Source organism: Vidua macroura, unplaced genomic scaffold (assembly GCF_024509145.1).
Source record: "Vidua macroura isolate BioBank_ID:100142 unplaced genomic scaffold, ASM2450914v1 whyUn_scaffold_217, whole genome shotgun sequence".
Lineage (NCBI taxonomy): Eukaryota > Metazoa > Chordata > Aves > Passeriformes > Viduidae > Vidua > Vidua macroura.
In genome coordinates this window covers 1-55,609 of record NW_026530590.1, presented here as the reverse complement: position 1 = coordinate 55,609, position 55,609 = coordinate 1, and the positions used below count along the sequence as shown (strand labels likewise).

Here is a 55,609-nt window from a genome sequence, read left to right as displayed (position 1 = left end):
CCAAACCCCCATTTCCCCTTTTCCCCAATTTCCCCCTTTTTTTCCCTGTTTTTCCCCTCACGATCCCCCCTCACCCCCAACCCCCTTTTCCCGCCCTTTTCCCCCATTTTCCCCTCACCCCAAACCCCTTTTTTTACCCCCATTTTTTCCCAATTTTCCCCCTCACCCCAAACCCCAATTTCCCCTTTTCCCCAATTTCCCCCTTTTTCCCCCTTTTTTTCCCTGTTTTTCCCCTCACGATCCCCCTCACCCCAACCCCCTTTTCCCGCCCCTTTTTCCCCCCCATTTCCCCCTCACGCTCCCCTCACCCCAAACCCCTTTTTTTACCCCATTTTTTCCCAATTTTCCCCCTCACCCCAAACCCCCATTTCCCCTTTTCCCCAATTTCCCCCTTTTTTCCCTGTTTTTCCCCTCACGATCCCCCTCACGCCACCCCCCTTTTCCCGCCCTTTCCCCCCTCACGCTCCCCTCACCCCAAACCCCCTTTTTTTACCCCCATTTTTTCCCAATTTTCCCCCTCACCGCAAACCCCAATTTCCCCTTTTCCCCAATTTCCCCCTTTTTTCCCTGTTTTTCCCCCTTTTTCCCCTCACGATCCCCTCACGCCCACCCCCCTTTTCCCGCCCTTTTTCCCCCCCATTTTCCCCTCACGCTCTCCCCCCACCCCCAGCCCCGTTTTCCCGCCCCACTCTCCCCGCCCAGCCCCCACCCGCCGCCCAGCGGGCTTCACTCGCGCCTCCCAGCCCTTTTTTTTTGCCCCTTTTCGCCCCTTTTCGCCCCATTTTTCCCCCCTCGCGCCCGCCCCCCCCCCCTCACCTCCATCGCGCCGCCGCTTCCCCCCCCCCTCCCCCAGCCAACCGGAAGCCCCGCCCCTCCCTCGCTCCGCCACTTCCGCCGCCGCTACCATAGAGACGAAACCAAAGGCCCGACCGACACCGGCACACCGCAAACCCTTTGTGGGGTTTGAGCGGGGCGGGGGGGGGGGAACGGGACATTTTGGGGCGTTTTAATAAAATTCGGCGTTTCCGCGGCGGAAAACAGGGGGTGGGCGAGAGCGTGGGAGGCGGGCCGGAGGACCGAGCTAGAGCGGCACCGGAAGAGGAAAAGGCGGAGCCCCCCCCTCAGGGGAGGATATGGAAGGGAGGAACCATAGAGAGGGAGGGGCGGAGCGCCGCCGGAAGGGGCGGGGCGCCAGCGGCGGGCGCGCGCGGCGCGGGCGGTGCGTCATCGGCGGCGACGGGAGGGGGGGGGGGAGGGGGCGGGGCGGGGGGGGGGGGCGAGGGGGGGAGGGGGGGCCGTGAGGGGGGAGGGGGGGGGGAGGGGTCCGGGGCAGATTTTGGGGGAAATTCGGGCGGATTTGGGGGCCGGCCCGGGGGGGGCCCCGCGGGGTGGGGGAGGGGGCGGGGGCTGAGGGAGGGGGGGAGGGGGGAGGAATGAGGGGGGGGGGGTCGTGAGGGGGGGGGGGATGAGGGGATTTTGGGGAGAAATGAGGGGGTTTTGGGGGGTTTGGGGGGAATGAGGGGGTTTGGGGGGGCTGGGGGTGAACGGGGAGAGACGTGAGGGGATTTGGGGTAAAAAATGAGGGGGTTTGGGGCAAAAATGAGGGGGTTTGGGGCAAAAATGAGGGGATTTGGGCAAAAATGAGGGGGTTTGGGGAGTCTGAGGGGGTTTGGGGAGAAATGAGGGGATTTGGGGCAAAACCAGGGAGATTTGGGCAGAAATGAAGGGATTTGGGGAGTCTGAGGGGATTTGGGGCAAATAATGAGGGGATTTGGGTAAAAAATGAGGGGGTTTGGGGAGTCTGAGGGGGTTTGTGGAGAAATAAGGGGATTTGGGCAAAAATGAGGGGATTTGGGCAAAAATGAGGGGATTTGGGGAGGTCTGAGGGGGTTTGGGCAAAAATGAGGGGGGTTTGGGGAGAAATGAGGGGGTATTGGGCAAAAAATGAGGGGATTTGGGCAAAAAATGAGGGGGTTTGGGCAAAAATGAGGGGGTTTGGGTAAAAAATGAGGGGATTTGGGCAAAAATGAGGGGATTTGGGTAAAAAATGAGGGGGTTTGGGGAGAAATGAGGGGATTTGGGGAGCCTGAGGGGGTTTGGGGAGAAATGAGGGGATTTGGGGCAAAAATGAGGGGATTTGGGCAGAAATGAGGGGATTTGGGAAGCCTGAGGGGATTTGGGGAGAAATGAGGGGATTTGGGCAAAATGAGGGGATTTTGGGAGAAATGAGGGGATTTGGGCAAAAAATGAGGGGATTTGGGGAGAAATGAGGGGATTTGGGGCAGAAATGAGGGGGTTTGGGGAGAAATGAGGGGGTTTGGGGAGAAATGAGGGGGATTTGGGGAATTTCAGGGGATTTGGGGTAGAAGTGACAAAATTTTGGGCAGAAATGAGGAGATTTGGGTGAGAAATGAGGGGATTGAGGAGATTTGGGGAGAAATGAGAAGATTTTGGGCAGGAACGAGGAGATTTGGGGAGCTTGAGGAGATTTGGGAGGAAATTAGGAGATTTGGGGACAAATGAGACATTTGGGGAGTTTGTGGGGATTTGAGCAAAAATGAGAGGATTTGGGGCAGAAACGAGGGGATTTGGGAAGGATTTGGGGAATTTGGGGAGGATTTGGGGAGTCTCAGGGGGCAATTTGGGGAAATCAGGAGGTTTTGGGGTGAAACCAGGAGGTTTTTGGTGAAACCAGAGGTTTTGGGGGAGGTTTTGGGGCAAATTCCGAGGTTTTGAGGAGTCTCAGAGGGGATCTGGGAGAAACCGGGAGGTTTTGGGGCTCTGGGGGAATCTAGGGGGAAACCAGGAGAATTTTGGGGTGAAATCAGGAGGTTTTGGGGTTCTCACAGGATTTTAGGGTGGAATCAGGAGATTTTTGGAGTGAAACCAGGAAAATTTTGGGCTGGAATCAGGAGGTTTTGTGGCTCTGTAGGACATTCTGGGGTGAAACCGGGAGATTTTGGGGCTCTCAGGAGATTTGGGGTGAAACCAGGAGATTTTGGGCTGAAATCCGGAGATTCTGGGTGAAATCAGGAGACTTTGGCTGGAATCAGAAGATTTTGGGGTTCTCACAGGATTTTAGGGTGAAATCGGGAGATTTTGGGGCTCATGGGCGATTTTTTGGGGTGAAACCAGGAAATTTTGGGGTGGAATCAGGAGATTCTGGAGCTCTCACAGGATTTTTGGGGTGAAACCAGGAGGTTTTGGGGTGAAACCAGGAGATTATGGGGTGAAATCAGGAGGTTTGGGGATTTTGGGGTGAAATCGGGAGGTTTTGGGGTCACTGAGGAAGCCCCGCCCCCAAATGACGAGGCCCCGCCTCTTTCCAGGACCCTGCGCTCCCCATTGGCCCGAGGCCGGTGACGTCATCGCGGGTGGCACCAATCAGAGGTGAGGGGCGGGGTCAAGATGGCGGCCAGAGTTTGGGCACCCCCAAAATTTTGTGTTTTAAACCCAAATTCCAAACTGGGAGCCCAAAATTTTGGGTTTTAAACCCAAATTCCAAACTGGGGAGCCCAAAATTTCGTGTTTTTAAACCCAAATTCCAAACTGGGAGCCCAAAATTTCGTGTTTTAAACCCAAATTCCAGGCTCAGACCCCAAAATTTCGTGTTTTAAACCCAAATTCCAAACTCAGAGCCCAAAATTTCGTGTTTTAAACCCAAATCCAGATCCTTTTCCCAAATCCCAGCATTTTCACCCCAAAATTCTGCTTTTATTTCCTCAAATTCTCTTTTTTTGACCCAATTTCCAGAGTTTCACCTCAAATTTCACTTTTTTTGGCACAAATTTTACGGATTTCACTCCAAATTTTGATGTTTTCGCCCCAAAATTCCACAATTTCGGATCTCAACATTTTCCTTTTCATCCCCAAGTTCATTTTACCCCCAAAATCCAGAGTTTTACCTCAAAAATCCAAGATTTTCCCCCAAATTCCAGAATTTCCCCCCAAAATTTCAGGAATTTCCTCCCAAATTCCAGAATTTTCCCCCAAATTCCAAGATTTTCCCCCAAATTCCAGACTTTGAGACATTTTTGTCCATTTTTGTCCATTTTTACTCATTTTTTGTGCCATTTTTATTCATTTTCCAGTAATATTTTATCTCTTTTTTGGCCATTTTACCAATTTTCTGTAATTTTAATCAATTTTTCTGCCATTTTACTCATTTTTTTTGTGGCCATTTTACCCATTTTTGTGTCATTTTTACCCATTTTTGGACTCTTTATTTCCTTTTTTTTCTTGCCTTTTGAGGTGGTTTTGAGCCCGGATCTCTGAGGCGTTTTTGGGGCCATTTCCTGCAATTTCCCCCATTTTTTACCCATTTTTTTCCTGTTTTTTTACCCCATTTTCCCATTTTTTACCCAATTTTCCCTGGTTTTGCACCATTTCCCCCATTTTTTTGCCTCATTTTTCCCATTTTTACCCCATTTCCTTGGTTTTTTTTACCCCCATTTTCCCATTTTTTGTCCCATTTCCTGGGTTTTTTTCCCCCCAATATTCCCTTTTTCCCCCCATTTTCCTGTTTTTTTGCCCCATTTCTCATTTTTAACCCTTTTCCCCTGTTTTAGCCCCATTTTCACCTGATTTTCCCTGGTTTTGCCCAATTTTTCCCATTTTTCCCCCACTTCCCCCGGATTTTTTCCCCATTTATCTTTTTTTTTCCCATTTCCCTTTTTCCCCCATTTCCTGTTTTTTCCATTTTCCTCTTTTTTTTGCCCCATTTCCCTGTGGTTTTTTTTTTTTTGCCCTTTTTCTCCTCTTTTTTTTGCCCCATTCCCCCCATTTTTTTCCCTGTTTCTCCGGGTTTTTTTCCCGATTTCCCTGGGGTTTTTTTTTTTGTTTTTCCATTTCCCATTTTTCCCCCAATTTCCCTCTTTTTTCCCCATTTCCCCGGTTTTTTTTTCCCATTTTTTCATTTCCCCCCATTTCCCCGGTTTTTTTTCCCATTTCCCCTTTTTTGCCCCATTTCCCCAAGTTTTCCCCCCCATTTCCCCCTTTTTTTTTTCCCCAATTTCCCCTTTTTTCCCCATTTCCCCGGGTTTTTTCCCTTTCCCCCCCTCTTTTTTCCCCAATTTCCCCATTTTTGCCCCAATTTCCCCCTTTCCCCCCATTTCCCCATTTTTTTGCCCCATTTCCCCATTTTTCCCCCAATTTCCCCTTTTTTCCCCCATTTTTTCCCCCCATTTTCCCCATTTTTTCCCCAATTTCCCCTTTTTTTTTGTTTTTTTTTTTGCCCTTTTTCGCCTCTTTTCGCCCCAATCCCGGCTCTGCCTCCAAACCCGGCCTCGATTTTCGCGCCGCCGCCTCTCCGGGCGCTGCGGGCCGGGCCCGCCAATCCCGCCATTCCCGCGTCCTTTTTGGGCTCAAATCCGCCGGTTTGGCTTTTCTTTAATTTCACTTTTTATTCTTTTTGTCGATTTTTTTTCCCTCCCCTCCCTCTGAGGGCGAAGGACCCCGCGCCCCCCTCAGCGACACAAGATGGCGGCGGGCTGCCCGCGCTCCCCGCCTGCCCCGCGCGCTCCGGCAGCGCCGCGGCCACCCCTGAGCGAAGGCCCCCCGCCTTTCTCTTTAGAAAGCGGGGGGGGCGCGCTCCGGGTGGGGCGTGCGCAACGCACCCTGCTGGCGGCGCCTCGCCCAATCAGCGCGCGGCGCCGGCGGCGCCCGGCCAATGGCGGGGCGCGGCGGGAGGGGCGTGGCCGGCGGCGCGGGTGGGCGGGGGCGGCGCGCGTTGCGTTGCGCCGCGAGCCGCTCCGTGAGGGCGCCCCTCACGCGCGCGCGCGGGGGGGGCCGACGGGACGGAGCCCCCCCCCCCCACCCCCCCCCCCTCCAAAAATCCCCAAAAATCTCCAATTTTAATCGAAATTGGGCGGAACAAAAAACATTCCTGAGGGGAAACCCCCCCCGAACTTCGCCCCCCGCGCCAGGGGAGCGGCGGATTTCCCTGCCCTTCCCCCTCCCCTCCCTCAGGCGCTCGGCGGGACAGGTAAGGCGGGAAGCGTGAGGGGAGGGGGGGGGGGATCGGCCCCGTGAGGGGACCCGGCAGCCCCTGAGGGCAGCGCTGGGGCCGGGCTGGGCCCCCAGTTAAACCAGTTTGGAGTCCCAGTTAAACCAGTGTGGGCTCCCAGTTAAACCAGTTTGGGCCCCCCAGTTAACCCAGTCTGGGCTCCCAGTTAAACCAGTGTGGGGTCCCAGTTAACCCAGTCTGGGCTCCCGGTTAACCCAGTTTGGGTCCCCAGTTAACCCAGTTTGGAGTCCCGGTTAACCCAGTCTGGGCTCCAGTTAACCCAGTTTGGGCTCCCGGTTAACCCAGTTTGGGCTCCCAGTTAACCCAGTTTGGGCCCCCAGTTATCCCAGTTTGGGCTCCCGGTTAACCCAGTTTGAGCTCCCAGTTAACCCAGTTTGGGCTCCCAGTTAACCCAGTTTGGGCTCCCCGGTTAACCCAGTCTGGCCTCCCAGTTAACCCAGTCTGGGCTCCCAGTTATCCCAGTCTGGAGTCCCAGTTAAACCAGTCTGGGCTCCCAGTTAACCCCAGTTTGGGCTCCCAGTTAACCCAGTCTGGGGCTCCCAGTTAACCCAGTCTGAGCTCCCAGTTAACCCAGTTTGGGCTCCCAGTTAACCCAGTTTGAGCTCCCGGTTAACCCAGTTTGGGCCCCCAGTTATCCCAGTTTGGGCTCCCAGTTAACCCAGTCTGGGCTCCCAGTTAACCCAGTATTGGGCTCCCAGTTAACCCAGTTTGGAGTCCCAGTTAACCCAGTTTGGGCTCCCAGTTAACCCAGTTTGGGCTCCCAGTTATCGCAGTTTGGGCTCCCAGTTAACCCAGTTTGGGCCCCCAGTTAACCCAGTCTGGCCTCCCAGTTAAACCAGTGTGGGCTCCCAGTTAACCCAGTTTGGGCTCCCAGTTAAACCAGTGTGGGCTCCCAGTTAACCCAGTTTGGGCTCCCAGTTAACCCAGTTTGGAGTCCCAGTTAACCCAGTTTGGGCTCCCAGTTAACCCAGTTTGGGCTCCCAGTTATCGCAGTTTGGGCTCCCAGTTAACCCAGTTTGGGCCCCCAGTTAACCCAGTCTGGCCTCCCAGTTAAACCAGTGTGGGCTCCCAGTTAACCCAGTTTGGGCTCCCAGTTAACCCAGTCTGGGCTCCCAGTTAACCCAGTTTGGGCTCCCCGGTTAAACCAGTTTGGGCTCCCAGTTAACCCAGTTTGGGCTCCCAGTTAACCCAGTGTGGGCCCCCAGTTAACCCAGTGTGGGCCCCCCAGTTAACCCAGTTTGGGCTCCCAGTTAAACCAGTGTGGGCTCCCAGTTAACCCAGTTTGGGCTCCCGGTTAAACCAGTGTGGGCTCCCAGTTAAACCAGTGTGGGCTCCCAGTTAACACAGTCTGGGCTCCCAGTTATCCCAGTTTGGGCTCCCGGTTAAACCAGTGTGGGCTCCCAGTTAAACCAGTGTGGGCTCCCAGTTAACACAGTCTGGGCTCCCAGTTAACCCAGTTTGGGCTCCCAGTTAACCCAGTCTGGGCTCCCAGTTAACCCAGTCTGGGCTCCCAGTTAACCCAGTTTGGGCTCCCGGTTAAACCAGTCTGGGCTCCCAGTTAACCCAGTTTGGGCCCCCAGTTAACCCAGTCTGGGCTCCCAGTTAACCCAGTTTGGTCTCCCAGTTAACCCAGTTTGGGCTCCCAGTTATCCCAGTCTGGAGTCCCAGTTAAACCAGTTTGGGCTCCCAGTTATCCCAGTTTGGGCTCCCAGTAACCCAGTTTGAGCTCCCAGTTAACCCAGTTTGGAGTCCCAGTTATCCCAGTTTGGGCCCCCAGTTAACCCAGTCTGGGCTCCCAGTTAACCCAGTTTGGGCTCCCAGTTAAACCAGTTTGGGCTCCCAGTCCCCCCAGTTTGAGCTCCCCCTTTTTCCCCAGTGCCTCTTTTTGGGTGGAAACCCCCAAAATTTGGGAGTGGTCACTTTTGGGGGGGGAGGGGTCACCTTGGGGTCACCTTGGGGTCACTTTGGGGTCACTTTTTGGGGTCCCCCTGACCCCCCCCCCTTTTCTCTCCCCACAGCCTGGAGCTCCGGAGCCCCCCCAGCCTGAGAAGAGCCCCCCAAAAAACCCCCTGGGACCCCCAAAAATCTCCCCAAATTCCCCCGGGACCCCCAAAATCTCCCCAAATTCCCCCAGGACCCCCAAAATCTCCCCCAAAATCCCCCAGGATCCCCAAAATCTCCCCCAAACCCCCCCAGGACCCCCAAAATCTCCCCAAAACCCCCCCGGGACCCCCCAAATCTCCCCAAAACCCCCCCGGGACCCCCAAAATCTCCTCAAAACCCCCCCGGGACCCCCAAAATCTCCCCAAACCCCCCCCCAGGACCCCCAAAATCTCCCCCAAAATCCCCCGGGACCCCCCAAATTCCCCCAGGACCCCCCAAATTTCCATTTTTTTGGGGGGTTGGGGACCCCCTGAGCCCCCCCAAAGTCTCATTTTGGGGGGTCAGGACCCCCCAAATCTTCCTCAGAACCCCCCAAATTTCAGATTTTTGGGGTCAGGACCCCCCAAATTTCAGATTTTTGGGGTCAAGACCCCCCAAATTTCAGATTTCTGGGGTCAAGACTCCTCAGATTTTGCATTTTTGGGGTCAGGACCCCCCAGATTTCGGATTTTCTGTGTCAGGACCCCCCAAATTTCACATTTTCGGGGTCTCCACCCCCCAAATTTCAGATTTTTGGGGCCAGGAACCCCCCAGATTTCGCATTTTCGGCGTCTCCAACCCCCGAATTTTGGATTTTTGGGGTTTTCACCCAACAAAATTTTAGATTTTCGGGGCCAGAACCCCCCAAATTTTCCATTTTTTAGTGTCAGGACTCCCCAGATTTTGGGTTTTTGGGGTCAGGACCCCACTGAATTCCCATTTCTGGGACCAGAACCCCCCAAATTTCGCATTTTTGTGGCCAGAACCCCCTGAATTTCCCGTTTTCGGGGTCTAGACCCCCCTAAATTCCCATTTTCCAGCGTCTCCACCCCCCAAATTTCGCATTTTTGGGGCCAGACCCCCCCAAAATTCCCATTTTTCAGTGTCAGGACCCCCTGAATTTTGCATTTTTGTGGCCAGAACCCCGTTAAATTCCCATTTCTGGGGCCAGGACCCCTTAAATTCCCATTTTTGGGGCCAGAACCCCCCAAATTTTACATTTTCAGGATTCGGATCCCCCTAAATTCTCATTATCCACGGTCTCCACCCCCCTAAATTTCACATTTTTGGAGCCAGAACCCCCCTAAATTTCACATTTTTGTGGCCAGAACCCCGTTAAATTCCCATTTCTGTGGCCAGAACCCCCCAAATTTCACATTTTTGGGGCCAGACCCCCCCTAAATTCCCATTTTTCTGGGTCAGGACCCCCCAAATTTCCCATTTTCCAGGGTCACCACCCCCCCTAAATTTCACATTTTTGGGGCCAGACCCCCCCTAAATTTCCATTTTTTTGGGTCAGGACCCCCCTAAATTCACATTTTTTGTGGCCAGACCCCCCCTAAATTTCCATTTTTGGGGCCAGGAGCCCCCTAAATTTCACATTTTTTGGGCCAGGACCCCCCTAAATTCCCATTTTTCTGGGCCAGACCCCCCCTAAATTTCCATTTTTCTGGGTCAGGACCCCCGAAATTTCACATTTTTTGGGCCAGAACCCCCTAAATTTCACATTTTTGTGGCCAGAACCCCCCCTAAATTCCCATTTCTGGGGCCAGGATCCCCCAAATTTCCCATTTTTGTGGCCAGGACCCCGTTAAATTTCACATTTTTGTGGCCAGAACCCCCCAAATTTCACATTTTTGTGGCCAGGACCCCCCTAAATTCCCATTTTTGGGGCCAGACCCCCCCTAAATTTCCATTTTTCTGGGTCAGGACCCCCCTAAATTTCGCATTTTTTGGGGCCAGACCCCCCCTAAATTCCCATTTTTCAGTGTCAGGACCCCCTAAATTCCCATTTTTGTGGCCAGGACCCCCCAAATTTCACATTTTTGGGGCCAGAACCCCCCAAATTTCCCATTTTTGGGGCCAGACCCCCCCTAAATTTCCATTTTTCTGGGTCAGGACCCCCTAAATTTCGCATTTTTTGGGCCAGAACCCCCCAAATTTCACATTTTTGTGGCCAGGACCCCCCACATTTCCCATTTTTTTGGGCTCACCCCCCCAAAAACCCCCCCAAAACCCCCCCAAACCCCCCCGGCCCGCCATGGCCGACCCCATCATGGAGCTCTTTGACGACCCCGGCCTCTTCGGCCTGGACCCGCTGCCCGAGGACCTGGTGGCCCCCGCGGCCGCCCCTCCCCCCGGCGACCCCCTGGCCGAAGCCCTGGGGCTCTCGGGGGCCCTGGAGCCCCCTCCCCCCGCCCCGGCCCCGCCCCAGGACCCCGCCCCGCCCGCCCCTCCCCCGCCCGGCCCCGCCCGCCCGCCCCTCCCCCCGCCGCCGGACGCCGAGCTGCTGAGCCAGGGCAACCCCTTCATGGGGGCCACCGCCCCTCCCCCGCCGCCGGGCCACGCCCGCCCCGGCCCCCAAAATCGTCATCCTCAAAGCCCCGCCCCCCGGCGGCCCCGCCCCGGCCGCGCCCAACGGCGGCAAAGTCGCCCTGGCCAAGGTGCTGGGGGCGGCGGCGGCCCCGCCCCAGATCCGCCCGGGCGTGGCCGCAGCGGCGGCGGCGGGCGTGGCCAAAGGGGGCGTGGCGGCGGCGGGGGGCGTGGCCGCGGCGGGCCGGCAGGTGAAGCAGCTGCTGCTGCAGCCCCTGAAGGCCGGGGGCGGGCGGCCCCGCGGCGCCCCTGAAGCCCGGCCTGAGCCTGGGCCCCGCCCAGGTGAGCGGGGAGGGGCTGGGGGGGGTTGGGTGTGGCCGGGTGGGGTTTGGGTGTGGCCAGGTGTGGTTTGGGTGTGGCTATGTGTGGTTTGGCTGTGACCAGGTGTGGTTTGGGTGTGGCCAGGTGTGGTTTGGGTGTGGCTGAGTAAAGCTTGGGTGTGGCCAGGTGCGGTGTGGGTGTGGCCAGGTGAGGTTCGGGTGTGGCTGAGTAAAGTTTGGTGTGACTGGGTGGGGTTTGGGTGTGGCCAGGTGAAGTTTGAGTGTGACCGGGTGGGGTTTGGGTGTGGCTGGGTGAGGTTAGGGTGTGGCCAGGTGAAGTTTGGGTGTGGCCAGGTGTGGTTTGGGTGTGGCTGAGTAAAGCTTGGGTGTGGCCAGGTGTGGTGTGGGTGTGGCTGGGTGAGGTTCGGGTGTGGCTGAGTAAAGCTTGGTGTGACTGGGTGGGGTTTGGGTGTGGCTGGGTGAGGTTTGGGTGTGACCAGGTGTGGTTTGGGTGTGGCTGGGTGAGGTTTGGGTGTGGCCAGGTGTGGCCAGGTGTGGTTTGGGTGTGGCCAGGTGTGGTGTGGGTGTGACCAGGTGTCGTGTGGGTGTGGCCAGGTGTGGTTTGGGTGTGGCCAGGTGTGGTGTGGGTGTGGCCAGGTGTGGTGTGGGGTGTGGCCAGGTGAAGTTTGGGTGTGACCAGGTGTCGTGTGGGTGTGGCCAGGTGTGGTTTGGGTGTGGCCAGGTGAGCTGTGAAGTCCCAGCTTAAGGTTCATCTGCACTCTGACCACTGACTGCGTTCATCCCCACTGACCACTGATCACTGACCACTGCCCATCCCCACTGCCCACTGACCACTGCCCCTTGTCCATCCCCCACTGACCACTGCCCCCTGTCCATCCCCGCTGACCACTAACCCTGCGTCCATCTCCACTGACCACTGCTCCTTGTCCATCCCCACTGACCACTGACCACTGACTGCATCCATCCCCACTGACCCCTCTCCCTGTGTCCATCCCCACTGACCACTGCTCCTTGTCCATCCCCACTGACCACTGACCGCTGTCCCCTGTCCATCCCCACTGACCACTGACGCCTGTCCATTCACACTGACCACTGCTCATCCCCACTGACCACTGTCCTCAGTCCATCCCCACTGCTCCCTCTCCCTGTGTCCATCCCCCCACTGACCGCTGCCCCTCGTGTCCGCAGGGCGAGTCCAAGCGCATCACGCTGGTGCTGCAGCAGCCGCCGGGGCCGGGGCGCGTGTCCATCCCCACTGACCACTGACCCCTGTCCATCCCCCCTGTCCATGCCCCCACTGACCGCTGCCCCTCGTGTCCGCAGGGCGAGTCCAAGCGCATCACGCTGGTGCTGCAGCAGCCGCCGGGGCCGGGCGCGGCGCCGGGCCAGCGCCACGTGGTGCTGGGCACGCTGCCCGGCAAGCTGCTGCTGCAGGGCGGCGCCGCCGCGGCCGCGCCCGGCGCTCCGGCCAAGGCGGCGCCCGGCGCTCCGGCCAAGGTGGTGACCATCCAGCTGCAGGTGCAGCCGCCGGCCGCGCCCGGCCAGCCCGGCCAGCCCCAGAAGATCCAGCTGATCCAGCAGGCCGGGGCGGGGCCCGTGGGCGTGGCCCAGGTGCCGCAGGTGGTGGGCGGGGCCGGGCAGAGGCTGACCGTGCCGCTCAAGGTGGTGCTGCAGCCGCAGGTGAGGCGCCGCGGCGGTCAGTGGGGTCAGGGCAGCGGTCAGCGGGGTCAGGGGAGTGGTCAACGGGGTCAGGGGAGTGGTCAGTCGGGTGGGGAGCGGTCAGTGGGGTCAGGGCAGTGGTCAGTGGGGTCAGGGGAGCGGTCAGTGGGGTCAGGGCAGCGGTCAGCGGGGTCAGGGGAGCGGTCAGTCGGGTGGGGAGCGGTCAGTTGGGTCGGGAGTGGTCAGTGGGGTCAGGGGAGTGGTCAGTGGGGTGGGGAGTGGTCAGCGGGGTCAGGGGAGTGGTCAGTCGGGTGGGGAGCGGTCAGTTGGGTCGGGAGTGGTCAGTGGGGTCAGGGGAGCGGTCAGCGGGGTCAGGGGAGTGGTCAGTGGGGTCAGGGGAGTGGTCAGTGGGGCCAGGGCAGCGGTCAGCGGGGTTGGGAGTGGTCAGCGAGGTCAGGGGAGTGGTCAGCGGGGTCAGGGGAGTGGTCAGTGGGGTGGGGAGTGGTCAGTGGGGTCAGGGGAGTGGTCAGTGGGGTCAGGGGAGTGGTCAGGCGGGTGGGGAGTGGTCAGCGGGGTCAGGGGAGTGGTCAGCGGGGTCAGGGGAGTGGTCAGCGGGGTCAGGGGAGTGGTCAGTGGGGTCAGGGGAGTGGTCAGTGGGGTCAGGGGAGTGGTCAGCGGGGTCAGGGGAGTGGTCAGTGGGGTCAGGGAAGTGGTCAGTGGGGTCAGGGGTGTGATAAGTGGGGTTAGGGGAGCGGTCAGCGGGGTCAGGGGAGTGGTCAGTGGGGTCAGGGGAGTGGTCAGCGGGGTCAGGGGAGTGGTCAGTGGGGTCAGGGGAGTGGTCAGTGGGGTCAGGGGAGTGGTCAGTGGGGTCAGGGGAGTGGTCAATTGGGTTTGGGTGTGGTCAGTGTGGTTTGGGAGTAGTCAGTTTGGCTTGGGTATGGTCAGTTGGGCTGGGGAGAGTGGTCAGTTGGGTTTGGGAGTGGTCAGTTGGGCTGGGGGCGGTGGTCAGTTGGGTTTCAGGTGGTCAGTTGGGTTTGGGTGTGGTCAGCAGGGTGGGGAGTGGTCAGTTGGGTTTGGGAGTGGTCAGTTGGGTTTCAGGTGGTCAGTTGGGTTTGGGAGTGGTCAGTTGGGCTGGGGATGGTGGTCAGATTTGGGTGTGGTCAGTTGATTTGGGTGTGGCCAGTTGGGCTGGGGGCGGTGGTCAGTTGATTTGGGAGTGGTCAGTTGGGTTTGGGAGTGGTCAGTTGGGCTGGGGATGGTGGTCAGATTTGGGTGTGGTCAGTTGATTTGGGCGTGGTCAGTTGATTTGGGTGCGGTCAGCCCGGCCGGGTGACGCCGGCGTTCGCTTCGCTCAACCGTGACCTCTCCGGCCACCCTGCGCCGGCCGCGCCGGTCACTCCGCCCGCGGCCCCACGGCGGCCTGGGGCGCGTCGGTCACTCACCACCGCCCTCGCTGACCGCCTCCCCCTCCCCTCCCCTGGCCAGGCCGCCTCCTCGTCCGGCGGCTCCTCGGCCGGCCTCCTCGGTGGTCAAGGTGCTGAGCGGCGCCGAGGTGGCGGCGGCGGGCGCGGCGGCGGCGTCGGCGTCGGCGCGGGGCGCGTCGGACAGAGAGCCGGCGGCTGGGAGCACCAGAAGAAGCAGGAGAAGGCCAACCCGCATCGTGGCCGAGGCCATCGCCCGCGCCCGCCGCCCGCGGCGAGCAGAACATCCCGCGCGTGCTCAACGAGGACGAGCTGCCCAGCGTCCGGCCCGACGACGACGGCGAGCGCAAGCGGCGCCGCAAGGGCCCCGGCGAGCGCGGCGCCGGCAAGGAGGAGCGGGCCGCGGCGCGGCAAGGGGCAGGGCGGCGGCAAGAGCAAGGGGCGGGGCAAGGCCAGGTGAGGGCGGGGCCTGGGGGGGAGGGGTCAGGGAGGGTCGGGGCGGTGGGTCGTGAGGGTGTGGGTAGGGGTGGGGTAGGAAGCGTGGCCATGGTGGTCACTCTGGCGTGGTGTTGATGGTCACTCAAGTTTGGTCACGGTGGTTACTCAACTTTGGTCTTGATGGTCACTCAGCCTTGGCCATGATGGTCACTCAACTTTGGACATGGCGGTCACTCAACTACGCTCTTGGTGGTCACTCAAGCATGGTCTTGATGGTCACTCAAGTTTGGTCTTGGATGGGTCACTCAACTTTGGACATGGTGGTCACTCAACCATGGTCTTGGTGGTCACTCAAGCATGGTCTTGATGGTCACTCAGCCTTGTCCATGGTGGTCACTCAGCTTTGGCCATGGTGGTCACTCAAGCGTGTCTTGATGGTCACTCAATCTTGGTCATGGTGGTTAACCAACCTTGGTCATGGTGGTCACTCAACCTTGGCCATGGTGGTCAGTCAACTTTGGACATGGTGGTCACTACAACCATGGTCTTGGTGGTCACTCAAGCGTGGTCTTGATGGTCACTTAGTCTTGGCCATGGTGGTCACTCAACTTGGCCATGGTGGTCACTCAACCTTGGCCATGGTGGTCACTCAACTTTGGCCATGGTGGTCACTCAACTTTGGCCATGGTGGTCACTCAACTTTGGATGTGGTGGTCACTCAAGCATGGTCTTGATGGTCACTCAACTTTGGTTTTGGTGGTCGCTCAACTTTGGTTTTGGTGGTCACCCAACCTTGGCCATGGTGGTCACTCAACTTTGGCCATGGTGGTCACTCAACTTTGGCCACAGTGGTCACTCAACTTTGGACATGGTGGTCACTCAACTTTGGTCACGGTGGTCACTCAACTTTGGTCTTGATGGTCACTCAAGCGTGGTCTTGATGGTCACTCAACTTTGGTTTTGGTGGTGGCTCAACCATGGTCATGATGGTCATCTCAACCGTGGTCATGATGGTCACTCAACCTGTGGTCTTGATGGTCACTCAATCTTGGTCACGGTGGTCACTCAACCATGGTCATGATGGTCACTCAAGCATGGTCATGATGGTCACTCAACCGTGGTCATGATGGTCACTCAGTCTTGGTCATCGGTGGTCACTCAAGCGTGGTTTTGATGGTCATTCAACCATGGTCATGATGGTCACTCAGTCTTGGTCATGGTGGTCACTCAGCCTTGGCCATGGTGGTCACTCAACTTTGGACATGGCGGTCACTCAATCATCGCTCTTGGTGGTCACTCAAGCATGGTCTTGATCGTCACTCAAGTTTCGTTTTGGTGGTCACTCAGCTTTGGTTTTGGTGGTCACTCAACTTTGTTAACGGTGGTCACTCAGCTTTGGTTTTGGTGGTCACTCAGCTTTGGTTTTGGTGGTCACTCAGCTTTGGTTTTGGTGGTCACTCAGCTTTGGTTTTGGTGGTCAGTCAGCTTTGGTTTTGGTGGTCACTGAACCGGGCTCATGGTGGTCACCCAACCATGGTCTTGATGGTCACTCAATCTTGGCCATGGTGGTGACTCAACCTTGGTCATGGTGGTCACTCAACAATGGTCACAATGGTCGTTCAACCATGGTCATGACGGTCATTCAACTGTGGTCATGGCGGTCACTCAGCCTTGGCCACGGTGGTCACTCAGCCACAGCCTTGATGGTCACTCAACTACGGCCCTTGGTGGTCACCCCAACTTGGCCACAGCGGTCACCAAACCTCATCGTTAACGGTCACTCAATTCAGTGTTTATGGTTGTAGTGACCACCTGGTCACAGTGGTCAGTGTGGTCATAGCGGTCAGTGTGGTCAGTGGTCAGTCGGTCAGTGGATCGGTCAGTTGGTCAGTGGTCAGTTGGTCAATGGCCAGTTGGTCAGTCGGTCAGTGGTCAGTTGGTCAATGGTCAGTTGGTCAGTCAGTGGTCAGTCAGTCAGTGGTCAGTTGGTCACCTCGGTCAGTTGGCCAGTCGGTCAGTGGTCAGTCGGTTAGTGGTTGGTCACTCGGTCAGTGGTCAGTTGGTCAGTGGTTGGTCAGTGGTCAGTCAGTGGTCAGTTGGTCAGTGGTCAGTTGGTCAGTTGGTCACTCTGTCCCGCAGCACCATCACGCCAGGTGGTGGGGGAAGAAGCGCAAGCGCAACGCCGGTCAGTGTGATCGCAGTGGTCAGTCAGTGGTCAGTTGGTCACTCAATGGTCAGTTGGTCAGTTGGTCACTCTGTCCGCAGCACCATCACGCCGGTGGGTGGGGGAAGAAGCGCGAGCACAACGCCGGTCAGTGTGATCGCAGTGGTCAGTCAGTGGTCACTCAGTGGTCAGTCAGTGGTCAGTTGGTCACTCAGTGGTCAGTGGTCAGTTGGTCAGTTGGTCACTCTGTCCGCAGCACCATCACGCCGGTGGTGGGGAAGAAGCGCAAGCGCAACGCCTCCTCGGACAATTCGGACTCGGAGGCGCTGCCGGCGCCGTCCCCCGCGCCGCGACGACGACGGCGGCGTCCAGGTGAGGCCACCTGCGGGGGCGGGGGCCACGCGGCTGGGCGGGGCCACGCGGGTGGGGTCACCTGGATGGGTGGGGTCACCTGGATGGGCGGGGTCACCTGAGGTGGGGTGGGGTCATCTGGGCAGGTGGGGGTCACCTGGGATGGGCGGGGTTATCTGAGTTGGGTGTGGTCACCTGGATGGGCGGGGTTACCTGGATGGGCGGGGTCACCTGTGTGGGTGGGGTCACCTGGATGGGCAGGGTCACCTGTGTGGGTGGGGTCACCTGGATGGGTGTGGTCACCTGGGCAGGTGGGGTTATCTGAGTTGGGTGTGGTCACCTGGATGGGCGGGGTTACCTGAGGAGGGGCAGGGTCACCTGGGTGAGCGGAGTTATCTGAGGTGGGCGGGGTCACCATGCGGTGGGGTTCACCTGGACAGGTGTGGTCATCTGGACTGGGCGGGGTTACCTGAGGTGGGGCGGTGTCCCCCAGGTGGGCGGGATCACCGACCACCGACTCGGGGGGTGGGCGGGGCCACCCGGGCAGGTGGGGCGCCCTGAGGCAGGCGGGGTTACCTGAGCTGGGGTGGGGTCACCTGGATGGGCGGGCTGGTCCAAGGTGGGCGTGGTCCCCCGGGTGGGCGTGGTCCCCGTGGTGGGCGTGGTCCCCCGGGCGGGCGTGGTCCCCCGTGGTGGGCGTGCCTCACCTGGGCGCCGCGGGCGCAGAAGCGGCGCTCGAACCGGCAGGTGAAGCGCAAGAAGTACACGGAGGACCTGGACATCAAGATCACGGACGACGAGGAGGACGAGGAGCTGGACGTGACGGGGCCGGCGCGGCCGGAGCAGCCGCCGGCGCCGCCGCCGCCCGAGCCCGACGGCGACGCGCTGCCCTCCATGCAGTTCTTCGTGGTGGGTGCTCTTCATCGTCATCATCATCATCTTCATTGTGTTCTTCTTCTTTGTCTTCGTCATCTTCGTTGTCTTTGTTGTGTTCTTCATCATCGTCATCGTCTTCTTCATCTTCCCTTCCGTCGTGTTCCCGACGGCGACGCGCTGCCCTCCATGCAGTTCTTCGTGGTGGGTGCCCTTCTTCATCATCATCATCATCTTCATTATCATCCTCATCTTCTTCTTCTTCTTCTTCTTCGTCATCTTCTTCTTCTTCGTCATCTTCGTCATCTTCATTGTGTTCTTCATCTTCACTTCCGTCGTGTTCCCGACGGCGACGCGCTGCCCTCCGTGCAGTTCTTCGTGGTGGGTGCCCTTCTTCATCATCCTCATCTTCATCTTCATCTTCTTCTTCTTCTTTGTCATCTTCGTCATCTTCATTGTCTTTGTTGTGTTCTTCATCATCGTCATCGTCTTCTTTATCTTCCCTTCCGTCGTGTCCCCGACGGCGACGCGCTGCCCTCCGTGCAGTTCTTCGTGGTGGGTGCCCTTCTTCATCATCGTCATCATCATCATCTTCATTTTCTTCTTCTTCTTCTTTGTCTTCTTCGTCATCTTCATCTTCATCCTGTTCATCATCTTCATTGTGTTGTCCATCTTCACTTCCGTCGTGTTCCCGACGGCGACGCGCTGCCCTCCGTGCAGTTCTTTGTGGTGGGTGCCCTTCTTCATCATCCTCATCTTCATCTTCATCTTCTTCTTCTTCTTTGTCATCTTCATCATCTTCATTGTCTTTGTTGTGTTCTTCATCATCGTCATCGTCTTCTTTATCTTCCCTTCCGTCGTGTTCCCGACGGCGACGCGCTGCCCTCCGTGCAGTTCTTCGTGGTGGGTGCCCTTCATCATCATCATCTTCATCTTCATCATCCTCATCTTGATCTTCTTCATCTTCCTTTTGATCGTCTCCACCATCTTCATCATCTTCTTTGTCTTCCTTGTGTTTTTGGTCTTCATCATCCTCTTGATCTTCATCATCATCTTTATCGTCTTCTTGATCTCTATCTTCTTCGTCATCTTTATTTTCTTCTTGATCTTCATCATCTTCATCATTTTCTTGATCTTGATCTTTGTCATCGTCATCGTCTTTATTGCCTTCTTCGTCTCCATCGTCTTCTTCATCATCTTTATGGTCTTCTTGATCTTCATCATCACCTCCGTTGTCTTCTTGATCATCATCATCGTCATCTTCATCGTCTTCTTCATCTTCATCATCTTTATAATCTTCTTGATCTTCGTCATCACCTCCATTGTCTTCTTGATCATCATCATCATCGTCTTCATCATCTTCTTTATCTCCGTTGTCTTCTTGCTCTTCGCTTTTGTCGTCTTCGTCCCGTTCCTCATCTTCATCACCATCGTCTTCATCGTCTTCGTCGTCATCATTGTCATCTTCATCTTCTCCTTCATTGTTGTCATCTTCTCCACGGCCTTCATCCTCCTCATCTCCTCCACCCCATCATCTTCATCACCAACCTCCTGACGTTCTTCACCTCGTCCATCATCTTCCTCACGTCCTTCATCCCCGTGACCTTCATCCCCTTCTCCACCTTCATCCTCCTCACCTCCTCCACGACCTTCATCCCCTTCATCCCATCTCCATCATCTTCATCACCTCCTTCATCTTCCTCACCTTCTTCATCCCCGTTCCCATCATCCTCCTCACCTCTTCCGTGACCTTCATCCCCTTCATCCCATCTCCATCATCTTCATCACCTCCTTCATCCTCCTCACCTTCTTCATCCCCGTTCCCATCATTCTCACCTCCTCCATGACCTTCATCCCCATCCCATTCCCATCATCTCCATCATCTTCATCGCCACCTTCGTCCTCCTCCCCTTCTTCATCCCCGTTCCCATCATCCTCCTCACCCCCTCCATGCCCACGACCTTCATCCCCTTCATCCCATCTCCATCGTCTTCATCACCTCCTTCATCCTCCTCACCTTCTTCATCCCCGTTCCCATCCTCCTCACCTCCTCCGTGACCTTCATCCCCATCATCCCCATCATCTTCATCACCACCTTCATCCTCCTCACCTTCTTCATCCCCGTTCCCATCATCCTCATCTCCTCCGTGACCTTCGTCCCCATCCCATTCCCATCATCTCCATCATCTTCATCGCCACCTTCGTCCTCCTCACCTTCTTCATCCCCGTTCTCATCATCCTCCTCACCTCCTCCGTGACCTTCATCCCCTTCATCCCATCCCCATCGTCTTCATCACCGCCTTCATCCTCCTCACCTCCTCCGTGACCTTCATCCCCTTCATCCCGTCTCCATCATCCTCCTCGCTCCTCCGTCCCCGTGCCCTTCATCCCCATCCTCTTCCTCCTCGACTTCTTCATTCCCATGACCTTCATCCCCATCCCGTTTCCCATCATCTCCATCATCTTCATCGCCACCTTCATCCTCCTCACGTTCTTCATCCCTGTGATCATCCCCATCCCGTTCCCTTCATCCTCCTCACCTCTTCCGTGACCTTCATCCCCTTCATCCCATCTTCATCGTCTTTATCACCACCTTCATCTTCCTCACCTTCTTCATCCCCGTTCCCATCATCCTCCTCACCTCCTCCATGACCTTCATCCCCTTCATCCCATCATCTTCATCACCACCTTCATCCTCCTCATCTCCTCCCGTGACCTTCATCCCCTTCATCCCATCTCCGTCATCTTCATCGCCTCCTTCATCCTCCTCACCTTCTTCATCCCCGTTCCCATCATCCTCATCTCCTCCGTGACCTTCATCCCCATCCCATTCCCATCATCTCCATCATCTTCATCGCCACCTTCATCCTCCTCACCTCCTCCATGACCTTCATCCCCATCATCTCCATCATCTTCATCGCCACCTTCATCTTCCTCACTTCCTCCATGACCTTCATCCCCATCATCCCCATCATCTTCATCGCCACCTTCATCCTCCTCACCTCCTCCGTGACCTTCATCCCCTTCATCCCGTCTCCATCATCCTCCTCGCTCCTCCGTCCCCGTGCCCTTCATCCCCATCCTCCTCCTCCTCACCCCCTCCATGCCCACGACCTTCATCCCCACCCCACCCTCCTCCTCCTCCTCACCCCCTCCGTCCCCCCTCACCTTCCTCACCCCTGCTGACCTTCCTCCCGTCCATCCTCCTCCTCCTCCTCCTCCTCCTCCCCGTCCCCCCTCGCCTTCCTGGCCCCCGCTGACCTTCCTCCCGTGCCTCCTCCTCCTCCTCCCGTCCCGCAGGAGAACCCGAGCGAGGAGGACGCCGCCATCGTGGACAAGGTCCTGTCCATGCGCGTGGTCAAGAAGGAGGTGAGCGGTCAGCGGCCAGCGGTCAGCGGCCCAGCGGTCAGCGGGTGGCCTGGGGGCGGCCTGGGGGCGGCCTGGGGGCCTTCCTCACCCTCCTCCTCCTCCTCACCCTCCTCCTCGTCATCGTCGTCGTGGCCCGCAGCTGCCCTCGGGACAGGTGGTGGAGGGCCGAGGAGTTCTTCGTCAAGTACAAGAACTAGTAGGTGCCCGCCGCCCGCCCAGCGGTCACTCGCGGTCACTCGGGGTCACCTCGGGGTCACTCGGGGTCACTCGGGGTCAGTTATGGTCACTCAGGGTCACTCGGGGTCAGTTATGGTCACTCAGGGTCACTCAGGGTCACTCGGGGTCAGTTATGGTCACTCAGGGTCACTCAGGGTCAGTTATGGTCACTCGGGGTCATTTGTGGTCTCTCGGGGTCACTCGCGGTCACTTGGGGGTCACTCAGGGTCATTTGTGGTCACTCGGGGTCACTCAGGGTCAGTTATGGTCACTCGGACTCACTCGGGGTCTTTTGTGGTCATTCGGGGTCATTTGTGGTCACTCGGGGTCAGTTATGGTCATTTATGGTCACTTGGGGTCACTCGCGGGGCACTCGGGGTCAGTTATGGTCACTCGGGGTCATTTATGGTCATTTGTGGTCACTCGGGGTCAGTTATGGTCACTCGGGGTCACTTGGGGTCAGTTATGGTCATTTGGGGTCACTCGGGGTCACTCGGGGTCATTTACGGTCAGTCAGGGTCAGTTTATGGTCATTTATGGTCACTCGGGGTCACTCGGGGTCAGTTATGGTCACTCGGGGTCACTTGGGGTCACTCAGGGTCAGTTATGGTCATTTGTGGTCACTCGCGGTCACTCGGGGTCACTCGGGGTCATTTATGGTCATTTGTGGTCACTCAGGGTCATTTATGGTCACTCGGGGTCACCTCGGGGTCATTTGTGGTCACTTGGGGTCATTTGAGGTCACCTCGGGGTCACTCGCGGTCACTCATGGTTGGGGTCACTCGGGGTCAGTTTGGGGTCATTTTTGGCCGTTTTGGGGTCATTTTTGGGCGTTTTGGGCCATTTTTCTTCATTCAGAAGGAATTCTGCTCATTTTTGGGCGTTTTCGCTCATTTTTTTGGGAGGCGATTTCGGGCGGTTTTGGGGTCCCAGGCGGGGGGGGGGCGGGGCCTCACCTGCGGCAGGTGACGCTGGCCCCGCCCCCAGCTCCTCCCTGCACTGCTCATTCTGGGCTCGTTTGTGTTCATTTTGGGGTGGTTTTTGCTCATTTTTGGGTGGTTTTCGCTCATTTTTTGGGGTGATTTCGGGCGGTTTTGGGGTCCCGGGCGGGGGGCGGGGCCTCACCTGCGGCAGGTGACGCTGGCCCCGCCCCCAGCTCCTCCCTGCACTGCTCATTCTGGGCTCGTTCTGGCTCATTCTGGGCTCGTTTTTGTTCATTTTTGGGTCGTTTTTGTTCATTTTCGCTCATTTTTTGGGTGGTTTTCGCTCATTTTTGGGTGGTTTTGGCTCATTTTTTGGGGCGATTTTGGGCAGTTTTGGGGTCCCGGGCGGGGGGGCGGGGCCTCACCTGCGGCAGGTGACGCTGGCCCCGCCCCCAGCTCCTCCCTGCACTGCTCATTCTGGGCTCGTTCTGGCTCATTCTGGGGTGGTTTTTGCTCATTTTTGGGTGGTTTTGGCTCATTTTTTTGGGTGATTTTGGGCGATTTCGGGGTCCGGGCGGGGGGGGCGGGGCCTCACCTGCGGCAGGTGACGCTGGCCCCCGCCCCCAGCTCCTCCCTGCACTGCTCATTCTGGGCTCGGTTTTGTTCATTTTGGGGTGGTTTTTGCTCATTTTTGGGTGGTTTTGGCTCATTTTTTGGGGTGATTTCGGGCGGTTTTGGGGTCCCGGGCGGGGGGCGGGGCCTCACCTGCGGCAGGTGACGCTGGCCCCGCCCCCAGCTCCTCCCTGCACTGCTCATTCTGGGCTCGTTCTGGCTCATTTTGGGGTGGTTTTTTGTTCATTTTTGGGTCGTTTTTGTTCATTTTTTGCTCATTTTTGGGTGGTTTTCGCTCATTTTTGGATGGTTTTCACTCATTTTTTGGGGTGATTTCGGGCGGTTTTGGGGGGTCCCAGCTGGGGGGGGGCGGGGCCTCACCTGCGGCAGGTGACGCTGGCCCCGCCCCCAGCTCCTACCTGCACTGCTCATTCTGGCTCGTTTTTGTTCATTTTTGGGTCGTTTTTGTTCCGTTTTGGGCTCATTTTGGGGTGGTTTTTGCTCATTTTTGGGTGGTTTTCGCTCATTTTTTGGGGTGATTTCGGGCAGTTTTGGGGTCCCGGGCGGGGGGGGCGGGGCCTCACCTGCGGCAGGTGACGCTGGCCCCGCCCCCCAGCTCCTACCTGCACTGCTCATTCTGGGCTCGTTTTTGTTCATTTTTGGGTGGTTTTCGCTCATTTTTGGGTGGTTTTCGCTCATTTTTGGGTGGTTTTCGCTCATTTTTTTGGGGTGGTTTCGGGCGGTTTCGGGGGGTCCCAGCGGGGGGGGCGGGGCCTCACCTGCGGCAGGTGACGCTGGCCCCGCCCCCAGCTCCTACCTGCACTGCGACGTGGGCGACGATCGCGCAGCTGGAGAAGGACAAGAGGATCCACCAGAAGCTGAAGCGCTTCAAGACCAAGATGAACCAAATGCGGCACTTCTTCCACGAGGTGCCGGAACGTTCTGGAACGGGGGGAAAACGGGGGAAAAAACGGGGGTTTTGGGAAAAAAACGGGGGTTTTGGGGAAAAAAAACGGGGGGTTTGGGGGGAAAATCTGGGGTTTGGGGAAAAAACCCAGGGGTTTTGGGGGAAAAAAACGGGGGTTTTGGGGAAAAAAAATTGGGGGTTTGGGGAAAAATCTAAGGGGTTTGGGGGAAAAAAAACGGGGGGTTTTTGGGAAAAAAAAAAACGGGGGGTTTGGGGGAAAAATGGGGGGGTTTGGGGAAGAAAATGGGGGGTTTGGGGGAAAAAACGGGGGGTTTTGGGAAAAAACGGGGGTTTTGGGAAAAAAACGGGGGGGTTTTGGGAAAAAATCTGGGGGGTTTTGGGGGAAAAATGGGGGGGTTTTGGGGAAAAACAGGAGTTTGGGGGAAAAAACGGGGCTTGGGGGAAAAAAAAACGGGTTTGGGGGAAAAATGGGGGGTTGGGGAAAAAAAACGGGGGTTTGGGAAAAAAAAACGGGGGGTTTGGGGGAAAAAATGGGGGTTTGGGAAAAAACGGGGGTTTGGGAAAAAAATGGGGGTTTTGGAGGGAAAAAACGGGGGGTTTTGGGGGAAAAAATGGGGGTTTTTGGGGGAAAAAAACGGGGGGTTTTTGGGGAAAAAAATGGGGGTTTTGGGGGAAAAAAACGGGGGGTTTTGGGGGGAAAAAATGGGGGTTTTGGGGGGAAAAACGGGGGTTTTGGGGAAAAATGGGGGTTTGGGGGAAAAAACGGGGGTTTTTGGGGGAAAAAAACGGGGCTTGGGGGGAAAAAAAAACAGGGGTTTGGGGGAAAAAATGGGGGTTTGGGGGAAAAACGGGCGGGTTTGGGGAAAAACGGGGGTTTGGGAAAAAAAATGGGGGTTTGGGGAAAAAAACGGGGGTTTTGGGGAAAAAACCCGGGGGTTTAGGGGGGAAAAAAACGGGGGTTTGGGGGGAAAAACGGGGGGTTTGGGAAAAATCCAGAGGATTTGGGGGAAAAATCGGGGGTTTGGGGAAAAATCTGGGGGGTTTGGGGGAGAAAAAAACGGGGGTTTTGGGGGAAGAATTGGGGGTTTGGGAGAAAATCTGGGGGGTTTTGGGGGGAAAAATGGGGGTTTGGGAAAAACATGGGGGGTTTGGGGGAAAAAATGGGGGTTTGGGAAAAAAATGGGGGTTTGGGAAAAAAATGGGGGTTTTGGGGGAAAAACCCGGGGGTTTTGGGGGAAAAAACGGGGGGGGTTGGGGAAAAAATGGGGGTTTGGGAAAAAATCCGGGGTTTTGTGGGGCAAAAATTGGGGGTTTTTGGGTGGAAAAATTGCGGGGGTTTTGGGGGGAAAACCCCGAGGTTTTAGGAAAAATCCGGGGTTTTTTTCGGGGGAATAATGGGGTTTTTTTAGGGGGGAAATTGAGGGATTTTGGGGGGAAATTGGGGGATTTTTGGGAGAAAAAATGGGGATTTGGGGGGGGAAATTGGGGGATATTGGGGGGGAAATTGAGGGATTTTGGGAGAAAAATGGGGATTTTGGGGGGAAATTGGGGGATTTTGGGGGCAAAATTGGGGGATTTTGGGGGAGATCCGGGGGAAGCGGGGCAGAGGCAGATTTTGGGGTGGAAAAAGCGGATTTTGGGGCTCCAGGATGAGGAGCCCTTCAACCCCCGACTACGTGGAGGTGGATCGGATCCTGGACGAGTCGCACAGCGTGGACAAGGACAACGGCGAGGTGGGCGGGGACGGGGTTTGGGGTGAAAAACGGCAGATTTGGGGTTTGGGGTAAAAAATAGAACATTGGGGAGTTTGGGGGTTAAAAAATGTGAAATTGGGGGTTTGGGGTTAAAAATGTGAAAATTTGGGAGTTTCTGGGGTTAAAAATGTGAAATTTGGGAGTTTCTGGGGTTAAAAATGTGAAATTTGGGAGTTTCTGGGGTTAAAAATGTGAAATTGGGATTTTGGGTTAAAAACATAAAATTGGGATTTTGGGTCAAAATGTGAAATTGGGGGGTTTGGGGTTAAAAAATGTGAAATTGGGGATTTTGGGTAAAAAATGTGAAACTGGGGATTTTGGGGTTAAAAATCTAAAATTGGGCATTTTCAGGGGGTTTGGGGTGGCAGAACCCCAAAGTTGGGTTTTTTGTGCTTTTGTGCTGTTAAAAACCCCAAAATTTGGGATTTCCATCAATTTCCCAAAGGTAGAATCCCAAAATTGGGGATTTTTGTGGTTCTGGGGTAGAAAAACCCCAAAATTTGGGGTTCTCAACGGATTTCACCCTGGCGGGTCACCTGCCCAGGTGTGTCCAGGTGTGTCCCCCCCCCCCGTTCTGGGCTGGGTCACCTGCCCAGGTGTGTCCAGGTGTGTCCCCCGTTCTGGGCTGGGTCACCTGCCCAGGTGTGTCCCCCCCTGTTCTGGGCTGGGTCACCTGCCCAGGTGTGTCCAGGTGTGTTCCCCTCCCCCAGCCTTGTGGTTTATCCATCCCCTGCCCAGGTGAGCTCCCTCACCTGCCCAGGTGTGTTACATTACCTGCCCAGGTGTGTTACATTACCTGCCCAGGTGAGCCCGCTCACCTGCCCAGGTGTTCCCCAGCCCGTGGTGTATTACATTACCTGCCCAGGTGTGTTACCCTCACCTGCCCAGGTGAGCCCGCTCACCTGCCCAGGTGTTCCCCAGCCCGTGGTGTGTTACCTCACCTGCCCAGGTGAGCCCCTTCACCTGCCCAGGTGTTCCCCAGCCCGTGGTGTGTTACCTCACCTGCCCAGGTGTGTTACATTACCTGCCCAGGTGTGTTACCTGCCCAGGTGTGTTACCTCACCTGCCCAGGTGAGCCCGCTCACCTGCCCAGGTGTTCCCCCAGCCCATGGTGTATTACCTCACCTGCCCAGGTGTGTTACATTACCTGCCCAGGTGTGTTACATTACCTGCCCAGGTGTGTTACCTGCCCAGGTGTGTTACCTCACCTGCCCAGGTGAGCCCGCTCACCTGCCCAGGTGTTCCCCAGCCCGTGGTGTATTACCTCACCTGCCCAGGTGTATTACATTACCTGCCCAAGTGTGTTACATTACCTGCCCAGGTGAGCCCGCTCACCTGCCCAGGTGTGTTCCCAGCCCGTGGTGTATTAGATTACCTGCCCAGGTGTGTTACCTCACCTGCCCAGGTGAGCCCGCTCACCTGCCCAGGTGTTCCCCAGCCCGTGGTGTATTACCTCACCTGCCCAGGTGTATTACATTACCTGCCCAGGTGTGTTACCTGCCCAGGTGTATTACCTCACCTGCCCAGGTGAGCCCGCTCACCTGCCCAGGTGTTCCGCAGCCCGTGGTGTATTACCTCACCTGCCCAGGTGAGGTCGCTCACCTGCCCAGGTGTTCCGCAGCCCGTGGTGTACTACCTGGTGAAGTGGTGCTCGCTGCCCTACGAGGACAGCACCTGGGAGCTGCAGGAGGACGTGGACGAGGCCAAAATCGCCGAGTTCAAACGGATCCAGGCGCGGCACCCCCGAGCTCAAGAGACAGGTGAGACACGCCCCCCGCAGGTGAGACACGCCCCACAGGTGAGACACGCCCCCCCGCAGGTGAGACACGCCCCGCAGGTGAGACACACCCCTTACAGGTGAGACACGCCCCTGCAGGTGAGACACGCCCCGCAGGTGAGACACGCCCCTTACAAGTGAGACACGCCCCTTATAGGTGAGACACGCCCCCCGCAGGTGAGACAGGTTCCTTACAGGTGAGACACGCCCCCGCAGGTGAGACACGCCCCACAGGTGAGACACGCACCCCTCAGGTGAGACAGGGCCCACAGGTGAGACACGCCCCTTACAGGTGAGACACGCCCTGCAGGTGAGACACGCCCCCGCAGGTGAGACACGCCCCTTGCAAGTGAGACACGCCCCTTATAGGTGAGACAACGCCCCGCAGGTGAGACACGCCCCCCGCAGGTGAGACACGCCCCGCAGGTGAGACACGCCCCTTACAGGTGAGACACACCCCCGCAGGTGAGACACGCCCCCGACAGGTGAGACACGCCCCTTACAGGTGAGACACGCCCCTTATAGGTGAGACACACCCCCCACAGGTGAGACAGGTTCCTTACAGGTGAGACACGCCCCTGCCAGGTGAGACACGCCCCGCAGGTGAGACACGCCCCTTACAAGTGAGACACGCCCCTTATAGGTGAGACACGCCCCGCAGGTGAGACAGGCCCCTTACAGGTGAGACAGGCCCCTTATAGGTGAGACACGCCCCCCCGCAGGTGAGACAGGTTCCTTACAGGTGAGACACGCCCCTTATAGGTGAGACAGGGCCCGCAGGTGAGACAGGCCCCGCAGGTGAGACAGGGCCCTTACAGGTGAGACAGGTTCCTTACAGGTGAGACACGCCCCTTATAGGTGAGCCCTGCCCCCTGCAGGTGAATACTGCATACCTGTCTCACCTGGGTCTCACCTGTATCTCACCTGTCTCACCTGTATCTCACCTGTATCTCACTTGTATCTCACCTAATCTCACCTGTACCCTCACCTGTCTCACCTGTCTCACCTGTGTCTCACTTGTATCTCACTTGTATCTCACCTGATCTCACCTGTATCTCACTTGTATCTCACCTGTACCTCACCTGTCTCACCTGTGTCTCACCTGTCTCACCTGTCTCACCTGTACCTCACCTGTCTCACCTGTGTCTCACCTGACTCACCTGTACCTCACCTGACTCACCTGACTCACCTGTATCTCCCTTGTCTTACATGTACTTCACCTGACTGATGTGTCTCACCTGTCTCACCGGTCTCACCTGTCTCACCTGACTCACCTGTACCTCACCTGACTCACCTGTACCTCACCTGTCTCACCTGTATCTCACCTGTATCTCACCTGACTCACCTGACTCACCTGTCTCACCTGACTCACCTGTGTCTCACCTGTGTCTCACCTGTCTCACTTGACTCACCTGTGTCTCATCTGTATCTCACCTGTACCTCACCTATCTCACCCGTGTCTCACCTGTGTCTCACCTGTGTCTCACCTGTCTCACCTGCGCAGCCCGCGCCCCCAGGCCGGGGCCTGGAAGAAGCTGGAGGCGTCGCACGAGTACAAGAACCACAACCGGCTGCGGGAGTACCAGCTGGAGGGGGGTCAACTGGCTGCTCTTCAACTGGTACAACAGGTGAGCACACCTGGGCACAGGTAACACACCTGGGGAACGGGGAAACACCTGGGGAAAACAGCGAGGATAGGGGAAAACAGCCGGGACAGGTGAGCACACCTGTCGGGCAGTACCAGCTGGAGGGGGTCAACTGGCTGCTCTTCAACTGGTACAACAGGTGAGCACACCTGGGCACAGGTAACACACCTGGGGAATGGGGAAACACCTGGGGAATGGGGAAACACCTGGGGAAAACAGCCGGGACAGGTGAGCACACCTGTCGGGCAGTACCAGCTGGAGGGGGTCAACTGGCTGCTCTTCAACTGGTACAACAGGTGAGCACACCTGGGCACACCTGGGCACAGGTAACACACCTGGGGAACGGGGGAACACCTGGGGAAAACAGCCGGGACAGGTGAGCACACCTGTCGGGCAGTACCAGCTGGAGGGGGTCAACTGGCTGCTCTTCAACTGGTACAACAGGTGAGCACACCTGGGCACAGGTAACACACCTGGGGAACGGGAAAACACCTGGGGAAAACAGCCGGGACAGGTGAGCACACCTGTCGGGCAGTACCAGCTGGAGGGGGTCAACTGGCTGCTCTTCAACTGGTACAACAGGTGAGCACACCTGGGCACACCTGGGCACAGGTAACACACCTGGGAAACACCTGGGGAATGGCTGGGGAAAACAGCCGGGACAGGTGAGCACACCTGTCGGGCAGTACCAGCTGGAGGGGGTCAACTGGCTGCTCTTCAACTGGTACAACAGGTGAGCACACCTGGGCACAGGTAACACACCTGGGCAACACCTGGGGAATGGGGAAACACCTGGGGAAAACAGCCAGGATAGGGGAAAACAGCCGGGACAGGTGAGCACACCTGTCGGGCAGTACCAGCTGGAGGGGGTCAACTGGCTGCTCTTCAACTGGTACAACAGGTGAGCACACCTGGGCACACCTGAGCACAGGTAACACACCTGGGAAACGGGAAACACCTGGGGAAAACAGCCAGGACAGGTGAGCACACCTGTCGGGCAGTACCAGCTGGAGGGGGTCAACTGGCTGCTCTTCAACTGGTACAACAGGTGAGCACACCTGGGCACAGGTAACACACCTGGGGAACGGGGAAACACCTGGGGAATGGCTGGGGAAAACAGCCGGGACAGGTGAGCACACCTGTCGGGCAGTACCAGCTGGAGGGGGTCAACTGGCTGCTCTTCAACTGGTACAACAGGTGAGCACACCTGGGCACACCTGGGCACAGGTAACACACCTGGGGAATGGGGAAACACCTGGGGAACGGCTGGGGAAGACAGCCGGGACAGGTGAGCACACCTGGCACAGGTAACACACCTGGGGAATGGCTGGGGCAGGTGAGGGTACCTGGGACAGGTGAGCACACCTGTTGTGTTATGTGTCCCAGGTGTGTCCCAGGTGGTGTCTGACCTGTCCCAGGGGTATCTCAGGTGTATTCCAGGTGTACCTTGCCTGTCTCAGGTGTACCCCAGGTGTATGGCAGTTGCATGTTACCCGACTGCGGTGCACATTACCTGTCCCAGGTGCACCTTACCTGTCTCACGTGCACCTTACTTGTCCCAGGTGTGCATTACCTGTCCGAGGTGCACAATACCTGTCCTAGGTGTATTTCAGGTGTTCATTACCTGTCCCAGGTGCTCGTTACCTGTCTCAGGTGTATTTCAGACACTCATTACCTGTCCCGGGTGTTCGTTACCTGTCCCACTCGCACCTCACCTGTGGCTCACCTGTCGCTCACCTGTGGCTCACCTGCATCTCACCTGTGTCTCACCTGCATCTCACTTGTGTCTCACCTGTCGCTTACCTGCGTCTCAGCTGTGTCTCACCTGTCGCTCACCTGTGTCTCACCTGTCACTCACCTGTCACTCACCTGTCACTCACCTGTGTCTCACCTATGGCTCACCTGTGGCTCACCTGTGGCTCACTTGTATCTCACCTGTCCTCACCTTTCACTCACCTTTTACTCACCTTTCACTCACCTGTGTCTCACGCGTGTCTCACCTGTGTCTCACTTTTCACTCACCTTTCACTCACCTGTGTCTCACCTGTGTCTCCCCTGTGTCTCACCTGCGTCTCACCTGTGTCTCACCCTGTCTCACCTGTCGCTCACCTGTGTCTCACCTGTGTCTCACCTTTCACTCACCTGCATCTCACCTGTGTCTCCCCCTCTCACCTGTCGCTCACCTGTGTCTCACCTGTGTCTCACCTTTCACTCACCTTTCACTCACCTGTCGCTCACCTGTCTCACCTGTGTCTCACCTTTCACTCACCTGTCACTCACCTTTCACTCACCTGCATTTCACCTGTGTCTCCCCCTCTCACCTGTGCCTCACCTGTGCCTCACCTGTCGCGCAGGCAGAACTGCATCCTGGCGGACGAGATGGGGCTGGGCAAGACGATCCAGTCGATCGCCTTCCTGCAGGAGGTGCACGGCGCAGGTGTGCGCGGCCCCTACCTGGTGATCGCGCCGCTCTCCACCATCGCCAACTGGGAGCGCGAGTTCGGCACCTGGACGGGGCTGAACACCATCGTGTACCACGGGAGCCTGGCCAGCCGGCAGATGATCCAGCAGTACGAGATGTACTGCAAGGACAGCAAGGTGAGCTCACCTGTGCACACCTGTGCACACCTGTATTGTGTATAACACACCTGTGACACACCTGTGCACACACCTGTGCACACACCATGGTGCACCACGGGAGCCTGGCCAGCCGGCAGATGATCCAGCAGTACGAGATGTACTGCAAGGACAGCAAGGTGAGCTCACCTGTGCACACCTGTGCACACCTGTATGGGGTCTGTGATACACCTGTATGGGGTCTGTGATACACCTGTATGGGGTCAGTGACACACCTGTGCACACACCATCGTGTACCACGGGAGCCTGGCCAGCCGGCAGATGATCCAGCAGTACGAGATGTACTGCAAGGACAGCAAGGTGAGCTCGCCTGTGCACACCTGTGCACACCTGTGCTGTGTGTAACACACCTGTGACACACCTGTGCACACACCATCGTGTACCACGGGAGCCTGGCCAGCCGGCAGATGATCCAGCAGTACGAGATGTACTGCAAGGACAGCAAGGTGAGCTCACCTGTGCACACCTGTGCACACCTGTATGGGGTCTGTGATACACCTGTATTGTGTGTGTGATACACCTGTATGGGGTCAGTGACACACCTGTGACACACCTGTGCACACCCCATGGTGTACCATGGGAGCCTGGCCAGCCGGCAGATGATCCAGCAGTACGAGATGTACTGCAAGGACAGCAAGGTGAGCTCACCTGTGCACACCTGTGTTACCTGTGCACACCTGTATGGGATCAGTTACACACCTGTACACACCTGTACACGCCTGTACATGTATCATGGCGTGCCACAGCAGCCCGGCAGGTGACCCAGAGATAGGACACGCCCCATGGGGTCGGCGAGGTGAGCTCACCTGTCCCACCTGTGCACACCTGTATGGGGTCTGTAATACACCTGTATGGGGTTAGTGACACACCTGTGCACACACCATCACGTACCGCAGCTGCCTGGCAGGTGACCCAGAGGTAGGACACGCCCCATGGGGTCGGCGGGGTGAGCTCACCTGTCCCACCTGTGCACACCTGTATGGGATCAATTACACACCTGTACGCACCTGTACACATATCCCAGTGTACCACAGCAGCCCGGCAGGTGATCCAGAGATAGGAGACACCCCATGGGGTCGGCGAGGTGAGCTCACCTGTCCTACCTGTGCACACCTGTATGGGATCAATTACACACCTGTGCACACCTGTACACACCTGTACACATATCCCAGTGTACCACAGCAGCCCGGCAGGTGATTCAGAGATAGGAGACGCCCCGTGGGGGCGGCGAGGTGAGCTCACCTGCGTTACCTGTGCGCACCTGCAGGGCCGGCTGATCCCAGGTGCGTACAAGTTCGACGCGCTCATCACCACCTTCGAGATGATCCTGAGCGACTGCCCCGAGCTGCGCGAGGTGCCCTGGCGCTGCGCCGTCATCGACGAGGCGCACCGGCTCAAGAACCGGCACTGCAAGCTGCTCGACAGCCTCAAGCACATGGAGCTGGTCAGTGCACCTGGGCACACCTGGGCACACCTGGGCACACCTGGGCACACACCTGGGCACACACCTGGGCACACACCTGGGGGGTTTGGGGTCGGGCACCGGCTCAAGAACCGGCACTGCAAGCTGCTCGACAGCCTCAAGCACATGGAGCTGGTCAGTGCACCTGGGCACACCTGGGCACACCTGGGCACACACCTGGGCACACACCTGGGGGCTCTAGGAGCACACCTGGGCACACACCTGGGCACACACCTGGGCACACACCTGGGGGGTTTGGGGTCGGGCAGCGCCTCAAGAACCGGCACTGCAAGCTGCTCGACAGCCTCAAGCACATGGAGCTGGTCAGTGCACCTGGGCACACCTGGGCACACCTGGGCACACCTGGGAGCACACCTGGAGGTTCTAGGAGCACACCTGGGGGGTTTGGGGTCGGGCAGCGCCTCAAGAACCGGCACTGCAAGCTGCTCGACAGCCTCAAGCACATGGAGCTGGTCAGTGCACCTGGGCACACCTGGGCACACACCTGGGCACACCTGGGCACACACCTGGGGGCTCTAGGAGCACACCTGGGCACACACCTGGGGGGTTTGGGGTCAGGCACCGGCTCAAGAACCGGCACTGCAAGCTGCTCGACAGCCTCAAGCACATGGAGCTGGTCAGTGCACCTGGGCACACCTGGGCACACCTGGGCACACCTGGGAGCACACCTGGGCACACACCTGGGGGCTCTAGGAGCACACCTGGGCACACCTGGGCACACACCTGGGGGGTTTGGGGTCGGGCACCGGCTCAAGAACCGGCACTGCAAGCTGCTCGACAGCCTCAAGCACATGGAGCTGGTCAGTGCGCACCTGGGCACACCTGGGCACACCTGGGCACACACCTGGGGGCTCTAGGAGCACACCTGGGCACACACCTGGGGGGTTTGGGGTCAGGCACCGGCTCAAGAACCGGCACTGCAAGCTGCTCGACAGCCTCAAGCACATGGAGCTGGTCAGTGCACCTGGGCACACCTGGGCACACACCTGGGCACACCTGGGCACACACCTGGGGGGTTTGGGGTCGGGCACCGGCTCAAGAACCGGCACTGCAAGCTGCTCGACAGCCTCAAGCACATGGAGCTGGTCAGTGCACCTGGGCACACCTGGGCACGCACCTGGGCACACCTGGGCACACACCTGGGCACACACCTGGGGGGTTTAGGGTCAGGCACCGGCTCAAGAACCGGCACTGCAAGCTGCTCGACAGCCTCAAGCACATGGAGCTGGTCAGTGCACACCTGGGCACACCTGGGCACACCTGGGAGCACACCTGGGCACACCTGGGGGCACACCTGGGGGCTCTAGGAGCACACCTGGGCACACACCTGGGGGGTTTGGGGTCGGGCACCGGCTCAAGAACCGGCACTGCAAGCTGCTGGACAGCCTCAAGCACATGGAGCTGGTCAGTGCACCTGGGCACACCTGGGCACACCTGGGGGCTCTAGGAGCACACCTGGGCACACACCTGGGCACACACCTGGGGGGTTTGGGGTCGGGTACCGGCTCAAGAACCGGCACTGCAAGCTGCTCGACAGCCTCAAGCACATGGAGCTGGTCAGTGCACCTGGGCACACCTGGGCACACCTGGGAGCACACCTGGGGGCTCTGGGAGCATACCTGGGCACACACCTGGGGGGTTTGGGGTCGGGCACCGGCTCAAGAACCGGCACTGCAAGCTGCTCGACAGCCTCAAGCACATGGAGCTGGTCAGTGCACCTGGGCACACCTGGGCACACCTGGGCACACCTGGGAGCACACCTGGGCACACACCTGGGGGGTTTGGGGTCGGGCACCGGCTCAAGAACCGGCACTGCAAGCTGCTCGACAGCCTCAAGCACATGGAGCTGGTCAGTGCACCTGGGCACACCTGGGCACACACCTGGGCACACACCTGGGCACACACCTGGGCACACACCCGGGGGGTTTGGGGTCGGGCAGCGCCTCAAGAACCGGCACTGCAAGCTGCTCGACAGCCTCAAGCACATGGAGCTGGTCAGTGCACCTGGGCACACCTGGGCACACCTGGGAGCACACCTGGGGGCTCTGGGAGCATACCTGGGCACACACCTGGGGGGTTTGGGGTCGGGCACCGGCTCAAGAACCGGCACTGCAAGCTGCTCGACAGCCTCAAGCACATGGAGCTGGTCAGTGCACCTGGGCACACCTGGGCACACCTGGGCACACCTGGGAGCACACCTGGGCACACACCTGGGGGGTTTGGGGTCGGGCACCGGCTCAAGAACCGGCACTGCAAGCTGCTCGACAGCCTCAAGCACATGGAGCTGGTCAGTGCACCTGGGCACACCTGGGCACACACCTGGGCACACACCTGGGCACACACCTGGGCACACACCCGGGGGGTTTGGGGTCGGGCAGCGCCTCAAGAACCGGCACTGCAAGCTGCTCGACAGCCTCAAGCACATGGAGCTGGTCAGTGCGCACCTGGGCACACCTGGGGGCACACCTGGGCACACACCTGGGCACACACCTGGGGGGTTTGGGGTCGGGCACCGGCTCAAGAACCGGCACTGCAAGCTGCTGGACAGCCTCAAGCACATGGAGCTGGTCAGTGCACCTGGGCACACCTGGGCACACACCTGGGAGCACACCTGGGCACACACCTGGGCACACCTGGGCACACCTGGGCACACCTGGGCACACACCTGGGCACACCTGGGAGCACACCAGGGCACACACCTGGGCACACCTGGGGGCTCTAGGAGCACACCTGGGCACACACCTGGGGGCTCTAGGAGCACACCTGGGCACGCACCTGGGCACACACCTGGGGGGTTTGGGGTCAGGCACCGGCTCAAGAACCGGCACTGCAAGCTGCTCGACAGCCTCAAGCACATGGAGCTGGTCAGTGCACCTGGGCACACCTGGGCACACCTGGGAGCACACCTGGGGGCTCTAGGAGCACACCTGGGCACACACCTGGGGGGTTTGGGGTCGGGCACCGGCTCAAGAACCGGCACTGCAAGCTGCTCGACAGCCTCAAGCACATGGAGCTGGTCAGTGCACCTGGGCACACCTGGGCACACCTGGGCACACACCTGGGCACACCTGGGAGCACACCTGGGCACACACCTGGGGGGTTTGGGGTCGGGCACCGGCTCAAGAACCGGCACTGCAAGCTGCTGGACAGCCTCAAGCACATGGAGCTGGTCAGTGCACCTGGGCACACCTGGGCACACACCTGGGCACACCTGGGCACACACCTGGACTTACACAGGGGATGCTCCAGGTGACCCCTGGCAGGTCCCGGCGGGGCTGCGCGTTGCAGGTGCCCTCACCTGCGTGTCGTTCGTCTCACCTGTGTCTCACCTGTGTCTCAGCTGTGTGTCACCTGTCCCTTACCTGTCTCACCTGTCTCACCTGTCTCACCTGCTGACGGGCACGCCCCTGCAGAACGTGGTCGAGGGGCCCCCGAGCCCCTCGTGTGCCCCCTGTGCCTCACCTGTCCCGTGTGTTTTACCTGTTTTACCTGTCTCTCAGGTGTCTCACCTGTCTCAGGTGTCTCACCTGTGTCACCTGCAGGAGCACAAGGTGCTGCTGACGGGCACGCCCCTGCAGAACACGGTCGAGGAGCCCCCGAGCCCCTCATGTCCCCCTTGTGCCTCACCTGTCCTGTGTGTTTTACCTGTCCCAGGTGTTTTTTTCTGTCTCTCACCTGTCTCACCTGTCTCACCTGTGTTACCTGTAGGAGCACAAGGTGCTGCTGACGGGCACGCCCCTGCAGAACACGGTCGAGGAGCCCCCGAGCCCCTCGTGTGCCCGCTGTGTCTCACCTGTCCCGTGTGTTTTACCTGTTTTACCTGTCTCAGGTGTCTCACCTGACTCAGGTGTGTTACCTGTCGCACCTGCAGGAGCACAAGGTGCTGCTGACGGGCACGCCCCTGCAGAACACGGTCGAGGAGCCCCTGAGCCCCTCGTGTGCCCGCTGTGCCTCACCTGTCCTGTGTGTTTGGTGTGTTTTACCTGTATCTCACCTGTCTCAGGTGTCTCACCTGTCTCACCTGTGTCACCTGCAGGAGCACAAGGTGCTGCTGACGGGCACGCCCCTGCAGAACATGGTCGAGGAGCCCCCGAGCCCCTCGTGTGCCCGCTGTGTCTCACCTGTCCCGTGTGTTTTACCTGTTTTACCTGTCTCAGGTGTCTCACCTGACTCAGGTGTGTTACCTGTGTCACCTGCAGGAGCACAAGGTGCTGCTGACGGGCACGCCCCTGCAGAACACGGTCGAGGAGCCCCTGAGCCCCTCGTGTCCCCGCTGTGCCTCACTTGTCCCGTGTGTTTTACCTGTCCCAGGTGTTTTTTCTGTCTCTCACCTGTCTCACCTGTCTCACCTGTCGCACCTGCAGGAGCACAAGGTGCTGCTGACGGGCACGCCCCTGCAGAACACGGTCGAGGAGCCCCCGAGCCCCTCGTGTGCCCGCTGTGCCTCACCTGTCCCGTGTGTTTGGTGTGTTTTACCTGTTTTACCTGTCCCAGGTGTCTCACCTGTATCTCAGGTGTCTCACCTGTGTTACCTGCAGGAGCACAAGGTGCTGCTGACGGGCACGCCCCTGCAGAACACGGTCGAGGAGCTCTTCAGCCTCCTGCACTTCCTGGAGCCCTCCCAGTTCCCGTCCGAGGCCGAGTTCCTCAAGGACTTCGGCGACCTCAAGACCGAGGAGCAGGTGAGGCCGCGCACCTGGGCGCACCTGGGCGCACCTGGGGACAGCTGGGGGCACCTGGGCACACCTGGGGGCACCTGGGCACACCTGGGCGCACCTGGGGGACACCTGGGGGACACCTGGGGACAGCTGGGGAGCACCTGGGGGCACCTGGGGGACACCTGGGCACACCTGGGGACAGCTGGGGGCACCTGGGCACACCTGGGCACACCTGGGGGCACCTGGGGGACACCTGGGGGACACCTGGGGGAGCACCTGGGGACAGCTGGGGACAGCTGGGGACACCTGGGGGCACCTGGGGGACACCTGGGGGACACCTGGGGACAGCTGGGGACACCTGGGCGCACCTGGGGACACCTGGGGACACCTGGGCGCACCTGGACACACCTGGGGACAGCTGGGGGCACCTGGGGACAGCTGGGGACACCTGGGGGATACCTGGGGGACACGTGGGGGCACCTGGGCACACCTGGGTGCACCTGGGCACACCTGGGGACAGCTGGGGGCACCTGGGGATAGCTGGGGACACACAGGTGCCCAGGTGCACCCATAACCCCTCGTACCCACCCCCTCCCGCTCCCTGAGCCCCGCCCAGGTGTGACAGGTAGCACAGGTGCACTCATAACCCCCCGTAGCCACGCCCAGGTAGCACAGGTGTGCCCATAAGCTCTCATAGCCCCACGTGGGCACCCTGCGAGCCCCGCCCAGGCGTGACAGGTGGCACAGGTGTGCCTGTAACCCCTCATAGCCACGCCCAGGTAGCACAGGTGTGTCAGTAGCCCCCCGCAGCCACGCTCAGGTAGCACAGGTGCACCCATAACCCCTCATAGCCACGCCCAGGTAGCACAGGTGTGCCCGTAACCCCTCATAGCCACGCCCAGGTAGCACAGGTATGTCAGTAGCCCCCTGTAGTCACGCTCAGGTAGCACAGGTGTGCCTGTAACCTCTCACAGCCACGCCCAGGTGTCACAGGTGCACCTATAACCCCTCGTACCCCCCCCCCCGTCCCCGTCCCCAAGCCCCACCCAGGTGTGACAGGTAGCACAGGTGCACCCATATCCTGTAATACCCACCCCTGAGCACCCTGTGAGCCTCGCCCAGGTGTGACAGGTAGCACAGGTGTGTCAGTAGCCCCCTGTAGTCACGCCCAGGTAGCACAGGTGTGCCTGTAACCCCTCATAGCCACGCCCAGGTAGCACAGGTGCGCCCATAACCCCTCACACCCACCTCCCCCTGCTCCCCAAGCCCGCCCAGGTGTGACAGGTGCACCTGTAACCCCTCCCACCCACCCCCCCCCCCCCGCTCCCCGAGCCCCGGGCGGGCGTGACGGGCGCGGCGCTCACCTGCGCAGGTGCAGAAGCTGCAGGCGCTGCTGAAGCCGATGATGCTGCGGCGGCTGAAGGAGGACGTGGAGAAGAACCTGGCGCCCAAGCAGGAGACCATCATCGAGGTGGAGCTGACCAACGCGCAGAAGCGCCTGTACCGCGCCATCCTGGAGCGCAACTTCGCCTACCTGGCGCGCGGGGCGGGGCACGGCAACGTGCCCAACCTGCTCAACACCATGATGGAGCTGCGCAAGTGCTGCAACCACCCCTACCTCATCAACGGTGAGCACCTGGGCACACCTGGGTACGCCTGGGTACACCTGGGCACACACCTGGGCAGTCACAGGCACACCTGTGCAGTCACAGACACACCTGTGCAGTCACAGACACACCTGGGTATGTGTACAGCACACCTGGGCAGTCACAGACACACCTGGGCAGTCACAGACACACCTGGGCAGTCACAGACACACCTGGGTACGTGTACAGCACACCTGTGCAGTCACAGACACACCTGTGCAGTCACAGACACACCTGGGCACACCTGGGTACATGTACAGCACACCTGTGCAGTCACAGACACACCTGTGCAGTCACAGACACACCTGGGCACTCACAGACACACCTGGGCAGTCACAGACACACCTGGGCACACCTGGCGCGCGGGGCGGGGCACGGCAACGTGCCCAACCTGCTCAACACCATGATGGAGCTGCGCAAGTGCTGCAACCACCCCTACCTCATCAACGGTGAGCACCTGGGCACGTACAGGCACACACCTGGGCAGTCACAGGCACACCTGGGCACACCTGGGTACACATACGGGCACACCTGGGCAGATACATATATACCTGGGCACACCTGGGTACGCACCTGGGCAGTCACAGACACACCTGGGCACACTTGGGTACATGTACAGGCACACCTGGGCAGTCACAGACGCACCTGGGCACACCTGGGTACGTGTACAGACACACCTGTGCAGTCACAGACACACCTGGGCACACCTAGGTATGTGTACAGCACACCTGTGCAGTCACAGACACACCTGGGCACACCTGGGTATGTGTACAGCACACCTAGGCAGTCACAGACACACCTGGGCAGTCACAGACACACCTGGGCACACCTGGGTACGTGTACAGACACACCTGGGCAGTCACAGACACACCTGGGCACACCTGGGTACGTGTACAGACACACCTGGGCAGTCACAGACACACCTGGGCAGTCACAGATATACCTGGGCAGTCACAGACACACCTGGGTACGTGTACAGCACACCTGTGCAGTCACAGGCACACCTGGGTACACCTGGGTACACGTACAGACACACCTGGGCAGTCACAGACACACCTGTGCAGTCACAGACACACCTGGGCACACCTGGGTACGTGTACAGCACACCTGGGTACATGTACAGACACACCTGGGCAGATACAGATACACCTGGGCACACCTGGGTACACATACGGGCACACCTGGGCAGATACATATATACCTGGGCACACCTGGGTACGCACCTGGGTAGTCACAGACACACCTGGGCACACCTGGGCACACCTGGGTACACGTACAGACACACCTGGGCAGATACAGACACACCTGGGCACACCTGGGCACACCTGGGCAGGAACGGATCGTGGCCCAGCTCCGCACCTCACTGCCGGCAGTGAGCGCCGGGTAGGGGTCACCTGACGGTCAGCGGCGGTCAGTGATGGTCACTCATGGTCAGTGGTGGTCACTCATGGTCAGTGATGGTCACTCATGGTCAGTGATGGTCAGCGGCGGTCAGTGATGGTCACTCATGGTCAGTGGTGGTCAGTGATGGTCACTCGTGGTCAGTGATGGTCACGCATGGTCAGTGATGGTCAGTGATGGTTAGTGAGTGGTCAGTGATGGTCAGTGCCGGTCAGTGATGGTCAGTGGTGGTCAGTGCTGCTCACCTGTGCCTCACCTGTGCCTCACCTGTGCCTCACCTGTGCCTCACCTGTGCCTCACCTGTCCGTGCAGGTGCGGAGGAGCAGATCGTGGCCGAGCTGCAGCAATGGGGGGGTTCCATGGTGCTGGTCAGTGCTGGTCACTGCTGGTCAGTGGTGGTCAGTGCTGCTCACCTGTGCCTCACCTGTCCGTGCAGGTGCGGAGGAGCAGATCGTGGCCGAGCTGGGGCAATGGGGGGGTTCCATGGTGATGGTCAGTGCTGGTCACTGATGGTCAGCGGTGGTCAGTGCTGGTCAGTGCTGGTCACTCGTGGTCAGTGCTGGTCAGTGCTGGTCACTCGTGGTCACTGGAGGTTCTCGGAGCTGGTTTGATGGAACCATTGCTGGTCAGTGGTGGTCACTCACGGTCAGTGCTGCTCACCTGTGCCTCACCTGTGCCTCGCCTGTGCAGGTGCGGAGGAGCAGATCGTGGTCGAGCTGCAGCAATGGGGGGGTTCCATGGTGATGGTCAGTGCTGGTCACTGCTGGTCAGTGGTGGTCAGTGCTGGTCAGTGCTGGTCACTGCTGGTCAGTGGTGGTCAGTGCTGGTCAGTGATGGTCAGTGGTGGTCAGTGGTGGTCACCTGTGCCTCACCTGTGCAGGTGTGGAGGAGCAGATCGTGGTCGAGCTGCAGCAATGGGGGGGTTCCATGGTGATGGTCAGTGCTGGTCAGTGGTGGTCAGTGCTGGTCAGTGATGGTCAGTGGTGGTCAGTGGTGGTCAGTGCTGCTCACCTGTCCCTCACCTGTGCCTCACCTGTCCGTGCAGGTGCGGAGGAGCACATTGTGGCCGAGCTGCAGCAATGGGGGGGTTCCATGGTGATGGTCAGTGCTGGTCACTCGTGGTCAGTGCTGGTCACTGCTGGTCACTGGTGGTCCCTGATGCTCACCTGTGCCTCACCTGTCCGTGCAGGTGCGGAGGAGCAGATCGTGGCCTCGCTGCAGCAATGGGGGGGTTCCATGGTGATGGTCAGTGCTGGTCAGTGCTGGTCACTGCTGGTCACTCATGGTCACTGGAGGTTCTCGGAGCTGGTTTGATGGAACCATTGCTGGTCAGCGGTGGTCAGTGGTGGTCAGTGCTGCTCACCTGTGCCTCACCTGTGCCTCACCTGTGCAGGTGTGGAGGAGCAGATCGTGGCCGAGCTGCAGCAATGGGGGGGTTCCATGGTGATGGTCAGTGCTGGTCACTGATGGTCAGCGGTGGTCAGTGGTGGTCAGTGATGCTCAGTGATGCTCAGTGATGGTCAGTGCTGCTCACCTGTGCCTCACCTGTCCGTGCAGGTGCGGAGGAGCAGATCGTGGCCGAGCTGCGCGCCTCGCTGGGGCAATGGGGGGGTTCCATGGTGATGGTCAGTGCTGGTCACTGCTGGTCAGCGGTGGTCAGTGATGCTCAGTGATGCTCAGTGATGGTCAGGGCTGCTCACTTGTCCCTCACCTGTGCCTCACCTGTGCAGGTGCGGAGGAGCAGATTGTGGCCGAGCTGCAGCAATGGGGGGGTTCCATGGTGCTGGTCAGTGATGGTCAGTGCTGGTCAGCGGTGGTCAGTGGTGCTCAGTGGTGGTCAGTGGTGGTCCCTGATGCTCACCTGTGCCTCACCTGTCCGTGCAGGTGCGGAGGAGCAGATCGTGGCCGAGCTGCGCGCCTCGCTGCCCGCGCCGCCGCCGCCGGACCTGGCGCTGCAGGCGCTGGTGCGCTCGGCCGGCAAGCTGGTGCTGCTGGACAAGCTGCTGCCGCGGCTGCGCGCCGGCGGCCACAAGGTGCTGGTCTTCTCGCAGATGGTGCGCTGCCTGGACATCCTGGAGGACTACCTCATCCAGAAACGGTCGGGGTTTGGGGGGAAACGCGGGCGGTTTGGGAAAAAACGGGGGGAAAAATTGAAAAAATGGGAAAAAACGGGAAAAAAATGGGGTTTTTTAGGGGAAAGAACGGGGTTTTGGGGGAGGAAATGGGACTTGAAGATCTGCCTGGACATCCTGGAGGAGCAGCTGATCCAGAAACAGTCAGGGTTTGGGGGGGAAAAGCGGGCGGTTTGGGAAAAAACGGGGGGAAACGGGAAAAATGGGGAAAAATGAGGAGAAGATGGGAAAAAATGAGAAAAAAATGGGGTTTTTAGGGGAAAAAATGGGGTTTTGGGGGAGGAAATGGGATTTGAAGATCTACCTGGACATCCTGGAGGAGCAGCTGATCCAGAAACGGTCGGGGTTTGGGGGGAAACGCGGGCGGTTTGGGAAAAAACGGGGGAAACAGGAAAAATGGGAAAAAACGGGAAAAAAATGGGGTTTTTAGGGGAAAAAACGGGGTTTTGGGGGAGGGAATGGGATTTGACGATCTGCCTGGACATCCTGGAGGAGCAGCTGATCCAGAAACGGTCGGGGTTTGGGGGGAAACACGGGCGGTTTGGGAAAAAACGGGGAAATCTGGGGAGCTTTGGATATTTTGGAGCTCCTCAGGGGAGATCTGAGGAGCTTTAGATGTTTTGGGGCTCCACGGAGGAGATCTGGGGATCTTTAGGCGTTCTGGAGCTCCACGGAGGAGATCTGGGGACCTTTGGAGGTTCTGGAGCTCCTTGGAGGAGATCTGGGGATCTTTAGATGTTTTAGGGGCTCCTCAGAGGAGATCTGGGGACCTTTGGAGGTTCTGGAGCTCCTTGGAGGAGATCTGGGGAACTTTAGATGTTTTAGGGGCTCCTCAGAGGAGATCTGGGGACCTTTGGAGGTTCTGGAGCTCCTCAGAGGAGATCTGGCGTCCTTTAAATGTTTTGGGTCTCCATGGAGGAGATCTGGGGAACTTTAGATGTTTTGGGTCTCCATGGAGGAGATCTGGGAATCTTTGGAGGTTCTGGAGCTCCACGGAGGAGATCTGGGGATCTTTAGGGGTTCTGGAGCTCCACGGAGGAGATTTGGTGACCTTTGGAGGTTCTGGAGCTCCTCAGAGGAGATCTGGGGATCTTTGGAGCTTCTGGATCTCCATGGAGGAGATCCGGGGATCTTTTTGGTTCTGGGCCCCTCCACCACCTCGGAGGCCCTCGAGGACCTCCACGGGGACCATTTCTGGTGCCTCAACCTCCTCCCGAGAAGCTCCCGGAGCCTTCCGGCGGGTTCCCGGCGCGGTCGGTCGCGGCGACGGGCCCGCGGTGACGGCGCCGCGTCCCCCCCCCAGGTACCCGTACGAGCGCATCGACGGGCGCGTGCGCGGCAACCTGCGGCAGGCGGCCATCGACCGCTTCAGCCGGCCCGACTCGGACCGCTTCGTCTTCCTGCTGTGCACGCGCGCCGGCGGGCTCGGCATCAACCTGACGGCCGCCGACACCTGCATCATCTTCGACTCCGACTGGAACCCCCAGAACGACCTCCAGGTGCGCCCCCGCCCAGGGCTGGGGGCCTGGGGCGGGGTCTGGGGACGTGGGGTGGGGTCTCACCGGGGTTTGGGGACGTGGGGTGGGGTCTAACCAGGGTTTGGGATCATGGGGTGGGGTTTGGGATCACGGGATGAGGTTCTCCAGGAGTTGGAGATCACGTGATGGGATCTACCAAGGGTTTGGGATGTGTGGTGGGGTCTATCAAGGGTTTGAAGTGGTGCGGTGGAGTTTGGGGTGGTGGGATGAGGTTCTCCAGGAGTTGGAGATCATGGGATGGGATCTACCAAGGGTTTGGGATGTGGGGTGGGGTCTGACCAGGCTTTGGGGTGGTGGGGTGGAGTTTGGGGACATGGGGTGGGGTCTAACCAGGATTTGGGGTGGTGGGGTGGGGTTTGGGATCATGGGATGAGGTTCTCCGGGAGTTGGAGGTCACGTGACGGGATCTACCAAGGGTTTGGGTTCACAAGGTGGGATCTACCCGGGGTTTGGGACCCACCCAGGCCCGGAGCTCCGCCACGCGCCGGGGCGGGGCCGGCGCCCCCCGAAGGTCCCCCCCGGCGACGTGGCCGCGTCCCCGCAGGCGCAGGCGCGGTGCCACCGCATCGGGCAGAGCAAGGCGGTCAAGGTCTACCGGCTGATCACGCGCAACTCCTACGAGCGCGAGATGTTCGACAAGGCCAGCCTGAAGCTGGGCCTGGACAAGGCCGTGCTGCAGTCCATGAGCGGCCGCGAGGGCAACATCGCCGGGGTCAGCCCGCGGGCGGGGCCGGGCGGGCGGGCGAGGTCCGCGTGCTCCCAGATCGGGGGCTCCACGTTGGGGCTCTCTGAGGGTCTCCAAGTTGGGGTTCTCCAAGTTGGGGTTCTCCAAGATTGGGTCTTCCTAAGTTGAGGTTATCCCAAATTGAGGTTCTTCCAGTTGAGGTTCTCCAAGTTGAGGTTCTCCAGGTTGAGGTTCTCCAAGTTGAGGTTCTCCAAGATTGGGTCTTCCTAAGTTGAGGTTATTCCAAGTTGAGGTTATCCCAAGTTGAGGTTCTTCCAGTTGAGGTTCTCCAATTTGAGGCTCTTCATGTTGAGGTTCTCCAAGTTGAGGTTCTCCAAGATTGGGTCCTCCCAAGTTGAGGCTTTCCCATGTTGAGGTTCTTCCAGTTGAGGTTCTTCAAGTTGAGGTTCTCTAAGATTGGGTCGTCCCAAGTTGAGGTTTTCCCAAGTTGAGGATCTTCCAGTTGAGATTTTCCATGTTGAGTTTCTCCAGTTGCGTCCCCCCAGTTGCGTCCCCCTAGTTGAGTTTCTCCATTTTGAGTTTTTCCAGCTGAGTCCCCCCAGTTGAGTTTCTCCATGTTGAGGTTCTCCATTTTGAGGTTCTCCCAGTTGATGTTCTCCATGTTGACTTTCCCCAGTTGCGTCCCCCCCGTTGAGTTTCTCCATTTTGAGGTTCTCCCAGTTGATGTCCATGTTGAGTTCCCCCAGTTGAGGTTCTCCATGTTGAGTTTGTCCCAGTTGATGTTCTCCATGTTGAGGTTCTTCCAGTTGATGTTCTCCATGTTGAGTTTCCCCAGTTGATGTTCTCCATGTTGAGTTTCCCCAGTTGATGTTCTCCATGTTGAGGTTCTCCCAGTTGAGTTTCTCCATGTTGAGTTTCCCCAGTTGATGTTCTCCATTTTGAGGTTCCCCCCAGTTGAGTTTCTCCAGTTGAGTTTCTCCATGTTGAGTTTGTCCATTTTGAGGTTCTCCCAGTTGAGGTTCTCCAGTTGAGTTCCCCCACGTTGAGTTTCTCCATTTTGAGGTTCTCCCAGTTGATGTTCTCCATGTTGAGTTTGTCCCAGTTGATGTTCTCCATGTTGAGGTTCTCCCAGTTGAGGTTCTCCAGTTGAGTTTCCCCAGTTCAGGTTCTCCATTTTGAGGTTCTCCCAGTTGATGTTCTCCATGTTGAGTTCCCCCCAGCTGCGTCCCCCCAGGTGACCCCAGGTCCCCGGCGCCGCCGGCCCCCGCGGCCGCGCGGTGCCAGCCCCTGCGCCGCCGCCCCGCAGATCCAGCAGTTCTCCAAGAAGGAGATCGAGGACCTGCTGCGCAAGGGCGCCTACGCCGCCATCATGGACGAGGACGACGAGGGCGCCAAGTTCTGCGAGGAGGACATCGAGCAGATCCTGCTGCGCCGCGCCACCACCATCACCATCGAGAGCGAGGGCAAGGGCTCCACCTTCGCCAAGGTGAGCTTTGCTGGGGCTGGAGATGGTCCAGGTGGGTCCAGGTGGGACCAGGTGTGTCCAGGTGAGCTTTGGTGGGGCTGCAGATGGTCCAGGTGTGTCCAGGTGAGGTTTGGTGGGGCTGGAGATGGTCCAGGTGGGTCCAGGTGGGACCAGGTGTGTCCAGGTGAGCTTTGCTGGTCCTGGAGATGGTCCAGATGGGTCCAGGTGAGCTTTGCTGGTCCTGGAGATGGTCCAGGTGGGTTCAGGTGAGCTTTGGTGGGGCTGGAGAAGGTCCAGGTGCGTTCAGGTGAGGTTTGGTGGGTATAGAGAAGGTCCAGATGCGTTCAGGTGAGGTTTGGTGGTCTTAGAGAAGGTCTGGGTGTGTCCAGGTTGGTCCAGATGGGTCCAGGTGAGCTTAGGTGGGGCTGGAGGAGGTCCAGGTTGGTACAGGTGTGTCCAGGTGCGCTTCGGCGGTCCTGGAGCGCCTCCGGGTGCGTCCAGGTGACCTCGGTGGCCACGGCGGAGGTTCCTGGCCGCGGTCGCCACCCCGGCGGCCCCGGCTGAGCGCTGCCCCGCCCCCAGGCCAGCTTCGTGGCCTCGGAGAACCGCACGGACATCGCGCTGGACGACCCCAACTTCTGGCAGAAGTGGGCCAAGAAGGCCGACCTGGACCTCGACCTGCTCAACAGCAAGGTGGGCGCGGCCGCCGGGGGCGTGGCCGCCTGGGGCGTGGCCACCGTGGGCGTGGCCGCTGACCGCCGTGCCCCGCAGAACACGCTGGTGATCGACACGCCGCGCGTGCGGAAGCAGACGCGGCACTTCAGCACGCTGCGCGACGACGACCTGGTGGAGTTCTCGGACCTGGACAGCGACGACGACCTGGAGCGGCTGGACCGGGCCACCCGCTCGCGGCGCGGCCACCAGCACCAGCACGGCGGCCACCAGCAGGGCCAGCAGCAGCAGCAGCAGCACGGCCACGCCCAGCACGGCCCGGCCGCGCCCGCCGCTCCGGCCGCGCCGGCGCCCTTCGGGAGGAGCGACTGCGTGCGCGTGGAGAAGCACCTGATGGTCTACGGGTGGGCGCGGGCGACGCCCGGGGGGGCGGGCGGGGCTTGGCGGCCTCTCGGTGACCCCGCGTTGGGCGGCGGCGTTCCTCGACGTCTCGTTGTCCCCGCTGGGCGTTGGCGCCCTTGTTGAGGTCACGTCGATCTCGTTGACTCCTCATTGACCGTTGCTTGAGTTGACTCAACGTTGACCTCGTTGAGTTCTCATTGACCATTGATTCAGTTGAGCCAACGTTGACCTCGTTGAGTTCCCATTGACCGTTGATTCAGTTGACCCAACATTGACCTCGTTGAGTTCCCATTGACCGTTGATTCAGTTGACCCAACATTGACCTCGTTGAGTTCCCATTGACCGTTGCTTGAGTTGACTCAACGTTGACGTCGTTGAGTTCTCATTGACCGTTGGTTCAGTTGACTCAATGTTGACCTCGTTGTGTCTTTGTTGACCGTTGATTCAGTTGACCCAATGTTGACCCCGTTGAGTTCTCATTGACCATTGGTTCAGTTGACCCAACATTGACCTCGTTGACCCCCCGTTGACCATTGGTTGAGTTGACCCAATGTTGACCTCACGTTCTCATTGACTGTTGGTTTAGTTGACCCAACGTTGACCTTGTTGAGTCCTCGTTGACCGTTGTTTCAGTTGACCCAATGTTGACTTTGTTGATCTCTCATTGACCATTTGTTGACCCAACATTGACCTCGTTGACTCCACATTGACTGTTGATGCTGTTGACCCAACGTTGACCTCGTTGACTCCACGTTGACCGTTAATTGAGTTGACCCAACATTGACCTCATTGACCCTCCGTTGATTGTTGATGCCGTTGACCCAACAATGACCTCGTTGGCCCCAATTGACCCCCAACGACCGTTTGTTGACCCCGTTGACCCAGTGTTGACCCTGTTGACCCCATGTTGACCCCATTGACTCCATGTTGACCCCGTTGACTCCTCGTTGACCGTGGGTTCAGTTGACCCAATGTTGACCTCATTGACCCCCCATTGACTGTTGACACCGTTGACCCAACGTTGACCTCGTTGGCCCCAATTGACCCCGTTGACCATTTCTTGGCCGCGTTGACTCCATGTTGACCCCGTTGACTCCATGTTGACCCCGTTGACTCCTCATTGACCGTGGGTTCAGTTGACCCAATGTTGACCTCGTTGACCCCCCGTTGACTCTTGACACCGTTGACCCAACGTTGACCTCTTTGGCCCCAGTTGACCCCGTTGACCGTTTCTTGACCCCATTGACTCCATGTTGACCCCGTTGACTCCATGTTGACCCCGTTGACTCCCCGTTGACCCCGCTGACCCCCGGGTGACCGCCGGCCGTTGCAGGTGGGGCCGCTGGCGCGAGCTGGCCGCGCAGGGCCGCTTCAAGCGCCGCCTGTCGGAGCGCGACGTGGAGAGCCTGGGCCGCGCCATCGTCCTCTTCTGCCTGCGGCACTTCCGCGGCGACGACGGCACGCGCGCCCTGGCCTGCGCCCTGCTGGCCCCCGGCCACAACGGCCGCGCCCGGCCCGCCCTCGGCCACCCCGGTGAGCGCCGCGCGGGGTTTGGGGACACCTCGGGTGGGTTTGGGTCATTTCGGGTGGGTTTGGGTCACTTTGGGTCATTTTGCGTCACTTTGGGTGGGTTTGGATCAATTCTGGTGGGTTTGGGTCACTTTGGGTGGGTTTGGGGACACCTTGGGTCGCTTTGGGTCACTTTGGGTGGGTTTGGGTCACTTTGGGTGGGGTTCGGTAATTTTGGGTCACTTTGGGTCACTTTGGGTGCGTTTGGGTCGCTTTGGGTGAGTTTGGGTCACTTTGGGTCACTTTGGGTGGGTTTGGGTAATTTTGGGTGGGTTTGGGTCACTTTGGGTCATTTTGGGTCACTTTGGGTCACTTTGGGTCACTTTGGGTGCATCTGGAGCTGTCCGGGCTCCTGGCCCCGCTGACCGCTCTCTGTCCCCCCCCACTGACCGCCCCACTGGCCACTGCCGTGTCCACCCCGCTGACCACTTGGTGTCCCCTCTGCTGACCATTCCACTGACCGCTGCCATGTCCACTCTGCTGACCTCTGCTGACCGCCCTGCTGACCGCTCCACTGATCGTTCCACTGACCGCTGCCATGTCCACTCTGCTGACCACTCCACTGACCACTCCACTGACCGCTCCACTGACCGTCCTGCTGACCGCTCCACTGATCGTTCCACTGACCACTCCACTGACCACTCTGCTGACCACTCCACTGACCGTCCCGCTGACCACCCCACTGACCGTCCCGCTGACCACCCCACTGACCACTCCACTGACCACTCCACTGACTGTCCCGCTGACCACCCCGCTGCCCGCTCCACTGACCGCTGCCATGTCCACCCGGATGACCACTCCGCTGACCACCCCGCTGACCGCCCCGCTGACCGCTGCCGTGTCCACCCCGCTGACCTTGGGGCTCCGCAGGCGCGGCGTCGCCGGCGCTGCCGCGCGGCCGCAAGGGCAAGAAGGCGCCGAAGGTTCCGGAAGCGCCGGCGGCCGAGTGGCTGCTGCAGGACGAGGGCTACCGGAAACACCTGCGGCACCAGAGCGGCAAGTGCGTGCCCACTTCCGGATTTGGGGTCATTTCTGGGGGTTTTGGGTCATTTCTGGGGGTTTTGGGGTCATTTCTGGTGGTTTTGGGGTCATTTCTGGGGATTTGGGGGTCGGTTCTGGTGGTTTTGGGGTCGTTCCCGGTGGTTTTGGGGCTACCGGAAACACCTGCGGCACCAGAGCGGCGAGTGAGTCCGGAGCGGGGATTTGGGGTCATTTCTGGGGATTTTGGGTCATTTATGGGGTTTTTGGGTAATTTCTGGGGTTTTGGGGTCATTTCTGGGGGTTTTGGGGTCGTTCCCGGGGGTTTGGGGCTACCGGAAACACCTGCGGCACCAGAGCGGCAAGTGAGTCCGGAGCGGGGATTTGGGGTCATTTCTGGGGATTTTGGGTCATTTATGGGGTTTTTGGGTAATTTCTGGGGTTTTGGGGTCATTTCTGGGGGTTTTGGGGTCGTTCCCGGGGGTTTGGGGCTACCGGAAACACCTGCGGCACCAGAGCGGCAAGTGAGAGCCCGATTCCAAATTTGGGGTCATTTCTGGGGATTTTGGGTCATTTCTGGGGGTTTTGGGGATTTTGGGTCATTTCTGGGGGTTTTGGGCATTTTGGGGCAGTTTCAGGTTTTTGGGGCAGTTTCGGGTTTTGGGGGCAGTTTTTGGGGCGGTTTTTGGGGCAGTTTCAGGTTTTTGGGGCAGTTTTTGGGGCGGTTTTTGGGGCAGTTTCAGGTTTTTGGGGCAGTTTCGGGTTTTTGGGGCAGTTTCGTGTTTTTGGGGCAGTTTCAGGTTTTTGGGGCAGTTTCAGGTTTTTGGGGCAGTTTTTGGGGCGGTTTTTGGGGCAGTTTCGGGTTTTTGGGGCAGTTTTCGGGTTTTGGGGACAGTTTCGGGTTTTTGGGGCAGTTTTTGGGGCGGTTTTTGGGGCAGTTTCGGGTTTTTGGGGCAGTTTCGGGTTTTTGGGGACAGTTTCGGGTTTTTGGGGTGGTTTTTGTGCCTTTGGGGCGGTTCCGGGCAGGGACACACCCTGACCGTGCTGTCCGTGTGTCCGTGCCGTGTCCGTCTCTGTGTCCGTCTGTCCCTCCCGTGTCCACGTGTCCGTCCCATTGTCCCTGTGTCCACGCCGTGTCCGTCCCGTGTCCGTGTGTCCGTGCCATTGTCCGTGTGTCCGTTCCGTGTCCGTCTCTCTGTCCGCGTGTCCGTGTGTCTCTCCCGTGTTTGTGTGTCCCTCCCGTGTCCGCGTGTCCGTGTGTCCGTGTCCGTCTCTGTGTCCGTGTGTCCCTCCCATGTCCGCGTGTCCGTGCCATTGTCCGTGTGTCCGTGTGTCCGTCCCGTGTCCGTGCCATTGTTCGTTTGTCCGTCCCGTGTCCGTCTCTCTGTCCGCGTGTCCGTGTGTCCCTCCCGTATTTGTGTGTCTCTCCCGTGTCCATATGTCCGTCCCGTGTCCGTGCCATTGTCCGTGTGTCCGTGCTGTGTCCCTCTCTCTGTCCGCGTGTCCGTGTGTCCGTCCCGTGTCCGTGCCATTGTCCGTGTCCGTGTGTCCATCTCTGTGTCCGTGTGTCCCTCCCGTGTCCGTGTCCGCGTGTCCATGCCATTGTCCATTTGTCCCTGCTGTGTCCGTCTCTGTGTCCGTGTGTCCGTCCCGTGTCCGTGTGTCCGTCCCGTGTCCGTGTGTCCGTCCCGTGTCCGCGTGTCCGTGTGTCCGCGTGTCCCTCCCTTGTCCGTGTGTCCCTCCCTTGTCCGTGTGTCCGTGTGTCCGTGTCCGTGTGTCCGTCCCTTGTCTGTGTGTCCGTCCCGTGTTTGTGTGTCCGTCCCTGTGTCCGTGTGTCCCTCCCGTGTTTGTGTGTCCGTGCCGTGTCCGTGTGTCCGTGTGTCCGTCCCGTGTCCATGTCCGCGTGTCCGTGTGTCCGTCCGTGTGTCCGTGCCAGGCTGCTGCAGCGGCTGCGGGCGCTGCACGTGCTGCGCCATGACGTCATCGGCGCCGAGGCCGAGAAGGTTCTGGGCGGGGCCAGCGCCAGGTGAGCCCTGGGGCGGATCCCGGGGGAGGATTTTGGGGGGTTTTGGGGGATTTTGGGGGATTTGGGGGGAGTTTGGGGGGATTTGGGGGGGATTTGGGGTTTTTTTGGGGCGAGTTTGGGGTTTGGGGTGGTTTGGGGGGATTTTGGGGTTTTTTGGGGGGAGTTTGGGGTTTTTTGGGGGATTTGGGGGGAGTTTGGGGTTTGGGGAGGTTTGGGGGGGATTTGGGGAGATTTTTGGGAGGGTTTGGGGGGATTTGGGTGGTTTTGGGGTGGTTTGGGGGTTTTTGGGGTGGTTTGGGAGATTTTCTCCTCGATTTTGGTCCCCCGACCCCGTTTTTGGGGTCCCTTTTCCCATTTCGGGGTCCCTTTTCCCATTTTCGGGGTCCCTTTTCCCATTTTTGGGTCCCTTTTCCCATTTTCGGGGTCCCTTTTCCCATTTTTGGGTCCCTTTTCCCATTTTTGGGTCCCTTTTCTCCCGTTTTCGGGGTCCCTTTTCCCATTTTCGGTGTCCCTTTTCCCATTTTTGGGTCCCTTTTCCCATTTTCGGGGTCCCTTTTCCCATTTTTGGGTCCCTTTTCCCATTTTTGGGGTCCCTTTTCCCATTTTTGGGTCCCTTTTCCCATTTTTGGGTCCCTTTTCCCATTTTTGGGTCCCTTTTCCCATTTTCGGGGTCCCTTTTCCCATTTTCGGGGTCCCTTTTCCCATTTTTTGGGTCGCTCTTCCCATTTTTGGGGTCCCTTTTCCCATTTTTGGGGTCGCTTACGCCGTTTTTGGGGTCCCTTTTCCCGTTTTCGGGGTCCCTTTTCCCATTTTTGGGTTCCCTTTTCCCATTTTTGGGTCCCTTTTCCCATTTTCGGGGTCCCTTTTCCCATTTTTGGGTCCCTTTTCCCCGTTTTCGGGGTCCCTTTTCCCATTTTCGGGGTCCCTTTTCCCATTTTTGGGTCCCATTTCCCATTTTCGGGGTCCCTTTTCCCATTTTCGGGCTCCCTTTTCCCATTTTTGGGTCCCTTTTCCCATTTTTGGGTCCCTTTTCCCATTTTCAGTCCCCATTTTCCCATTTTCAGTCCCCATTTTCCCCATTTTGGGGTCCCTTTTCCCATTTTTGGGTCCCTTTTCTCCCATTTTCGGGGTCGCTGACCGCCGTTTTCGGGGTCCCTTTTCCCATTTCCCGGGGTCCCTTTTCCCATTTTCGGGTCCCTTTTTCCCATTTTCGGGGTCCCTTTTCCCGATTTTTTGGGTCCCTTTTTCCCATTTTCGGGGTCCCTTTTCCCATTTTTGGGGTCCTTGACACCGTTTTTTCAGTCCCTTTTCCCATTTTTTGGGTCCCTTTTCCCATTTTTGGGTCCCTTTTTCCCATTTTCGGGGTCCCTTTCTCCCATTTTTGGGTCCCTTTTCCCATTTTTGGGGTCCCTTTTCCCATTTTTGGGTCCCTTTTCCCATTTCTTGGGGTCCCTGACCCCGTTTTTTGCGGGTCCCTTTTCCCGTTTTCGGGGTCGCTGACGCCGTTTTCGGGGTCACTTTTCCCATTTTCGGGGTCCCCCCAGCGAGGTGCACATCTGGATCCCGCTGCTGGAGCAGCCGGAGGCGCCCCTCGGCCTGGTGGGACCCCGAGGCCGACAAGTCCCTGCTCATCGGGGTCTTCAAGCACGGTACGGCACCGGGCACGCGGAATTCCCGAATTCGGGGAATTTGGGAACGCGGGAAATCCGGGAATCCGGGAATTCGGGAACGCGGGAGTTCCAGAATTCAGGAATTTGGGAGTTCCGGAGCTCGGGAACGCGGGGATTTCGGGAAATCCGGAATTCGGGAATGAGGGAATGTGGGAATCTGGGAGTTCCAGTATTCGAGGAACCCAGGAGTTCCAGAATTCAGCAATTCGGGAATTCCGGAACTCGGGAACGCGGGGATTCGGGATTCAGGAAATCCGGAACTTGGAAATTCCGGAATTCGGGAATGTGGGAATCCGGGAGTTCCAGAATTCGGGAACCCGGGAATTCCAGAATTCAGCAATTCGGGAATTCCGGAACTCGGGAACTTGGCAATTCCAGAATTCGGGAACTCGGGAATTCCAGAATTCGGGAATTCCGGAACGCGAGAATTTGGGAGTTCGGGAATTCAGGAACGCGGGAATTCCATATTTGGGAATTCGGGAGTTCGGGAACCCGGGAATTCCAGAATTCAGCAATTTGGGAATTCCGGAAAGTCGGGGAACTTGGCAATTCCGGAATTCGGGAACGCGGGAATTCGGCAATTCGAGAACCCGGGAAATCCGGAATTTGGGAACTCGGGAATTCGGGAGTTCCAGAATTCAGCAATTCAGGAATTTGGGAATTCCGGAACTCGGGAATTGGGGAATTCCAGAATTCCAGAATTCGGCAAGTTGGGAACTTGGGAATTCGGCAGTTCCGGAATTCAGGGAATTCTGGAATTCGGCAATTCAGGAACTCGGGAATTCCGGAACTCGGGAATTTGGGAATTCCAGAATTCGGGAACCCAGGAGTTCCGGAACTTGGGAATTCAGCAATTCGGGAATTTGGGAGTTCCAGAATTTGGGAACACGGAAATTCAGGAACCCGGGAATTCTGGAACTCAGGAATTCGGCAACTTGGGAATTCGGGAATTCCAGAATGCGGGGATTTGGGAACCCGGGAATTCCAGAATTCAGCAATTCAGGAATTCCGGACTTCGGGGATTCGACAATTTGGGAATTCGGGGGGGCTTTGGGGTTATTTTGGGGTTATTTCGGTGCGTTTTGGGTGATTTTTATGGTTTTTTTGCCGTTTTTTGCTGTTTTTGTTAACGGATCCATTTTGGGGCGGATTTGGGGGTTTCAGGGTACGAGCGGTACCACACCCGTGGGGGCAGGAGCCTGCCCCGGGCTGTGGGGTTATTTTGGGGTTATTTTGGTGTATTTAGGGTTATTTTAATGGGTTTTTTTTGCCGTTTTTTTGCCGTTTTTTTTGCCGTTTTTTGCTGTTTGTGTTAACGGATCCCGTTTTGGGGCGGATTTGGGGGTTTCAGGGGTACGAGCGGGTACCACACCCATGGGGGCAGAGCCTGCCCCGGGCTGTGGGGTTATTCTGGGGCTATTTCAGTGCATTTTGGGTTATTTTAACGGGGTTTTTTGCTGTTTTTTGCTGTTTTTGTTAACGGATCCCGTTTTGGGGTGGATTTGGGGGTTTTCAGGGTACGAGCGGGGTACCACACCATGGGGAGCAGAGCCTGCCCTGGGCTGTGGGGTTATTTTGGGGTTATTCTGGGGTTATTTCAGTGCATTTTGGGTTATTTTAACGGGTTTTTTTTGCCGTTTTTTGCCGTTTTTTGCTGTTTTTGTTAACGGATCCCGTTTTGGGGCGGATTTGGGG

General features: G+C 58.5%; 1 protein-coding gene across 1 annotated transcript; it reads left to right on the top strand.

Moving 5' to 3' along the window:
• Positions 1 to 9,543: 9,543 nt before the first annotated feature.
• Positions 9,544 to 55,099, top strand: LOC128802931 (chromodomain-helicase-DNA-binding protein 8-like; the record flags this gene model as incomplete). The annotated part of the gene is given in 38 exon segments (XM_053969489.1): positions 9,544 to 10,511; positions 10,513 to 10,760; positions 10,762 to 10,822; positions 12,145 to 12,501; positions 13,966 to 14,001; positions 14,003 to 14,063; positions 14,066 to 14,133; positions 14,135 to 14,167; positions 14,169 to 14,300; positions 14,302 to 14,357; positions 16,760 to 16,844; positions 16,846 to 16,875; positions 17,581 to 17,763; positions 21,028 to 21,107; positions 21,251 to 21,292; positions 23,260 to 23,277; positions 23,677 to 23,776; positions 25,424 to 25,441; positions 25,443 to 25,508; positions 27,151 to 27,309; positions 28,824 to 28,898; positions 28,900 to 28,934; positions 31,307 to 31,550; positions 32,857 to 33,033; positions 37,611 to 37,754; positions 39,103 to 39,358; positions 42,662 to 42,875; positions 44,213 to 44,408; positions 44,992 to 45,159; positions 46,439 to 46,618; positions 47,180 to 47,290; positions 47,369 to 47,673; positions 49,005 to 49,204; positions 50,111 to 50,240; positions 52,155 to 52,244; positions 53,789 to 53,831; positions 53,833 to 53,893; positions 55,079 to 55,099. Coding segments are annotated over 38 exon segments (4,786 nt in total), but the record flags the coding sequence as incomplete, so codon positions are not given.
• Between the last annotated feature and the right edge of the window lie 510 nt (positions 55,100 to 55,609).